General features: G+C 44.1%; 2 protein-coding genes and 2 long non-coding RNA genes across 4 annotated transcripts in view; 2 read left to right on the top strand and 2 right to left on the bottom strand.

Annotated features, from left to right (window-relative positions):
- The window catches only part of LOC129714485 (complement C3-like), a 73,166-nt gene extending 54,008 nt beyond the window's left edge, over window positions 1–19,158 (bottom strand). The window contains exons 1-11 of the mRNA XM_055664122.1: window positions 19,005–19,158; window positions 15,894–16,086; window positions 14,055–14,217; window positions 12,287–12,357; window positions 10,495–10,589; window positions 9,914–9,996; window positions 7,086–7,173; window positions 4,676–4,778; window positions 2,188–2,308; window positions 584–699; window positions 352–498 (exon numbers count right to left, since the gene is read on the bottom strand). Coding sequence (XP_055520097.1) covers window positions 352–498; window positions 584–699; window positions 2,188–2,308; window positions 4,676–4,778; window positions 7,086–7,173; window positions 9,914–9,996; window positions 10,495–10,589; window positions 12,287–12,357; window positions 14,055–14,217; window positions 15,894–16,086; window positions 19,005–19,072 — 1,248 coding nt within the window. The 5' untranslated portion in view covers window positions 19,073–19,158. The remainder of the gene's footprint in view (window positions 1–351; window positions 499–583; window positions 700–2,187; window positions 2,309–4,675; window positions 4,779–7,085; window positions 7,174–9,913; window positions 9,997–10,494; window positions 10,590–12,286; window positions 12,358–14,054; window positions 14,218–15,893; window positions 16,087–19,004) is intronic.
- A 15,423-nt stretch (window positions 19,159–34,581) lies between these two features.
- LOC129714476 (uncharacterized) lies at window positions 34,582–36,245 on the bottom strand. The gene is made up of 2 exons (XR_008726354.1): window positions 35,721–36,245; window positions 34,582–34,843 (listed from the first exon to the last, which is right to left on the bottom strand). It is a non-coding gene; the product is annotated as an uncharacterized LOC129714476 (long non-coding RNA).
- Window positions 36,246–40,592: 4,347 nt separating this feature from the next.
- On the top strand, window positions 40,593–42,582 carry LOC129714475 (uncharacterized). The gene is made up of 2 exons (XR_008726353.1): window positions 40,593–40,853; window positions 42,293–42,582. It is a non-coding gene; the product is annotated as an uncharacterized LOC129714475 (long non-coding RNA).
- Window positions 42,583–56,499: 13,917 nt separating this feature from the next.
- LOC129714484 (zona pellucida sperm-binding protein 3-like) lies at window positions 56,500–63,110 on the top strand. The gene is made up of 9 exons (XM_055664120.1): window positions 56,500–57,791; window positions 59,174–59,289; window positions 59,386–59,489; window positions 59,572–59,749; window positions 59,826–59,952; window positions 60,033–60,121; window positions 60,194–60,315; window positions 61,220–61,351; window positions 61,443–63,110. Exons 1-9 carry the CDS (start codon window positions 57,426–57,428, stop codon window positions 61,559–61,561), a joined length of 1,353 nt encoding a protein of 450 aa, XP_055520095.1. The 5' UTR covers window positions 56,500–57,425; the 3' UTR covers window positions 61,562–63,110.
- Window positions 63,111–71,886: the final 8,776 nt, after the last annotated feature.

The raw sequence follows: 71,886 nt of genomic DNA, 5'->3' as shown, positions 1-71,886 counted from the left end.
CACCCTACATCAGTCTGACGAAGGGTTTCGGCACAAAACGTTGCCTATTCCCTTCGCTCCATAGATGCTGCTGCACCCGCTGAGTTTCTCCAGCATTTTTGTCTACCTTCGATTTTCCAGCATCTGCAGTTCCTTCTTAAACAATCCCTCATAGATGTTATGACTTGGTATGTGCTACATGCAAGAGTGGTGGAAACAAATTCACCAGTAACTCCCTAACAAGAATTGGATAAATATTTGAAGAAAAATAATTTACAAGGCACAGTGACTAGGGAGTGGGACTAATTAGAATGGAGTCCTCTACTTTGTTATTTCATTCTATGAGTCTATATCAAATGGCTTATATCTTACTTTAACAGTAAATGACCCCGCGTTTCCAGGTGTATTCACTGTCAGTGAGGTCACTCCATCAGCATGAGTTTTAGACTTGACATTGGAACCATCGACCTTCACAGCAATTCGATTGGCAGGGGAACCGTCAGGATTTGCTACATAGACCTTGGGTGACAAAGACGAACAGAATGAATGTCTTCCTTCAGATTTAGCAAAGATGCACTGTGAAGGGGTAGAAAGGCAACTATACCATCATGTCAAAAGGCATCCCAGGCTTGTAATACTTGGAGGTTTTGGAGAACGAGATAGTATATGGGCTGCGAACTATTTTTATGTCCGTTTTTTCTGCTTCTACCATGTCACTGCCTGCAATGAATAAAAGAAAATTGCACAAATAAGTAATAATATATTAAACTACTCACATTATTGCAATTGTGAAATACATCTGCTCTGGGCTTGCTAAAATTGCAATATTGGCATTATTATTTGGCATTTGGGCAGCTTCCATAATCCGTCTGGCCTTCAGGTCTTCAGAGTGGCCACTCTGGGAACAGCTCGTCCACAGTAAACAAGCATTTACTTTAAACAAATGATGCAGGCACTTAATCTGAAACATTTACCATTCATCATGGCAGCTCAGTGGCCCAGTGGTAGAACTCACAGCACCAGAGACCCCCATTCAATCTTGACCATGGATGCTGCCTCTAAGTACTTTGCATGTTCTCCCTTTGATCTCTCTGTTTCCTCCTAGATCCTATAGACATCAGAAAATGTCTTAAATAAAGCATTTTTGTTAATTTAGTCAGTTGCTTGATAAATGTTTAATTCACGGCAACAAAGAGCAGAGAACCAACTTGGAAATTGCCTGTCAGACAAAAGTTCAAGAAAACTAGTAACATCTAACATTCATTATGTTTGATTCAACAAAATGATTGTGCTAAATAAACAAGCTACATATAAAGGGGAAACAGAACAAGCTTGATCATTTGGATGGTCCGTCTGGCAATAATGCTCACTGCTTACTTCAGCTTGTCAAAATATGTCCAGCTCCTCTTGATTTCCCGCATTCTTATGCCCCTGTCCCACTTAGGAAACCTGAACGGAAACCTCTGGAGACTTTGCGCCCCACCCAAGGTTTCCGTGCGCTTCCCGGAGGTTCCCGGAGGTTTTTGTCAGTCTCGCTACCTGCTTCCACTACCTGCAACCTCCGGCAACCACCTGCAACCTCCGGGAACCGCACGGAAACCTTGGGTGGGGCACAAAGTCTCCAGAGGTTTCCGTTCAGGTTTCCTAAGTGGGGGACAGGGGCATTACAGGGAACAGATTAACTAGGTTCAGACTTTTGTCCTTAACATCCATGGCAGGTGGGATGAACCACAAAAGGATGTTATGTACTACCCGCAATAGAAATATCCATAAGAAAATGGATTGGGGCATTTTGTCGCCAGAGGTTTCCGTTCAGGTTTCCTAAGTGGGACAGGGGCATTACAGGGAACAGATTAACTAGGTTCCAACTTATGTGAAATCCTGACTTGTGGATTTGTGTACACAGTTTCATGGGTCACCAGCCTTGCAATTTGAAACTTAAGCGAGTGCAAAGGTCCATAGGATGGACAAATGCAAGCAGCTGTGTGGGGAGCTCAGTCATTTAAATTGGACTTGTCTTTTGCTTTTGTTTCACTGATTGTGAACAGTTCTGTTGATAGCCTGAGACTCGACCACTTCACACAGTGCCAGAGATAGCAAATGCAGGAATACCCAGGCATAGATAGAAAATTAAAGACAAGGTCTTCACATTTGCTCTTATATGCATTCTTGGATAGTTCTTTAAACTACATTAAGACAAATACTCACCTGCATGAGTAATAACACTTGCACTAACATAAATGGAACTCCCAACCAGTTCGTCAATGTTTGCGAAGTTTTCAGTCAATTGTTCTCTTGTCAGGACGGCTTCTCCGCTGCCATCTATAACCTGCAAGTGCAGAGTTTAGTTAGTTCTCAATATTCTAGCTGATTTTCTGTGGCAATGCTTATGGTAATTTATTTTAAGTAAACATTCATGTCACCTCTGAATCTCTCTTACATCGACTAACTGTTACTCATCCTGTTCCCTTTCCAACACCATTACTTTTCACATTACTCATTGCAGTTATCCCCTATGCTGTGCTGATTACATCGTTCATTATATTACTGTGATATTATTTAAAAACATAGAAAATAGGTGCAGTAGTAGGCCATTCGGCCCTTCAATATGATCATGGCTTATCATCCAACTCAGTATCCTGTACCTGCCTTCTCTCCATACCGCCTGATCCCTTTAGCCACAAGGGCCACATCTAACTCCCTCTTAAATATAGCCAATGAACTGGCCTCAACTACCTGTGGCAGAGAATTCCACAGATTCACCACTCTCTGTGTAAAATATGATTTTCTCATCTCGGTCCTAAAAGACTTCCCCCTAATCCTTAAACTGTGACCCCTTGTCCTGGACTTCCCCAACATCGGGAACAATCTTCCTGCATCTAGCCTGTCCAACCCCATAAGAATTTTGTAAGTTTCTATAAGATCCCCCCTCAATCTTCTAAATTCTAGCGAGTACAAGCCGAGTCTATCCAGTCTTTCTTCATATGAAAGTCGTGCCATCCCAGGAATCAGTCTGGGGTTTAGTTTGTATAGAAAATCAGTAATAAGTAAAGAAGTCACATAAAAATGCTACTTTAAATAATTAGCTATTTATATTTTACACCAATAAAACAATGCTATTGATGCACTTTATAAAGGTGAGTCAACCATTTTGTTTTAAGAATATCACGTTTAATTTGCAGTTGTTGTGCATTGATCATTCATATTTGTTGGTGAATATAAGATAAAGATTTATCAGCAAAATTGCTGTGTATCTCAGTGATGTTAGGGTGGGTGGCAGGCAAGGGGCAGAACAATTATGGAAGGGGTTTAAAGAATATAGGTAACAAAAAATGGTTGAGAAGTGCATATATTATTTATCCCTGTTACAAATTCATATTATGGCTGTAATGTAATGTTGAGGCTCTATAAGGCGCTGGTAAGGCTGCTTTTGGAATATTGGGCACCATATCTGAGGAAGGACGTGTTGGCTCTGGAGAGGGTCCAGAGGAGGCTTAGAAGTATGATCTTAGGAAATGAGTAGGTTAGACTATGATGAGCGTTTGACAGGCACAGGGAGTCTCGCTGGAGTTTGGAAGAATGAGGGGGGGACCTCATTGAAATGTAGAGAATAGTGAAAGGCTTGGATAGAGTGGATGTGGAGAGGTTGTTTCCACTAGTGGGAGAGTCTCGGACAAGAGATCATTGCCTCAGAATTAAAGGACTAACTTTTAGGAAGGAGATGAGGAGATATTTATTTTGTCAGCGGGTGGTGAATCTGTGGAATTCTTTGCCACAGAAGGCTGTAGAGGCCAAGTTAGTGTATATTTTTAAGGCAGAGATAGATATATTTTCGATTAGTACGTGTCAAAGGTTATGGGTAGAATGGGGTTAGGAGGGAGAGATAGATCAGCCATGATTGAATGGCGGAGTAGACTTGATGGGCTGAATGGCCTAATCCTAATCTTACTCCTATCACTTATGCCCTTATGACATTAGATTAATTATAGTTACAAAAAGTTGATGAATCTTTCAAATAAAGGGCCATTAGCTATAGAAATGTTAGTTTGTTTTTTATTATTTATTTGTTAATTATAGGTGTTAAGTTGATTTTAGTGTTCAAAAAGTGTCTTCAACTGCTTAAATACAAAAGAATTAATATTTTAAACTTTTCAAACCTTATTTTATGTGGTCCATGTATTACTAAGTAGTTGTGAATATCAAAGGTAATGCAGGCAAAAGGGACTAGCATGGATAGACATCATGTCTGCGTTGACAACTTGAGAAGGACTATATCTGTGCTGTATAACTACTGTACATGACTCAATGACATTAACAGGCTCCTGTCTAATTCCTTAAAATTTGCAATGCCCCAATTTAGCAATTTAACTTGTGGGTGTGTCTAACTTGTGGGCGAATCCAATCTTTGTCAATGAACATTTTTCCATCAATACTTAAAATCTCTTAGAATTAAAGTCACTGACCCCAAAGGACTTCTCCACTGACACTGGAGTCACTTGCCCAGCCTCACTTCTCCTTAGGAGGTCAAGAGTTGCCCACTCTCTCTGCATATTATTTGAGACACATCCCTGTGCACTTTTAACAGATTCTGCCTGAGAGAAGTCCTTTCAACAAAAATAGTCCCAATCAATTTGAGAGGAATTGAAATCACTTACTATTCCCAAAGTTTAAGGAAAATCTACCTGCTTGTACTTACAGGCACTGATTGAAGTGATTTTGCAATGCTCAACTTTTCACCCTTTTTCATTACTCCAAACAGGATAAAAGCTCGTCCTTGGACAGGTTTCCCATATGTGAACCTATAAAACCAGAATAAGAATCTCTACCAAACCAATGCGAATGACCAATTCATGGAATGATGGCATCATTGCACTAACATGCCCATTCTGCCTCACAGTACAGAAATCTTTTCATTCCCATTTCCCCATTAGCCTACAAATTAGTATCTTAACAGGGTTTAAGAAGGAACTGCAGATGCTGGAGAATCGAAGGTACACAAAAAAGCTGGAGAAACTCAGCGGGTGCAGCAGCATCTATGGAGCGAAGGAAATAGGCAACGTTTCGGGCCGAAACCCTTCAGCCTGTCCAATGTTCTTTCAACAACACTGATTGCTGTAAGATTACCCTCTATATATCTCTTCTCAAATCCCCTTCATATCATTTACCCAAGGTGTTAAATCTGTCTACCAACCAGGAGGTGCAACTCCAGAGTCAATAAAATCATGGGAGACCCCTTCCACCCCTGCAACGGACTGTTCCAGCTGCTACGGTCAGGCAAACGCCTCCGTTGCCTTGCTGTGAGAACGGAGAGGTTGAGAAGGAGTTTCTTCACAGAGGCCATTCGGACTGTAAACTCCTATCTCACCAGGGATTAACTTTTACTGTGCCACTCTAATGCTTTTTTAAATTGCTGTTTTTTTTTCCTTTTTCCTTCCGCCCACACTATTTAATATGTAAAAGAATATGTGATTCTGTTCCATTCTGTTTGTAGTTTGTTTGTTTGTCTTTTTGCACAAAGTCCGCGAGCATTGCCACTTTTCATTTCACTGCACATCTCGTATGTGTATGTGACGAATAAACTTGACTTGAAACATCCACTGATTGAGCAGTTTGTCTCTGTCCATCTAATTCAAACTAGTTTGGTGATAACTGAATTTCATTCCTCTTTCCTTGAAGAGAATAAGTCCATCAAACCTTGCAGGTGCAATACTTCTCTAAACTCAGACCATTCCAGTAAATCATATCTGCACTTCCCTCTGTTTGTCATATATAATCTGCCCGAGGTGTGAGAACCTAAGTTGGACATGGCACTTCAGATGTGGATAAACAACTGGTTTATGCAGGTTGGAATTCACCATTTGCCAACATAAAATACATAGAAACATAGAAATTAGGTGCGGGAGTAGGCCATTCGGCCCTTCGAGCCTGCACCGCCATTCAATATGATCATGGCTGATCATCCAACTCAGTATCCCGTACCTGCCTTCTCTCCATACCCCCTGATCCCCTTAGCCACAAGGGCCACATCTAACTCCCTCTTAAATATAGCCAATGAACTGGCCTCAACTACCCTCTGTGGCAGAGAGTTCCAGAGATTCACCACTCTCTGCGTGAAAAAAGTTCTTCTCATCTCGGTTTTAAAGGATTTCCCCTTTATCCTTAAGCTGTGACCCCTTGTCCTGGACTTCCCCAACATCGGGAACAATCTTCCTGCATCTAGCCTGTCCAACCCCTTAAGAATTTTGTAAGTTTCTATATAAGATCCCCTCTCAATCTTCTAAATTCTAGAGAGTATAAACCAAGTCTATCCAGTCTTTCTTCATAAGACAGTCCTGACATCCCAGGAATCAGCCTGGTGAACCGTCTCTGCACTCCCTCTATGGCAATAATGTCCTTCCTCAGATTTGGAGACCAAAACTGTACGCAATACTCCAGGTGTGGTCTCACCAAGAGACCAAAGAAACAAAGAACTGCAAATGCTGGTTCATACCAAACATAGACAAAAAGTGGTGGACTCAGCAGGTCAGGCAGCATCTCTGAAGAAAAAGAATGGTTGACGTTCTGGGTTGGGCCCCCTTCATGAAGGGGCATTACAGACCGTTATTTTGAAGGTCTCTCCGTTGCCGGACCAGCAGGTTCAGGAACAGCTTCTTCCCTGCGGCTGTTACACTACTTAACTCTGAACCATGGTGATTGCCAGTCCCCCCGGACACTCCTTCCCCCAGAAGAATTACACTACTACTACTGTTTGTACATATATATATATATATATTATTGCTCATTATTCTATGTTCGCTCTTCTGGGTGAGATGCTAACTGCATTTTCTTGTCTCTGTACTGTACACTGCACAATGACAATAAAAATTGAATCCGAATCTGAATCTGAAGATGGGTCCTGGTCCGAAATGCAGCACAACCTTTTTCTGCAGAGATGCTCCCTGACCCACTGAGTTACTCCAATACTTCTGTCTACATTCAAAATGCATGGCAAGTGCCTGATACCAGTCATGCACTAATACTAGTTATGAATTAATATAATGCCATCAATCAAAGCCAAGAACTCCACCTTTTGTTACACCGTTTTTCTGTTTGAAGAGAATACCAACCTTGCAGTGATTGTGATATGCAATTCTCGGTCATCGACTTGGAAAAATGGGTGCACTGATCCCAAGGTAACTTCAAAGCTTGGCAACACTGGAAAAGATATATCAAGATAAATAACATTTACTCCCATAGATAAATCTAGGACATAGCCATATATTGCTTCATATCATAACATCCACTTGGCCCAAAACTCTTTACAACAAATGGGTTAATTACTTTTGAAGGGTGTAATTACAACACCAATCACCATTTAAATGCAGTCTTTAATCTAACCAAATTTCTCAATCTCAGTCACATTTATGTAATCAAATGCTGACTCACATCAGAAGTGATTGGAAATAAAGCAGAACATACTGGAGGTACTCAGTGGATTCAGTCTCCTTCTCATTTTGAGTTCTAGTGGAAGATCGTCAACTTGAAATATTGTTTATCTCTCCACAATTCCTGTCCGATCTGTTGCCTATGTCCAGAATTTGTGTCTTCTTTCAGGTATTTTGCTTCAGAGGATATTGGAATAGTTGACCAAAAGCTTGGTCAAAGAGGTGGATAGAGGGCATCACAAAGGACAATGTACGAAGGTTCAGAGAAGGAACTCCAGAGCTGTTGGGTCAACCAACCATGTTGCACAGTTGTGTTCAGGGGTAGGGCTATAGATATCTCAGAGGGGAATAGACCAGAATGTTATGGAACTAGGAGAGTTGAAGTTGGTAAAATATGGAAATAACAATGAAAATTTTATAATCTGGTGATTGCATGTCCAAGTGGCACAACAGATTAGGAAACAGAAGTGTGATGTGTGAATAGAAAGGTGCAGTGTAGGACATAGAGACACGAACAGCATAACCTAGCGAGCCCATTGTGCCATTAAATATGACCAGAAAGATTGTTTCTGGTCATCTTTCTGTCACAGGAATGACTCTGAAATTAAATTGTGACCAAGGCTCAAGAAAATATCACAGATCTGTGGGCAAGGGCAGGGATGGATTGGTGTAGGATGTGAATGCCCAGCGCTGAGTCCTTATCTGAAAAGGTGGTTTCTTGGAGACCCAGGCTTCGGGGTGAGCAAAGATTGAATTGGAAGATCAGGGCCTATGATGAGGTACAGTAACTGGGTGGTAGTGATGAGTGTATGGGTTCAGCACAAGCCATCCTTGAAGGATATCAGGTTGATGATACATAATTAAACATGTATTTCTTGCATTGAGATCACTGCATTGGTACAACAGAAGCCATCAAAGAGAAGCACAAGCATTGTGAAACAAATGTTGTTCCACTTGTAACTGATGATGGTTGCATTTTGGAACATGGCAAGTAAAGGGCCTGTCCCACGAGCATGCGACTCCATGCGGCAAGTGCGACTTAACGTGGTCGCTTGAGCCGTACGGCCTCGCGGGGCTGGTCCCACTTCGATCGCCGGAGCCGTATGGAGTTGTGCAGAGCTGGTCCCGACATCGCGCGGGGCTCCGAAAAACTGACCGTGTTCAAAAATTCTGCGCAGGCCCGCAGCCGCCTCGACGGGCATGCGCAGCGTCTCAACGCCTTACGCAGCGTCTCGACGCCGTACGTCACGCGCAAACTTCCCGCGGACTTCGCTCGAACTTCACGTCACTCACTCGACCTCCGTGCGGCTCCCGCTTCCGGTTTGGTCGCGCTTGCCGCATGCAGATCGCATGCTCATGGGACAGGTCTTTAAAGCTATCACTATGGTCTCATTAATGTGCTGCCGGTTCAAAACGAGTTGTGAGTACCATGAGGTGGCATAGAAACATAGAAACATAGAAATTAGGTGCAGGAGTAGGCCATTCGGCCCTTCGAGCCTGCACCGCCATTCAATATGATCATGGCTGATCATCCAACTCAGTATCCCGTACCTGCCTTCTCTCCATACCCCCTGATCCCCTTAGCCACAAGGGCCACATCTAGCTCCCTCTTAAATATAGCCGATGAACTGGCCTCAACTACCTTCTGTGGCAGAGAGTTCCAGAGATTCACCACTCTCTGTGTGAAAAAAGTTCTTCTCATCTCGGTTTTAAAGGATTTCCCCCTTATCCTTAAGCTGTGACCCCTTGTCCTGGACTTCCCTAACATCGGGAACAATCTTCCTGCATCTAGCCTGTCCGACCCCTTAAGAATTTTGTAAGTTTCTATAAGATCCCCTCTCAATCTCCTAAATTCTAGAGAGTATAAACCAAGTCTATCCAGTCTTTCTTCATAAGATAGTCCTGACATCCCAGGAATCAGTCTGGTGAACCGTCTCTGCACTCCCTCTATGGCATGTTTGATGGGATGTCGGAGGAAGGGAACTACTGGAACATTAAGAATATAATCAAAACCCTTCAATCAAAAGAGAGCCTAGAACCTGAGGGCACAGCCTCAGAATAAAAGGGCATACATTCACAATGTAGAAGAGGAGAAATCTCTTTAGCCAGATGGTGACAAATCTATGGAATTTATTATCACAGACAGTGAAGGAATCTGTCAGTGGGTATTTTTAAAGCAGGGATTATACGATTCTTGATTAACATAAAGGTGTCAAAGATTACAGGGAGAAGGCAGGAGACTGGGGTTAAGAGGGAATACCAGATCAGTCATGATTGAATGGTAGAGTCGACTCAATGGGCTGAATGGTCTAATTCTGCTCCTACGACATATACTCTAAAATACTGGCATGTCTTTTGTCAATTGGATGTCAAATCAAGGTGGAAGAATTATTATATCAAGGTACTCGGAAATGGGTTCTCACCTCATCATAGCTTTAAACCTTAACTTTTATACTGCATGAAATTACACCTTTGCTTTTAATTTCATTACACTGATTAATTTTTCTCACCATATTCTTTCACTTCAAATTGGGTCGTGAAATTTACGGAGGGGGCATGTTTGTAACTTGCAACAATGTTCCATATTCCAATACTGAAAAATAGATGTGAAAAGTTACTTTGCATTATTAAACCATTATATTATATCATATTTTTGACCTATTTGATATTAGTATGACAATTTTGTCCATAATTAGTTGATAAATCAACTTACAATTAAAATATTTTCTCCTGGCAGTGCAATGAAAATTAGAAACACTTAAGTCTGATTACATCCTCATTTAATATCAACGAGTCAAGTCCTAAATCAACAATGAAATATCCATGGGAAAAGAAATATAGAAAAATAGTAGATAATCCAGACTCTCTTCTCGCTACAAGGATTAGGCTGGGGTTTTTTCTCCAGACTCAGGGGTGACCTTATACAAGTATGCAAAATCACAAAAGGCATAGATAACTTGAATGTTCACAGTTTGAGGTTGATATCCCCTCAAAATGTTTCAATCAGATCCACCACCATTCTTTTTAACAATAAACCTAGGCCAGAACAGTACACCAATAATCTTTTGTTGTAGCAACAATTTGTACATACTTCACGACCTCTGGAATAGGAAAGGACCTTCCAACAATTCCTGAAGCATCTATCATACGAACTTCAGTCCGCTCAACAATAATACCTTGTGGATTCTGAAAGTAAAATTATTTGTGAAAAACAAATTGAGATTTTGATTATACAAATATCACATTGTACATTAAAGTAGTGATGCACAGAATGGCGAGGCTACCAAGCTCATTATTTTGCGAGGCCTTCTGTCAGCACAAATTTGTCCAAGGCTTCTATGTCGATGCAGGCCTTGCATGTACATACAGGCCTTGCATGCCAATACAATCCTTTTGTCTTCCACCTTTCTTCATCTCTGGCCTATGTCTGACCATCTGCCTATCAAAAACTTCCCTAGTCTGTGTTCACCTTTCACTTTGGGGCCCATATCTGAGGAGGGATGTGTTGGCTTGGAGGGATATGAAATGGTCCAAATGATCCCAGGAATGATTGGGTTAAGATATTTATGAGAGTTTTACAGCACTGGACTGTACTTGCTGGAGTGTAGAAGGATGAGGAGGATCTCATTGAAACATACCGAACCGTGAATGGCCTGGATAGAGTAAATGTGCAGAGAATGTTTCCACTAATGGGATAGTCTAGGGCAAGATGCCGCAGCCTCATAATAAAACAGGAGCACCTTTAGAAAGGAGATTAGGAGAAATGTCTTTAAGCTGTGGTGGATCTGTGGAATTCATTGCCACAGATGGCTGTGGAGGCCAAGTCAATGGATATATTTAAGGCAGATAGTGTCAGATTCTTGATTAGTAATGGTATCAGGGGTTATGGGGGAAAAGGCAGGAGAATGAGGTTGCGAAGAAAAGAATGATCAGTCATAAATTAATAGATGAGTAGACTCAATGGGCTGAATGCCCTAATTCTGCACCTAGAACATGAGTCTGTTGGAAGAACAAAGATGTCACTAATGTTAAGCAACTGCAAAGCAAGAATTTCATTGGGACACATAACAATAAACTCTCTTGAATCTTGAATCCTGTTTAGCAAAATAAAAGGGCCTGTCAAGTGTTCACTCATTCACCAACTGTGGTGAACTAAAATGGTAAATACCAATTTGTCAGGTTTTGTTTCATTATTAATTTGTTGCTGTCACCTAACAGTGTGGTCCTATTCCATCTGGTTCCTCTTCTTCAGCAAGAACAATTAATGTCTAATATTGCTCTTGCTCATAATCCACCATCGAATTAAACGTCAGTATCCCCTCCCTTATGCCCTTGTCCCACTTAGGAAACCTGAACGGAAACCTCTGGAGACTTTGCGCCCCACCCAAGGTTTCCGTGCGCTTCCCGGAGGTTTTTGTCAGTCTCCCTACCTGCTTCCACTACCTGCAACCTCCGGCAACCACCTGCAACCTCCGGGAACCAGACGGAAACCTTGGGTGGGGCGCAAAGTCTACAGAGGTTTCCGTTCAGGTTTCCTAAGTGGGACAGGGGCATAACAGTGCAACCCACCATGATTTTCGAATTAATCTAACTTTTGCCTTTTGCTCAAACCCTCTTTCAGCATGCAACATATTATCTTTCTATTTGTCCAAATATCTTAATGCAGATCAGGCTCAGAATTAATTTGATGTTGCTACTTTAAAGACTCCAATGTTGAGATCTTGCTTAAGATGAGCTGTTCAGGGACTGTAAATGCCATTTTTCAATGCTCATTTCTCACCCCCCAGTCTAGACAATACCTCGACAGTCAATGAAAAACTACAAATCTCTAAAATCTATTGCGGTGAAATTACTTTCTTCAAACATAGAACAATGCACCTTACCACAAGTTCAACCATTTTGGCTTTTTTGTTTGGCTTCATATCATTGTCCACTGCGAGCAAGCGATAAAGCACTACGAAAAAGTAGAATACAATGATTAACTTGAACTGCAGCTTCTCACATTCTGAACAACCACATTCAGGGTCATTAACATCACTGAGTACCTTCACATCTATATGATGGGGGGGACTCTAAAGGGTTTGTCCCATGAGCATGCGACTCCATGCGGCAAGCACGACCTAACCAGAAGCGGGGGGCCGCGCGGAGGTCGAGTGAGTGACATGAAGTGTGAGCGAAGTCCACGGGAAGTTTGCGCGTGTGATGTACGGGATTGAGGCGGCTGCGGGCCAGCAGGCCGTTGCTGCGCGGGATTTTCGAACACGGTCAGTTTTTCGGAGCCCCGCCCGCGCGATGTCGGGACCAGCTCCGCACATCTCCATACGGCTCCGGCGATCGAAGTGGGACCGGCCCCGCGAGGCCGTACGGCTCAAGTGACCACGTTAGGTAGCGCTTGCCGCATGGAGTCGCATGCTCATGGGACAGGCCCTTAATGATCAAAAACTCAACTAGACCACTGCACTTGGCTTTCTTACCAACCAATTGTTCAAGCGCTTTTGATTGCAACATGCGCCTTAATTTAGTTCAACAAAGAAACTGACAAGTTACTTAAGAACAGGTCAGAGACTGGGATTTCTGTGATCAACAATGCACCTTATATCATTAAGGCCGTCCACCATCTATAAAGCACGTCACAAATTTGATCTCTTACACAAATCTCCCCTTACCTGGATGATTACAGTTTAATAAATCACTTGGAAATATATTTTTTAATATCTGATTTAAATCAACATTTATACCACCAGAACAGATGATCTAGATGTTGTCACATTTTTGTGTGTGGACAGTTCTAACGAAATATTTGGCAACTGAGTTGGTTATAATGTTTACGGATTACTTTTCAAATCGATAATTCATTTGCTGTCGTAACATTGGAATGATGCGCTATGTAAATATTGGGATGTAATGTTAAAATTGTACAAGGCATTGGTGAGGCCAATTCTGGAGTATGGTGTACAATTTTGGTCGCCTAATTATAGGAAGGATGTCAACAAAATAGAGAGAGTACAGAGGAGATTTACTAGAATGTTGCCTGGGTTTCAGCAACTAAGTTACAGAGAAAGGTTGAACAAGTTAGGGCTTTATTCTTTGGAGCGCAGAAGGTTAAGGGGGACTTGATAGAGGTTTTTAAAATGATGAGAGGGATAGACAGAGTTGACGTGGAAAAGCTTTTCCCATTGAGAGTAGGGAAGATTCAAACAAGGGGACATGACTTGAGAATTAAGGGACTGAAGTTTAGGGGTAACATGAGGGGGAACTTCTTTACTCAGAGAGTGGTAGCTGTGTGGAATGAGCTTCCAGTGAAGGTGGTGGAGGCAGGTTCGTTTTTATCATTTAAAAATAAATTGGATAGTTATATGGATGGGAAGGGAATGGAGGGTTATGGTCTGAGTGCAGGTATATGGGACTAGGGGAGATTATGTGTTCGGCACGGACTAGAAGGGTCGAGATGGCCTGTTTCCGTGCTGTAATTGTTATATGGTTATATGGTAAAATAAAGTCTCTTTCTCTCTTTCTGCGATGGCCAAAACATAAACGCTCTATTAAAACATATTTCCTCCGTGATCTGCGTGGTCCACCCCCCCATCCATAATTAGTGGTGTGCCCATGTACAGTGAAGGTAGAATTTTAGGAACTTTGAGCCATCGTTACCAGTTTGAGTTGGCGTGTAGATTGGTTTGTCAGTCTGGATGAAGATGTGTCCTGATTGATGTGAAACAAGGATAACAGTCTGCAACGTAAAACTTGCTGATGTTGCTTCCAAGTATACATACTCGTTCCCTCTGGAACGCTTTGGCAATAAATCTGCAGGTATCTGGCAATAAAACAAAATTGATGTGGTTGCTTTTCAGTATTGTATTCACCCCACCCTACTCCACACAATACTTTTCACCACATAATTCAGGCTATGAAGAATTCACAATGTGTAGTAATATTAACCATGCAACACCAACCACATGTAGTGCTGCAGTTTTATTGTATTCATTGGCAATGGAAGTGATTTTCAGAAACTTGACCCGACCCAAAAGTCATTATTACAGTTCGCATTTAAAGCCACCAATATGAGAATTAAGATAGACACAAAAAGCTGGAGTAACTCAGACAGTATCTCTGGAAAAATCGGTGATGTTTTGGGTCAAAACCCTTCTTCCGACCCAAAACGTCACCTATTCCTTTTCTCCGACCATTCCTTTTCTCCGAACCAGGTCTCTGACCAGCTGGGATGTTACTCCAGCTTTTTGTGTCTTATCTTACGTTTAAACCAGCATCTGCAGTTTATCCCTACATAATTTGAGAATTCATATCCTCTCTTCGGTCACCAACATCAAATAGTTTGTTAATGTCCAGCGAGCCAATATTTGGCATTAATTAGCCCGATATCAGGATTCGCACTGGTCTAGAGACCACAGACAAGTTCAATGTTGATAAGTAAAAATCTTTCAGACTTGTAACACTAATGAAGATAACAGGTTCAGGCATGAATTGTGCTCAGCAGGTATTCCAAGCCTCTTTACATTATTTCGTGGCAATGAATTTTTCCCCAACGTCACTTTTTCTGCCTTTCTTACTGGTGAAATTTGTCAGGAAAGAGAGTTAAGAGTTTGCTGCAGTGTCCTCAGCAACCATTCATGCACAAAGCAGCCTGCTCTGATACAGATGAACAGCTTAATTTTCCTAGGTACACAAAAAGGCTGGAGAAACTCAGCGGGTGCAGCAGCATCTATGGAGCGAAGGAAATAGGCAACGTTTCGGGCCGAAACCCAGTTTCTCCAGCCTTTTTGTGTACCTTCGATTCTCCAGCATCTGCAGTTCCTTCTTAAACACAGCTTAATTTTCCTGCTGCACCCATTCTGCAGGCGAATCATAGGTACTAACATGAGCCTTGCAGACTGCACAAATCATTGTTTGGACTGTATCTGAGCCCCCAACTGCAGAGTACACAAGACACAGTCCTCACAAGTTTTAAATCATTTGTCCAGATAACATTTGAAATAATAGAGACCAAATTATGCTAATGCTACAAAATTTGCTGAAGGTCAAAACAATGAAGCTTCAGGAATATAGTTAGGTAGGAAAGAGCTGCAGATGCTGGTTTAAATCAAAGGTAGACACAAAATGCTGGAGTAACTCAGCGGGAGAGGCAGCATCTCTGGAGAGAAGGAATGGCTGACATTTCAGGTCGAGACCCTTCTTCAGACTGATGTCAGGGGAGTGGGCGGGACAGAGATAGAATGTAGTCGGAGACAGTAAGACTGGTAACATTTCTGCAATGTTTATCAGAAGGTTGTGTCCATAATGTCATTATAGTGAGGAGAACATTATTTAATTGTGAGTCACACCCTTGCCTCAAATTGATGAATAGCTTACATAGTGAAAACAGCAAACTGCAATAAATTTGGTGGCAAAATCACCCCACACTTTGCTTGTTGGAAAAACTATTGTGGAGAACCATTTAGTGACTGAGGCCATTTGATTTATCTGTCCAATTACCTTAACAGTGGCGTCAGCTATATATTTATTCGCTGATGTCAAAGAGATTTTGGTATCCCATAGGCTGCGCTCACGAGCAGGAAAATCCTGCAAAGTTATCGAAACATCGATATCAGAACCGAATTCACGGGCATCGAGAACCACAGTTTCTTCACTATCAATCCGCAAAACATTGGGTGCTGTTAGTATAAATCTGTAGGAATAAATTTAAAAAATGAATGTATCATCACAACCACAATAGGAATGAAGAAAACATTTGTATTCATCAACAGAAGATGAGCACCATTATCAAGACCAGCATTTTTAGATACCCTGAATTGCCCTTTGAATTTCGAGGTGAGCCATTTTACTAAATCGATGCTGTCCAGGTAATGGAAAGTAACACGAGGTGCGGGGCCCTTAAATACAAAGCAACGTAAACAGTCAACGCATCAAGAGTCAGGAGCATTGTCAGCAGCGGCCTCTGCAGCCCGTCTGCGTTTTTATTATTTTTTGTCTATGTTTTGATGTAGTTTTTGTTATGGAGCAATGAAGTTTTACTCTCCCTGCACGGCAGCTCAACGGTCGGGTTCCGTTGTAATGATCCACAGGAAGACCGGGGGCTCTGGTGCCGACTACTCACCTCTTGGGTATTTTCTGCTGCGGCCTGACCTCCGGAGATTCGGAGGGGCAACTGCGGGTCTGGCGGACAATGCTTGGAAGAGACGCTCAGGGCTCCTGACCGACTTCTCCCGCCTGACAAGAGCATCCTGGAGCGGGGCCTGACATCGCCGCGCGCGGCTAGGAATGGCCGCGGGACTCTGCGAGCGCACGCCGGGGGCTCTAACATCAAGAACCCGGTAAGGCGTTAATGCCGCGGGACACTTTAACTTTGACTACATCGGGGGGGGGGGGGGGAGAGAGTGGAGAGATAAGTTTTTTTGGCCTTCCATCACAGCGATGTGATGGATGTTTATGTAAATTATGTTGTGTCTTGGGTCTATTTGTTTGTAATGTATGGCTGCAGAAACGGCATTTCGTTTGGACCTCAAGGGGTCCAAATGACAAATAAATTGAATCTTGAATCTATTGTCTTTATTGTCATACATCTCGAAATGGAGCAAATGAAGTTCTTACTTCCAGCAGCTCAACGGATTTGTAATGATACACGTGTACTTCATCTTGGGTATTTATAAAGAACAGGGGTACAATGCTTAACGTCCTGACCCACAACATAACATGAACGGCTAGGACTTTATAGAGGCCAGATAAGGATTAGCCCCACTCTGATAATGGAGGAGACCTAGGACATTCTGTATAGGAATGGGAAGGAAAATTAAAGTGTCCAGCAACCAGGAGATCAGGTTGGTTCAGGCGGGCTGAGCGGAGGTTTTCAGTCGATCGCCCAATCTGCGTTTGGTCTCGCCGATGTTTAAGAGTCCACATCTTGAACAACGGATACAATAGATGAGGTTGGAGGAGATGCAAGTGAACTTTAGCCTAACCTAAAAGGATTGTCGGGGCCCCTGGACTGAGTCGAGGGAGGAGGCATGGCAACAGGTGGTGCATCTTCTGCGGTTGCAGGGGAAGGGGTGGTTTGGGTGGGAAGAGATGAGTTAACCAGGGAGTTGCAGACAGAACAGTTTCTTTTTTTTTTAATTTTATTTTTATTAGCAGTACAGTAAATCACATTAATACATCGCATATATCTTATTACATTATGTTGTACCACTTCATTTTTTGAGCTTTAAAAAAGATAGAAATAAAAGAAGTAAGAAAAGTAAGCAAGAATCGTGAAGGTGCAGGAAAGTGTTGGGAGAAAAGAACCCCTTAGGGAAGGAATTAGAGAAGGAAGCAAAGAAAAGAAATAAGACCCTAGAAAGAAAGGAAAAAAAAGAAGAAAGGAAAATCAATCGCTCTATTGTAACACAAAACTCCGCAAAAAAGGATATAGCAACCGTGTTTTTATTAAAAAATTATTTTATACCCCCCATTACCAGGTCATAGAAACATAGACATAGAAACATAGAAATTAGGTGCAGGAGTAGGCCATTCGGCCCTTCGAGCCTGCACCGCCATTCAATATGATCATGGCTGATCATCCAACTCAGTATCCCGTACCTGCCTTCTCTCCATACCCGCTGATCCCCTTAGCCACAAGGGCCACAAGGTCCTGGTAGCCTTTATGTTTTAACTTATTATTGCACCTTATGGACAGAACAGTTTCTACGGACTGGAGTATGGGGTGAATCTTTTCAACAAAGCAGTTTCTGTTTATGTTTGGTGGCATTAAGAAATGTACCACAAATTGATATGGTCCATCAAAACTGATGGCTTTCTGAAAGTATGCAACCAGCTTTTTATCAAAGTATCCCCTGAAGTATCCCCAAATCATTTCCCTTGAAGTATTTATCCAATTCTCCACAAATTATTACTCAATCTTTGTCCACCACTCTTTCAAGCAGCCAATTGTGGATCACAACTACTGAGCAAACCTCGTTACATCTTATGTTTAAGAAGGAACTGCAGAGGCTGGAAAAATCAAAGGTAGATAAAAATGCTGGTGAAACTCAGCAGGTGAGGCAGCATCTATGGAGCGAAGGAATAGGTGCGTTTAGGGTCGAGACTCTTATTCAGACCTATTGTCATATTTTTGGTTTATTTGTTCACTGCCTTCAGTCCAAAACAGATTACCAACCTCCTTCCAATGGGAATGCTTACTTTAAAAAAAAATAATGCACCTGAACAAAATGGTATTTAAAAAAAAATTGTTTGATGTAACACCTCCCACAAATAAAAAAAACATGAGAATTACCTTTATTCCTTTCTGCTTAAAGGAGAATGTCAGCTTCTCTGGTCTCTCCAAATAACCCTGGAGAATAATCCTTCACCCCTACAACCAACTCAAATAATTCTCCTCTGCAAAATCTATCCCTTTAACCAAAATACATCAACACATGGAAAGAAATGTCACTAAGACAAGTGAGATCCAAGAAGAAAATGATACCACATCAGATACAAAATATCCACCCAACTTACTGGGGCGGATCTCCTGAGGATGCTGAGTAAGGGGAAACATTCAAAGCACAATTAAACAATTTACATTAAACAAAACTATTCCCTGATACTTACAGAGGTCCACACAGGGAGAGTGCAGGAAGAGACAACAAGAGAACAAATAACAGTGAGGTCCTCCCCATATTGGAAGACTGCTTCTCCCGAGCAAATTATTCCAACTCATGTCACCAATTTATATACAAAATCACAACAGGATTATTAATGTTTAACAAATGAGATGTTCAGTATACTGATTACTCAAAACAAAGACAAATATTCACTGACGTGGTTGTTTAATCAAAAGTTAATTTAAATCCAGCTATTTGGAGCAAATCTGGGAAGAATTGTGGTTTCCCGTATTTAACGCAGATTTAGAACGTGACCTTGAATTACCCAGATAAGAAAAACAAACACCGCTTGCAAAATGTTATTTTCCAAGTTTCTAATTGGGCAATTTTAACCTTGTATTTTGGGTTAGTACAATAAAAAGTTAGCTATGCAGTGATTACGAAATTAACTGCAGTTAAAGCAGTTCAAATTCTCATTTTCTATCCCATAAAGCCACATTTTAAACATCTTACTGGAGCATTAACACACCCCCCCCCCCCCCCCCCCTCCCCCCCCCCCACCCCCCACACATACATCCACAACTTGGTCCCAAGCTTACACTACCACACCACCTACTCCACTCTCCCACTTCTCTGCTCTGGAAACAGTGACTTTAGATGCACTGAACTAATTCTCTAAGCCACCCTATCTTGTTTGCAAGCTATTACTATCCGAACTGTTGCATCACACATTGTTAAAGCTGCATTTCTGTAAGATATTCTATAAGATATTCTATCCAAAAATTTACAAAAATAGTTACTTGCGACGGCATTATTTCTTCCTCTTATCTGTGATTAGCTACCAGCCTGTTCTGAATCAGTGACCTAAATGGTTGAGGAGAACCTTGATAGTGTATAAAATGATGAGAGGTATAGATATGGTTGACAGTGAGAACCTTTTCCCAGGGTAGTTCCTTGTAACTACATTTCTTTGTCACTGTTTGACACAGGAATTTTTCCAGGTATGCAAAGCATGAATTCCGTATATACACATGTTCCTTCAAGTTACTATTAAGTCAGTAATAGTGAAGAGTCAATAATTAGGGTTATGTAGCAACTGTGAGCAGTGATGGAAATGGGTTTTAGGAACTAAGGGTACTTTAAGGTCTGTGAGGCTGAGGTTGGGAGGAAGGGGAGGGAGGGGGAATTTTTTATGTGCGGTCATACCCATGAAAGAGTACAAGAATGCATAACTTGTTTATTGTTTATTTATAATATTGTTTATTGTGTATTATGTGTCATATCTACTTTCTTGAATCTCTCTCTCTCGCTCTCACTGTGTTGGCTGCAGCCATCATCTGTTTCAGGAAGCAGGTCGGTGATTGATCAAAAGGCCCCTAGGAGACTGTGTCTGAATTGGATTGGATTGGATTGACCTTTTCAGTGCAACAAAATGGTTTAGCCTGCAGTCATAACATAGAATAAATAACAAACACTCAACACAGTTTAAAGTCCCCAAAGTCATTGTCTCTTCCCTCCTTGCTCTCCCTCTGCGATTATGTGATTGGACACAATGCCCTTGGAGTCAGCAGCTGATTGAAAGGGAGGAGACTGATTTGTTGATAGGATGGGAATTTTAAGGGAAGCTGGTCGGTGATTAGACGCAACCCACTTAGAGACAGCGGTTGATTGGCCGCCAAATAATCGGGCACAAAAAATTGAAAATAGGAAAACAATAAAATCAGAATTCCATTCCTGATCTGCAGCAAATATACTCATATCCGCTCTAGTATCTTTGATTTGCAGTTCCTTCCTATTGAAGAAAAACCCTGGCCCGAAACAACTCCCAATCCATTCCATCCACGGATGCCGCCTAGCCCGCTGAGTTCCTCCAGCACTGTGATTTTTATTTAACTCTTGAAATTGAAGTTAGACATAAAGTTGAAATAACTCAGTGGGACAGGCAGTGACTGTGAGAGAAGACCCTTCTTCAGGCTAAACTGAACTCTCGTTGGTGAGAGTACTTGTGATTGTCTGCAGAAGGGTCTCAACCCGAAACGCCGGTGGGGGGGGGGACGCCGGGGGGGGGGGGGGGGGGGGGGGGGGGGGGGGGGGGGGGGGGGGGGGGGGGGGGGGGGGGGGGGGGGGGGGGGGGGGGGGGGAAACTGCTTTTCCAAATCCCTACCTGGTCGGAGAGACGGATTTTCTCCGGGCAGCATCTTCGACCCGTCCTCGCGGCCTACCATCGGGTCTGGAGCGGCGTTTCCTGAGGGGACCGGCCAGAACCACGGCTTTGGCGGCGGCACAGCGCTGTCGCGGAGCGGGTGATGCCTTCCCAGGGTTGCTGCGCTGGAGCTCCAGTATGCTGTATCCGCCGATTGAACATGGCGGAGTGCGGGTGTGTGGAGCGGCTAGCCGCGGGCGGCAGTGCTGACTTTAACATCGGGAGCCTGGGATCTCTCGACGAGATCGGCAGTGGTGGAGCTCCGCCCAGCGCGGCCTGTTGGCTTCGGAAGCCGCGGTCTCCTGTAATGAAGCGGCCGTTCCAGGTATCCCAAGCCGCTGAGAGGGTTCTTCCGACGCCGGAGAAGGGCCTGAAACATCGGGCCGTCGTAGCGGCGACTTCAATAGGCCCGACTATGGGTGGACAAGGGGATGGGGACTGGACCTTGTGCCTTCCCTCACAGTCAGAACCGTTGTGGGAGGGGGGATGTTTTGGTGTTTATTTTTTAATTCCTTTATAATGTTATGTTGTATTCTTATATTAGTGTGCTGCAAAGCTAACTTGAATTTCACTACACCAATTGGTGTATGTGACAATAAATGAACATTTGAACCTTTAAAATGCATGTAGACAACCTCCACGTCCCATCCTCATCGATCATTTTGCAATTCCGTCCATTTCCACAGCAATTCCATCCTTTATCCCAGAAATTCCCAGTTTATCCTTGACCGCCAGGCAGCTTATGTAGGTATGTTACAATGCTTACCTTCAGCGGCGCTGCAATTCTGCCCCTGGCCGTGTGCGCGGTTTTGGCGCGTTTGAGGGGGGGGGAGGGGGTAAAACGTTTTTTTTCCGACCTGGTCCTGAATTATATTTTGTTCTGCCACCCTACTCCCACCTTTCTGCTCTGGAAACAGTGAAGTTCTATGCACTGAATTCATTTTCTAAACCACCCTCTCATGATTGCAAGCTATTAGTATCTGAATTACCAGGTGCAGGTGCAGCAGACAGTGAAGAAAGCGAATGGTATGTTAGCTTTCATAGCAAAAGGATTTGAGTATAGGAGCAGGGAGGTTCTACTGCAGTTGTACAGGGTCTTGGTGAGACCACACCTGGAGTATTGCGTACAGTTTTGGTCTCCAAATCTGAGGAAGGACATTATTGCCATTGAGGGAGTGCAGAGAAGGTTCACCAGACTGATTCCTGGGATGTCAGGACTGCCTTATGAAGAAAGACTGGATAGACTTGGTTTATACTCTCTAGAATTTAGGAGATTGAGAGGGGATCTTATAGAAACTTACAAAATTCTTAAGGGGTTGGATAGGCTAGATGCAGGAAGATTGCTCCCGATGTTGGGGAAGTCCAGGACAAGGGGTCACAGCTTAAGGATAAGGGGGAAATCCTTTAGGACCGAGATGAGAAGAACTTTTTTCACACAGAGAGTGGTGAATCTCTGGAACTCTCTGCCACAGAGGGTAGTCGAGGCCCAGTTCATTGGCTATATTTAAGAGGGAGTTAGATGTAGCCCTTGTGGCTAAGGGGATCAGAGGGTATGGAGAGAATGCAGGTACGGGATACTGAGTTGGATGATCAGCCATGATCATATTGAATGGCGGTGCAGGCTCGAAGGGCCGAATGGCCTACTCCTGCACCTAATTTCTATGTTTCTATGTTTCTATGAACTGTTGACTGCCATGTCAAACCAAATTACGGGGTATCAGTCACACAGTTGGTGCCTTTGGAAAATAGGAATTTTGGAACAGACAAGGTTTGGGTCATGGATTATGGTAAGGAAAAGGGTGCAAGGTCGAGAAATTAAAATCATTTACAACACGTGATCAGACGACATTGCGAGGTGGTCGAGGCTTGAATTGAAAAAAAGATGGTTTCAGTATGTGCAGTCATTCTAAATGATCTCTTTGTCTGGAAATGTGTCACAACCCAAAACATCACCTATTCATATACTCAATGGATGCCTCTGACCTGTCAAATTACTCCAGCACCATATGTTTCGCTCAAGTTTCCAGCATCTGTAGTTCCTTGTAACTCTATCTCTTTGTATTGTTTGACACAGAATGGTTCCAGGTTTTCCAGGCATTCATTCCCTATATATATACACACGTTCCTTCAAGTTCTTAACCTTGTAGTAGTCAAGAGTAAATAATTAGGGGTACAACTATGTACATTTTGGTGCATGGGCTGGAGTTAGGGTTGCCAACTGTCCTGTATTAGCCGGGACATCCCATATATGGGGCTAAATTGCTTTGTCCCATACGGGACCCCCCTTGTCCCATATTTGACTGCTACTACTCAGGTCAAGGGTACTATCAGGTCACAGCATTGCATCTGGCAAACAGAACAAACCTTCAAACTAACATTTACTTTCAAAATGTTAGTTTACCAAATGTCCTAATTCCCATAAATTGGCATTAGTTGTTACATCATATGCAAACACTGAATCAAACTGCACTTTACCCCATCTGTTAAAAAATGATTGCATCCAAAGTATCTAAGCACTGTATTTATCTAATTCTGAACTAGGTAACATGACCCTGCAATTCATGATCAGGGACATTCAACATTGAGCACTCCAGCAAACTATCCTAAAATATTAAGTGTTGACCTTGTCAAACATATTTATGAAGGTTTGTTGAATAAAAGCAAGGCTAACGAACACATTTCATTCATTCATTTCATAGCTTTGTCCTTCAGATAATATTGGGCTATGTATTTTGCTCATGAGAGGAATAGATCAGGTAGACACAGAGAGTCTCTTGCCTAGAGTAGGGGAAATCAAGATCCATAGAGAGGTTTTTTTTTTTGTTTTTTTTTAATATTTTATTTTATTAGAAGTAAGCACAGTCATATGGCACCAAAGTGCCTAATATATATTTTCATAATACATTTTATGTACAACTTCTTTTTTTTTGTTATATTGAAAAAAGATGAGCATAAGAAAAAGAAGTTAGATAGTAAAGGATAGAAAGATGTGAAATATATAGTGTGAAGAAAGAAAACGAGTAAATGAAGAAAGTTGAGAGAGAAAATAGTGAAAAAAAAGGAGATCATTATTTATAATCTTGACCAACCCTCGTCCAGTCCTGAAACAGTTATTTTTTACAATTGTGTTGCACCATATGATTCCAAAAAAACGACGAATGGAGACCAACTCGTTATGAATTGGTTTGGTTTATCCATTAGGAGGAATCGCATTTCCTCGAGATGAGCGGTGTCCAACATACTTGCAATCCACATTTTAAGCGTTGGTTTTGATGTACCCTTCCAAAATTTAAGTATTAATTTTTTTGCTATTATTAAACCATAGTTAAGGAATAAATTTTGAGATGTGTTCAATTTATACCCATCTTCCATTACACCAAATATAATCATTTCAGTATTAGGTTCCATTCTTGTCTTGAATAATTTTGTAAGTATTTCAAAAATATAATTCCAAAATCTATAAAGTTTTATGCAGGAAACTAAGGAGTGTGTTATAGTTGCCTTTTGGGCTAGACATTTATCACAAGTGGCGGATATATTTGGGTAAAATTTGTTCAATCTTGTTTTTGAATAATATAATCTATGTACAATTTTAAATTGTATTAGATTATGTCTTACATTAATTGAACATATGTGAATATATATCAGGTATTTTTCCCATTTAACCTTCGTAATTTTTATCATTAATTCCCGTTCCCACTCTTCTCTAAGTACCTCTGTCGATGGTAGGTCTATATTTAGAATACTATTATATAAATAGGATATTAATTTTTGTGAGTCGGCTTCAATATTCATTACTTCTTCCGATAAGTCAGGAGTTACTTTTTGATATCCTTGTATATATTTTTTCACAAAGTCGCAAATCTGAAGATATTTAAAATATTGGTTGTTTTTCAATTAAAATTTTAATTGTAGTTGTTGGAATGATAGTAGGTTTCCCATTTCGTACATATCCCTGATCCTTCTAATTCCGAGACTTTCCCATTGGTTATATGTCTTATCAATAAGAGATGGTTTAAATAAAGGGTTATTCGCTATTGGCATTAACAGTGATAGATTTCTTAATTTTAAAGATAATTTTATTTGTTTCCAAATTCTTATTGTACCATATATAATTGGGTTCTTCTTATATATTGTGTTATTCAGTTTTTTGGGGGAAAAGAGGATCGTTCCTATATTACAAGGATGACAATCCTCCTTCTCCATTTTTATCCATTCTGTCTGTTGTGTAGAACTATCCAACCAATAAATCATATTCTTAATATGCACTGCCCAGTAATAATACATAAAATTCGGAAGTGAAAGTCCCCCGACCTCTTTTGGTTTACATAAGTGTTTATTTGTGATTCTATGTGATTTATAGTCCCAAATATAATTTGTAATGTTAGAGTCTAATTTTTTTTTAAATATTTTGGTATATATACCGGTATAGACTGAAATAGGTATAGTAATTAAGGTAGGAAGATCATTTTTATTGCATTTATTCTACCTAATAATGATAAGGGAAGTGTTTTCCAAAATTTAATCCGTGTATTAAGTTTATTTAATAAAGGTATGAAATTAGCATTGAATAATGCTTTATATTTTCTAGTAATCTGAATACCCAAATATTTAAATTTTTCTGTTGCGATTTTAAAGGGGAACTTCAGTAAGTGTGTAGGTTCTTGAGGTTTTAATGTCATGATTTCGCTTTTGTTCCAGTTTATTCTATATCCAGAAAAAGACCCAAATTCCTCTATTAAGTTTAATAAATTTGGTATGCTCGTTTGTGACTTTGTAATATATAAGAGTATATCGTCTGCATATAATGAGATTTTATTCTTTGAGTCCCTGGTATTATAGCCCTGAATATTCGGATGAATTCTTATACTTTCAGCCAGGGGTTCTATCATAAGGGCAAATAGCAGGGGTGATAGTGCACATCCCTGCCTATTACCCCTTGATAGTTGACATTTTTGAGGTAACATATTATTAGTTAAAATTCTTGCCATCGGTTTATCATATAATAATTTTACCCATGCTATAAAATTCTCTCCCATATTAAATTTTTGTAGTTCTTTATATAAGTATTGCCACTCTACCTGATCAAATGCTTTCTCTGCATCCAAAGAAATAATTGATATATCTTCTTCCTCTACTTTATGCGAGTACATTATATTAAACAGGCGTCTCAGATTATTAAATGAGTATCTTTTAGGTATAAACCCCGTTTGATCAGGGTTTATCAGTTTACTAATATATTTGCTTAATCTACTTGCTAAAATCTTTGCTAAAATTTTCTGATCTGTATTTAAAAGTGATATAGCTCTGTACGAGCCCGGCTCTTCTAAATCTTTATCTTTTTTTGGAATAAGCGTAATAGTTGATTCTGTTAGTGTTTCAGGTAGTTTGTTTTCTTTAAAAGCATGGGAGTATAAATTAAATAAATAAGGGGCCGTTATCTCCTGAAATTTTTTATAAAATTCATTATTAAAACCATCTGGTCCCGGTGTCTTACCATTTTTCAACGATTTTATTGTTTCACCTATTTCTTTGATTGTAATTTGAGCTCCTAGTCCCTCTTGTTCCAAAGGGTCCAGTATTGGAAGATTACAGTTATCTAGAAATTTTTTTATTTTACTATCTTCTATTTTAATTTTAGATGTATATAAGTTTTGGTAAAATTGGGCAAATCTATTATTAATATCTTTAGGTAAACATAGAAACATAGAAACATAGAAAGTAGGTGCGAGAGCAGACCACCAGGTCCATCGAGCCCGCACCGCCATTCGCTCATGGCTGAACACTAAACAGACACACTTACCCACAAACAGTAGACACAAGACACAGAACACAAGACACTACCCTCCCCTTTATACCGCTATCACCCCTCTCCACCCCAAGAACCTCGTGATCTCCTGGGGGAGGCAAAAAACCGGATAAAAACCCAGGTCCAATTCGGGAAAAAAATCCGGGAAATTCCTCTCCGACCCCAATCTAGGCGATCGACACTTGTCCAGGAGATCACTCAGGTCTTACTATACTAACCATACCTAGGTCCATATCCCTGCCCTCTCCCCGTAGCCCCTTATCCCCTTGGCAGCTAAAAAACCATCTATTTTAGTCTTAAATATATTTAAAGTTTCTGCTTCCACTGCTCCCTGGGGCAGTGAATTCCATAAATTAACCACCCTCTGGGTGAAGAAGTTCTTCCTCATCTCAGTTTTAAAAGAGCCCCCCCTTATTCTGCAACTATGTCCCCTAGTTCTAGTTTCCCCGATCATTGGGAACATCCTCGGTGCATCCACCCGATCAAGGCCCCTCACGATCTTATATGTTTCAATGAGATCGCCTCTCATTCTTCTAAACTCCAAAGAGTAGAGTTCCAGCCTACTTAACCTTTCCTCATATGTCAATCCCCTCATTGCAGGAATTAATCTTGTAAACCTTCGCTGCACTGACTCCAGGGCTAGTACATCCTTTCTTAAGTATGGACCCCAGAACTGTACACAGTATTCCAAATGTGGTCTCACTAATACTGTGTACAGCTGCAGCAAGACCTCCGTGTTTTTATACTCAATCCCCCTAGCAATAAAGGCCAAAACTCCATTGGCCTTCCTGATTGCTTGCTGCACCTGCATACTAACTTTCAGTGATTCATGTACTAATACCCCTAGATCCCTTTGCGTTGCATTACAACGCAGCTCCTCCTCATTTAGAAAATAACTTGCCCTATCATTTTTTTTCCCAAAGTGAATGACTTCACATTTATTAGTATTAAATTTCATCTGCCAAGTTGTTGCCCACTCACCTAGCTTATCTATATCCTTTTGCAGACTCTTCCTATCCTCCTCATCCCCTACTTTTCCTCCCATTTTTGTATCGTCCGCTAATTTTGATATATTACACTTGGTTCCCTCCTCCAAATCATTTATATAAATTGTGAACAACTGGGGTCCCAGCACCGACCCTTGCGGAACCCCGCTAGTTACCGGTTGCCATCCCGAGTATGAACCATTTATCCCCACTCTCTGCTTCCTATTTGTTAGCCAATCCTCTACCCATGCTAATATATTACCCCCAATCCCATAATTTTTTATTTTTAGCAATAGTCTCTTATGTGGCACCTTGTCAAAAGCCTTTTGGAAGTCCAAGTATACCACATCCACCGGTTCCCCCTTATCCACTCGGGTTGTTACTTCCTCAAAGAATTCGAGCAGATTCGTTAAACAGGACTTCCCCTTCACAAAACCATGTTGGTTCTGTCCGATGAAGTCATGTTTATCCAAGTGCCCCGTTAGTGTTTCTTTAATAATTGTCTCTAACACTTTACCCACCACCGATGTTAGACTAACCGGTCTATAGTTACCCGCCTTCTGTTTACTTCCTTTTTTAAATATAGGTGTTACATTGGCCATTTTCCAATCCACTGGGACCGTTCCTGCCTCCAGGGAGTTTTGGAAAATTATCACCAATGCATCCACAATCCCCACCGCTATCTCCCTCAAGACCCTTGGATGTAATCCATCAGGCCCAGGGGATTTATCCTCCTTCAGTCTCATTAATTTCCCTAATACCACCTCCTTGGTGATCTTAATAGTATTAAGCTCCTCCATTCCTACCGCCCCCTGTTTATCCAGCGTTGGAATATTTTTTGTGTCTTCTATGGTGAAGACTGATACAAAATACTCTTTTAATGCCTTTGCCATTTCCATGTTCCCCACCAACAACTCTCCAGTCTCACCCTCCAATGGACCAACGTTCACCTTAGCCACCCTTTTTCTTTTTTATATACCTATAAAAACTCTTACTATTAGTTTTTATGTTGTTCGCTTAATTCCTTTCATAGTCTATTTTCCCCGTCTTAATTAATCTCTTAGTTATTTTTTTGCTGACCTTTAAATGCTTCCCAATCCTCTACCCTCCCACTATCTCTGGCTACCTTATATGCCCTTGCCTTCAGCCGAATACTATCCTTTATAGTTTTACTGAGCCATGGCTGACTGTTCTTACCCTTACCCCTTTTTTTCTTCATAGGAATAAATTTTTCTTGAAGGTTATACAGTATACCCTTAAACGTACACCACTGCTCATGTACCGTCTTATTCTTGAGTCTGCTATCCCAGTCAACTTTGATCAGCTCAGTCCTCATACCTTCATAATCCCCCTTATTTAGACTAAGCACCCTAGCCTGAGTTTCAACCTGCTCCCCCTTCTATTTGAATATGGAATTCGACCATATTGTGGTCACTTGTTCCCAACGAGTCCCTAACTATGACATTTTTAATTAATCCTGCTTCATTACACAGGACCAGATCCAAGATTGCCTCCCCCCTTGTCGGTTCTGTGACATACTGTTCTAGGAACCCGTCTCTGATACTTTCTATAAACTCTTCCTCTAGTCTACCCTGCCCAGTTTGGTTTGCCCAATTAATATGAAAATTGAAGTCCCCCATGATTACAGCAGTTCCCTTTTTACATGCGTCAACTATTTGCAGATTTATGTTCTGACTAACAGCGTCACAGCTATTTGGAGGTCTATAAATTACACCCACTAGTGTTTTTTTCCCCTTATTATTCTCTATCTGTACCCAAGCTGTTTCACTATCCTGATCCTTCAACGCCATATCCTTCCTCTCTATTGCCGTTATGCCCCTCCCTTATTAAAAGGGCCACCCCTCCTCCCTTTCTTTCCTGTCTATCTTTCCTAATTGTCGAGTACCCCTCTATATTTAACTCCCAGTCCTGATCCCCTTGCAGCCATGTCTCCGTAATGGCCACGATATCATAACTATATATACTTAATTGCACCGTTAATTCATTTATCTTATTACGAATACTCCGTGCATTTAGATAAAGCACTTTCAGATGATTTTTACTACCCTTCCTTTCCGTTTTTGCCCCTTTTACATCTAAAGCTTTATCTTCACACATTCTGTCTCCTGTCACATTTTGACTTTCCGCTACCCCACTGATACCCTGCTCTATTTCCTCTACCCCTGCCGTTATTACCCCCCTTGATACCTCCCCCCCGCTACTTAGTTTAAAGACCTCTCTACTGCCCTAGTTATATGATTTGCCAGGACCCCAGTCCCAGCACCGTTCAGGTGAAGTCCGTCCTTACAGAACAGATCCCCCCTGTCCCAGTACTGGTGCCAGTGGCCCAAGAAACCAAACCCATTATTCCCACACCAGTCTTTGAGCCACGCATTTAGCTTCTTAATTTTACGTATCCTCGCCGATTTGGCCCGTGGCTCAGGTAGCAATCCGGAGATCAGTACCCTCGAGGTTCTGCTTTTTAATTTATTCCCTAACTGCTCAAACTCCTTCAGCAGATCCTCCTTCCTCGTCCTTCCTATGTCATTGGTCCCCACATGGACCACGACCACTGGATCCTCCCCCTCCCACTGCAAATTTCTCTCCAGTATCGCAGAGATATCCTTAACCCTAGCACCGGGTAGGCAACACAGCCTTCGGGACATGTTCTGCTGGCTGCAGAGAACCCTATCTACCCCCCGAATAATACTATCCCCTATCACTACGGCATTTCTTCTAACTCCCCCCTCTTGAATGGCCTCCTGATCCACGGTGCTGCAGCCAGGTTGCTCATCCCTCCCACAGCCCCTGATCCCGTCCTTACATTGAGTAAGAGCCTCGGTCATGCTCGTCAGGGACAAGGGCTGTGGCTCCTGCCGCATCTCCTCCTGGTTCCCCCTACCTGCCTCGCTTATGGCCACACCTTCCTTTTCCTTGCTCACTGCCTACTGAATTAGTTAAACTGGTCGGTGTGACCATCCCCTGGCACAAAACATCCAGGTAATACTCCCCCTCCCTGATGTACCGCAGCGTATGAAGTTGGGTCTCCAGCTCATCAATGCGGAGCTGGAGTTCCTCTAGCCTCAAACACTTACTGCAGCTGTAGGGATCTTCTACATCAATGGTGTCGACAAATTCCCACATCTCGCAGTATTGGCACATCTCCTGACTGCCCATCTTATATAGGTAATTAACTGGTTCTATTTAAGAATCCCCTACTGTATTGATACACCCCTTATTTATATATTCCTACCTCCTCTAAAATGGGAAAGTACTCACCCCAGCCGTAAATTACCTACTGGGTTGGCTGTCTAGTGGTAATTCCGTCCGCTCTTCCTGTCTGGCCCACTGCTCCCTTGCAGTGCGTGGCAAAGCTCTTTGCCTCTCCCAGAATCCTTAGCCTCTCAAGCGTATTGCGTGGTCTCCTCTCCGAAGACTCTCGAGCCAAAGACTCACACTTTTCTCACAGGGCACTTCCCTCACTGCCGCTCGCAAAGAGCTGTCCTGCTTAAATTGACTGATAAATTGCCTATTTACCAATTTACACAGCCAATTCCTCAGTTTTCAACTGTTTTCACCCCTCTCCTCACACTTGGGCTAGAGCCAATCAGTGGTATCTCTAGCTAATCTGTTGCTGCTGTTGCTCCTCCCAAATCTACAGCAGTACAAATCTACAGGTAGTATTAGTAATTCGCCTTTCTCTGATTTAATTTTGGTTATAGTATTTTCCCTTTCGTGTTTTTTCAATTGGCGAGCTAAAAGTTTATGTGGCTTGTCACCAAACTCAAAATGTTCCTGTTTTGTAATTTGGAATAGTCTTATTACTCTTGCCGATAAAATTCGATTAAGTTTAAATTTCAGTAGTACTATCTTATTGTGTTTATCTGTCGTGGAATCTTTGGCATTATCCAACTCTAACTGTCTGATTTCTTGTTCTAACAACAATTGTTCTGTCTTATTCTTTTTATTTTGAAAACTTTGATATGAAATTATAATTCCTCTCATAAATGCCTTAAAAGTTTCCCATAATAAAGAAGGCGAAGTACCTGGTATATCATTTGTATCGAAAAAAAGTTTCATTTGTTGTTTTAAATATTGATAGCCTTGCACGTCATTTAAAAAATGTGTATTAAACCTCCAAAAAAATTTTTTACCCGGCATTCCCTCAAATTTTACTGAGAATGTCAACGGAGAGTGATCTGAGATACTACTAATGTGGTATGTTGGGTTGTTTGTATAAGGCATTAATTTCATGTCCACTAAAAAATAATCAATTCTTGAATATGTTTTATGCACCGGAGAGTAAAACGAGTATTCCCTTCCATAGAGAGGTTTAAAATGAAGGGGGAAAGGTTTTATAGAAGTCTGATGGGTAACTTTTTCACACAAAAGGTGATGGGTGTATGGAACGAGCTGCCGGAGGAGGTAGTTGAGCCAAGGAATATCGCAACATTTAAGAAACATTTAGGTAGGTCCATGGATAGGACAGGTTTAGTGGGATATGGGCCAAATGCAGGCAGGTGGGACAAATGTAAATGGACAGCAGGTCTCACCTAGGCGCCAGAGACCCAAACTCGATTGGTATAGAAACATAGAAACATACAAAATAGGTGCAGGAGTAGGCCATTCGGCCCTTCGAGCCTGCACCGCCATTCAATATGATCATGGCTGATCATCCAACTCAGTATCCTGTACCTGCCTTCTCTCCATACCCCCTGATCCCTTTAGCCACAAGGGCCACATCTAACTCCCCCTCAACTATAGAAAAATGAACTGTGGCCTCAACTACCTTCTGTGGCAGAGAATTCCACAGATTCACCACTCTCTTTGTGAAAAATGTTTTTCTCATCTCAGTCCTAAAAGATTTCCCCCTTATCCTTGAACTGTTAGTCTGTATGGAGTTTGTACATTCTCCCCTTGACCTAAGTGGGTTTCCCCTGGGAGCTCTGGTTTCCTCCCACACTTCCAACACTGTGTTAAAGAGGGAACTGCAGATGCTGGAGAATCGAAGGTTACACAGAAAAGCTGGAGAAACTCAGCGGGTGCAGCAGCATCTATGGAGCGAAGGAAATAGGCAACGTTTCGGGCCGAAACCCTTCTTCAGACTGATCAGGGGTGGGGGTGGGTGGGGACAAGAAAGGGAAAAGGAGGAGTAGCCGGAAGGCTGGAGGGTGGGAGGAGACAGCAGGGGAGCTGAGGAAGGGGAGGAGACAGCAAGGACTAACAGAATTGGGCGAAGTCGATGTTCATTCCCCCGGGGTGCAGACTCCCCAAACGGAATATGAGGTGCTGTTCCTCCAATTTCCGGTGCTGCTCGCTGTGGCCATGGAGGAGACCCAGGACAGAGAGGTCGGAGACGGAGTGGGAGGGGGAGTTGAAGTGCTGAGCCACCGGGAGGTCAGCTAGGTTATTGCGGACCGAGCGGAGGTGTTCGGCGAAACGATCGCCCAACCTCCGCTTGGTCTCACCGATATAAATCTGCTGACATCTAGAGCAGCGGACGCAATAGATGAGGTTGGAAGAGATGCAGGTAAACCTCTGTCGCACCTGGAACGATTGCTTGGGTCCCTGAAAGGAGTTGAGGGGGGAGGTAAAGGGACAAGTGTTGCATCTGCTGCGGCCGCAAGGGAAAGTGCCCGGGGAGGGGGTGGACCGAGAGGGAAGGGAAGAATTGACAAGGGAGTTATGGAGGGAGCGGTCTTTGCGGAAGGCAGATATGGGGGGAGATGGGAAGATGTGGCCAGTAGTGGGGTCACGTTGGAGGTGGCGAAACTGACGGAGGATTATTTTTTGTATGTGATGGCTGGTGGGGTGAAAGGTGAGGACTAGGGGGACTCGGCCCTTGTTGCGAGTGCGGGGATGGGGAGAGAGAGCAGTGTTGCGGGGTATGGAAGAGACCCTGGTGCGAGCCTCATTTATGGTGGAGGAGGGGAACCCCCGTTCCCTGAATAGTGAGGACATCACCTCCGCTCGGTCCGCAATAACCTAGCTGACCTCCCGGTGGCTCAGCACTTCAACTCCCCCTCCCACTCCGTCTCCGACCTCTCTGTCCTGGGTCTCCTCCATGGCCACAGCGAGCAGCACCGGAAATTGGAGGAACAGCACCTCATATTCCGTTTGGGGAGTCTGCACCCCGGGGGAATGAACATCGACTTCGCCCAATTCTGTTAGTCCTTGCTGTCTCCTCCCCTTCCTCAGCTCCCCTGCTGTCTCCTCCCACCCTCCAGCCTTCCGGCTACTCCTCCTTTTCCCTTTCTTGTCCCCACCCCCCCCCACCCCTGATCAGTCTGAAGAAGGGTTTCGGCCCGAAACGTTGCCTATTTCCTTCGCTCCATAGATGCTGCTGCACCCGCTGAGTTTCTCCAGCTTTTCTGTGTAACCAACACTGTGTTAATTGGCTTGGTAAAATTGTAAATTGTCCCTTGTGTGTATAGGATAGTGTTAGTGTGTGGGGAATCCCTGGTTGGCTCGGACTCAGTGAGCCAAAGGGCCTGTTTCTGTGGTGTATCTCTAAACTAAACTAAACTAATTTCATGAGTACCACATACCAGTAAAATGCAACGCAAAAACGAGAATGGAGAAATGGTCAGGCAATGGAGTTTTATTTTTTTTTTCGTTTTATCTATTGTCTCGTCGGTTGAGGAATACTGGAAGGCACACGGCGACTAGGATGAATCCTTTCCCCAGTTGGAACTTGGGGAATTCAGGCTGTTCGGCCATCGTGTACAATTACGGATAACAGCAGTCCGTCCCATCATCGCACAGTTTTTTCCCTTCATTATAGTCCGGTTCGCAAGGGAGATAACTGCAGGTTCCTTTTAGATATTTGCAGGTTATGGTGCTTGAATCTGAAATCCAAGATCAATCATGCAGTTAATTTGGGAGCCGTTCATTATCAGTGATGGAGAGACAGACAAATGTTTTTTATAACAAAAAACAAGAAAATGATGAGAACATCAGCATCAAAAGGACACAATGTGCTGGAGTAACTCAGCGGGTCATGCAGTGTCTCTGGAGAACATGGATAAAATGTCCAACTGCCCACCCTACCAATGTTTCTCATGATATTATAGACTTCTATCAGCTCTCCCCCCAATCTCTGACGTTCCGGAGGCAATTGGAGTCCCTGAAGCTGAATAACACAACTCTGGGTTAGAGATGCAGCACTCTAAGACTCCAGTGCCGCCTCTTGGTCTATTGTTTTTATCGTTGCCTGCTCCTGAACTCAATAACTAATCAAGTAATCAGAGAATATATAAACAGAGACACAATGAACTGCGAATGCTGGAATATTGAGCAAAACACAAAGTGCTCGAACAACTTAGCAGCTCAGACAGGCATATATAGACAGACAAGTTTCAAATTAAATCCTCAGCTTCTTTCAAACCAGTACATTCAGCAGAGAATTGCTTGATTCAAAGATACAGCATTTGCTGAGTTCACACTGATCATTTATTACCCATTCACACTTTACCATCCCCTCCCTACATACTAGGGGCAATTTACAGAGGCCAATGAACCTACAAACCTGCACATCATTGGGATGTGGGAGGAAACCGGAACACCCAGAGGAAATCCACATTTGTCACAGGGAGAACATGCAAACTCCACACAGGTAGCACCCGAGGTCAGGATCAAACCCAGGTCTCTGCCATTGCGTTGCTTTTGTTTTAAATTAAAACAGACTACATTAGTTGATAGAGAGACAGGAGGAGGAACACTCACCCACCAACTGCAAGTCTGGAGGCAGCAACAGGAGGCCAAGGACCAGGATCAATGCTTTCATCATGTTGGGAACAATGCTGAGCTGGAGATGTGTGGATTGTAGTGCAAGGGGCTTCTACCTTGCCCTGGGTGCAACTAAGTGATGTTGTTCTTGCTCTGATCTGTGAACTGTACGCTGTACATCATGCAAGTGCGACTGTTTTAGTCAACTCTTGACCCATTTAATGACTTCTCACTTTGCACCAGACTGCCAGTTCAGTTAAAAATTGTCCCAGGGCAGGAAACAGGTGCATCCTCAGGTGCAAAGATATCATGGAGCCAGGGGGGTTAATTCTGATGAGGATCCTCCCTGAAAGGGAGCCAGAGTGTTGATACTTCCTCTGAAGGCAGGCACACTTGCCAGACCTCACAGAAAATCAATGCAATTCCATTTGTAATCATTAACTGTTGTTCACATTGCCTTGAGACAAAGTGTACAGTCACCACGTCTTGGAACATTGCCTGCCCAGGAGCGGATAGTATGTTCTGTTTGAGTGTATGAGGAGTGGCAAGAGAACATGATAGAAAGACACACACAATTTGCATCCATTTCTGGATTAGGGTTGGGACAAATTGGTGGCACTGAGACTGCAGCACTACCAGCTGCACCTCTGTGCAGACCTGATAGTAATAACTAGATCAGTAGCTGGCAGAAGCAGGTGCAGCAGGCAGTGAAGAAAGCTAGCATTCATACCAAAAGGATTTGAGTATAGAGGCAGGGAGGTTCTACTGCAGTTGTACAGGGTCTTGGTGAGACCACACCTGGAGTATTGTGTACAGTTTTGGTCTCCTAATCTGAGGAAAGACATTATTGCCATCGAGGAAGTACAGAGAAGGTTCACCAGACTGATTCCTGGGATGGTAGGACTTTCATATGAAGAAAGACTGGATAGACTTGGTTTATACTCACTAAAATTTAGAAGATTGAGGGGGGATCTTATAGAAACTTACAAAATTCTTAAGGGGTTGGACAGGCTAGATGCAGGAAGATTGTTACCGATGCTGGGGAAGTCCAGCACAAGGGGTCACAGTTTAAGGATAAGGGAAAAGTCTTTTAGGACCGAAATGAGAAAAACATTTTTCACACAGAGAGTGGTGAACCTGTGGAATTCTCTGCCACAGAAGGTAGTTGAGGCCAGTTCACTGGCTATATTTAAGAGGGAGTTAGATGTGGCCCTTATGGCAAAAGGGATCAGGGGGTATGGAGAGAAGGCAGGTACAGGATACTGAGTTGGATGATCAGCCATGATCATATTGAATGGCAGTGCAGGCTCGAAGGGCTTAATGGCCTACTCCTGCACCTATTTTCTATGTGTTGATATAGATTTTACTCTTAAAGATACTCAGTGGTGGAGCAAAGCAAACTCGGCAGAGACACAGAATTGCTGACACTTCTTCAATCTGAAGGGTCTCAACCTGAAACATCACCCATTCCTTCTCTCCAGAGATTTTTTTCTGTCCTGCTCAGTTACTCCAGCATTTTGTGTCTATCTTACATATTATCATAACACACCACCCAAGCCTTGGAAAGGATCCCAGGAGTGAGTAGGTTAACATATGATAAGTGTTTGTCAGCACTGGGCCTGTACTCGCTGGAGTTTAGACAAATTAGGGGGAAACATACAGAGTAGTGAAAGGCTTGGATAGAGAGGAGAGGATGTTTCCACTAGTGGGAGAGTCTAGGACAAGAGGTCATAGCCTCAGAATTAAAAGAATGTTCTTTTAGGAAAGAGATGAGGGGAAATATCTTCAGTCAGAGGGTGGTGAATCTGTGGAATTCTTTGCCACAGAAGACTGTGGAGGCCATCAATGGATACAGTTTTACAATAACTAGCCACTTTACACAATGAAGGGAGATTTCTTTCCTAAAGGAATCAACTCTTTGGAATTCTCGAGCAGAAAATGTAGTCCCTGCATAATTTAAGGTGGAGTTTGACAAAGATTTAAACTGGAAGTTAACAGGTAGCATGTAGGAAGTTAGCGTTGAAGACAAGACTTGATCAGCCAGGAGTGTACTAGATGGTAGCCAGGTCAAGGGATGGCTTGACATCTTCAGTAGGTACACACAAATGCTGGAGAAACTCAGCCGGTGCAGCAGCATCTATGATGCTGCTGCACCTGCTGAGTTTCTCCAGCATTTGTGTGTACCTTCGATTTTCCAGCATCTTCAGTTCCTCCTTTGACACTTTCAGTCACGACAAAACATTGCGAGGTTCTTCAAGTTAGAATTGTTCAGCAGCACCGCCATGTGGCCACTATGGAATTGCAGGATCACCAGCAGCCGGAGAAACTGCATTTATAAGCAGCCGAGTTCAAAGATAAGTCTGGAGATCCTTGACAGAAATATTTAGGCTCTTTGGGGCAATATCATTACAATGGTCGTGTTTCCAGGTAAAGATGATCAAACAGAAATAGCAAGGTCAGTGTTTCACTTAATATTCAATAGTCCACCTCTCAATTTAATATTTTGTTTTAACCCTGTTTCACAATACTGCATTAACCTCTTAATTTAACCAACGTTAAGTTATAGTGGGTAGAAAAATCCAGTGATTAGGTGTCCTTTAACAAAAAACCTCAATCATGAATATACAAACAAACGAACGAACAGCCAGACAGCTAGCTAGATTGCTAGTTTCTCCAGCACTGTTGTCTACCTTCCATTTTCCAGCATCTGCAGTTCCTTCTTAAACAGCTAGGCTCAGTGGTTCCCAACGTGGGGCGTACGCCCCACAGGGGGGCAATTTGATTTTTAAGGGGGGCAATTGAGTGCGACTGAGGAGGTCTGGGTCCAAATTTTCGATTTTTATTTTTTTGGATTTTTAAACTACATATGTAGTTTATGTTTCAGATGTTATTTTGAGTAAATAATTTTTTGGGGGTAAAAAAGGTCTTTATTGTGTAGTTATTACAACCAAGGTATTGGTGTTTTAAGCTTCTTCAGCTGAAATGGAGTTCACTTTTTAAATGATAAGAATTATATATCAGCACATGGGGGGGGGGGGGGCATCAGGATTTTAGAGGTGATTAGGTGGGGCATGGCCAAAAAAAGGTTGGGAACCACTGAAGACGATGTATACACACGGAACTGCAGATGCCGGCTTAAAAAAACAAAGTGCTGGAGTATCACGGTAGGTCAGGCAGCATCTCTGCAGAACATGGACAGATGATGTTGCAGGTCGGGACCCTTCTTCAGACTGAATACGATGGGGTGGTAGGGAGGTCAAGTGAATACGCGGGCGGGGGGGTGGGGGGGGTGGATAAGGGGCAGAGGGTCGGACAGATATATTTTTTAATATATACAGATAGAACAGATGAGTATACACATAGATGCTGCTGCACCCGCTGAGTTTCTCCAGCTTTTTTGTGTACCTTAGAACAGATGAGTGGTGTGGCCTAACTAGTCCATGCCTTCCAAGAAGCCCCAGCTAAGCAGGTCTCATATGCTCGCACACGGCTTGCGTTCCCCGAAACCTTTTCTGTCCGTGTATCCGTCCAAGTATCTACTAAATGATGTTACAGTACCTCCTCTGGCATTTCATTGCATATATTCACCACCCTCTGAGTGAAAAAGCTTTCCCTTAGATTCCTATTGTATGTCCCCTCTCGCCTTAAACCCCCGAAGTTCTATGGTTCTTGATTTAAAAGAACTGTGCATTCAGCCTTTCTATTCCTCTCATCGTTTTATACACCACTAGAAGATAGCCCGTCCGCCCCTGCGCTCCATGGTGGAACAAAATTGGAGGCTGCCTATCCTCTCCTGTAGCACAAGCCCTCGAGTCCTGGCAAGGAGCTCGTGAATCTTCTCCGTTCTCTTACCAGTGATGGCACCCTTCCTTTGGCAGGGTGACCAAAGCTGAACACAATACTCCAAATGTGGCCTCATTACGATTAGTACAACTGTAACATAGCATCCCAACATCTGAAGAAGGGTTTCGACCCGAAACGCCGCCTATTCCTTCGCTCCATAGATGCTGCCTCACCCGCTGAGTTTCTCCAGCATTTTTGTCTACCGTCTGTATTCAATAACCTGAATGAGGAGCGTCAACATACCAACATTATTTTCTATCACAGAGCATGGAAACGTTGTCATTCAAGACGAGAGTCAAGTTTTGGGACCTTGATGCAGCCAGGTTTAAAAGCCCCAATGTAACCGTTGTATCCAAGGTTAGATAGATATTAATGGTTTCAATAAGCCCAAGTTCCTTTTGCAAATTAAGTATACTTTCAATATGAATATGTCAATGGTTCTGGAATGGTCCTGGGATGTCAGGACTTTCATATGAAGAAAGACTGGATAGACCTGGCTTGTACTCCCTAGAATTTAGAAGATTGAGAGGGGATCTTTTCGAAACTTACAAAATTCTTAAGGGGTTGGACAGGCTAGATGCAGGAAGATTATTCCCGATGTTGGGAAAGTCCTGAACAAGGGGTCACAGTTTAAGGATAAGGGGGAAATCTTTTAGGACCGAGATGAGAAAAACATTTTTCACACAGAGAGTGGTGAGTCTGTGGAATTCTCTGCCACAGAAGGTAGTTGAGGCCACAGTTCACTGGCTATATTTAAGAGGGAGTTAGATGTGGCCCTTGTGGCTAAATGGATCAGGGGGTATGGAGAGATGGCAGGTACAGGATACTGAGTTGGATGATCATATTGAATGGCGGTGCAGGCTCGAAGGGCCGAATGGCCTACTCCTGCACTTATTTCTATGTTTCTATGTTCTAACTAATGTAGAGTTAACTTTCCGAGCTGAAGAGATGACGCTCACCCATGCGAGTCGAGAACGAATCTTGCCAGTGAAACCGATTCCCATTTTTTTTTTTGCACCTGTTCCATATCAAAGTCAAATATTTAACAGACTGACAAATTGCCTCGGGGGGGAAGTGATTAACTCAGACAGGTGACCAAGTGCAGCTGAATCAAGGCATGTGATGCACAATACAACCCAAGCACCATCGACCAAAATACCCACAGCTGCCGACAGAAAGGGTCACAAAACCTCTGCTCCTAACTCCAAGGAACATTTCCTAACAGGATGAAAGCGCTTCACTTGATCCTCGGTCTCCTGCTGCTGTCGTGGGATATCCAGCCGGTAGGTAAGTCTCAGTTCTGTTGTGGAAATCGTTTTACTAGGAAGTGTCACAAGGAAACACAACACGGAGACAGTCCTTTCGGCCCACCCAGTCCGTGGTGACTGCCAAACAAACATTGACACTAACCCTAGCCCTGTAAGCATTTCACAGCATTTGGGTGCATGTCCCTATAAAAGACCAACAGCAAAACAGTACTAATGTAGACAAAAGTGCTGGAGTAACTCAGCGGGTGCAGCAGCATCTATGGAGCGAAGGAAATAGGCAACGTTTCTTCAGACTGATGTAGTCAGACTAATATCGTCTGTCTGAAGAAAGGGCCCTGTGGACAAATCGCCTACCCCCCACACCCCAGATCGCTGGGCTGGACTCAGTGGCTGGCTGAGTAATTCCAGCACTTCGCTTACTACGCGCAAGATTCCAGCATCTGCGGCTCATAGTATCTCCAATACCCGTATCAATCCATTTTATTCTCCTCGTATTCCAGTTAACACCTGTCATTCTACCGCGAAGGAAGTTAGTAGATATATTATTACATTCAGACAAAGGAGCGTATCTAGGGGGAATTTACAGACGCTAATTAGCCTACGTGGGAAGAAAGCGCAGAGCCCGATGCCGCCCAAACTATCGCGTTTAGTTTATTGTTGCGTGCTATCCAGTCAGCGGGAATATTGTACAGGGTTACAATCGAGCCGTCCACACTGTACATAATGGAATGACGTTTGGTGCAAGTTAACGTCCGGTGAAAGATTTTCCGCGTGTCTTCAATAGGGTTGGTCCGGACCGCTCTCTAGACGGTAATAGGATGGTTCAGTTGCCTGATAACAGCTGGAAAGAAACTATCCGTGAATGTGGAGATGTGTGTTTTCAAATATCTATATCTCTCGACTGATGGCAGAGGGGAGAAGAGGGAGGACCCTGTCCCTGTGTTGACATTCTCCACGATCTGTGTGTGTGTGTGTTAGTGCAACTACTGTGGCGGCACATCCTCACAAAGCTAGCGACTTGGGTGTGGAGTTTGCACGGTCTCCCCGTGACCGCGCGGTTGCCCTCCGGGTTCTCCGGCTTCCTCCCACGTCCCAAAGACGCGTGGTTCAGTAGGTTCTGTAAATTCCCCCCCTCGTGTGTTGGTAGTGGATGTGACAACCGAATAACATTGAACCAGTATGGACAGATGATCGAAGTCCGACGTCGACCAAATAACCTATGTATCTGCTGTATCACTAAACTAACATTTCTAGTTTGCACCACACCGGTATAACATGTTGACAGAAAGAAATATATTATTTTTGATGTTTTCGTTTTAATAGCCTTTCCGTGGGACCTTACAGGGAGTAAAAGGCAGTAATAGTCGCCGTGGAAGGTGTAATATAAATATGTCTGATCCACATGTTCGCTGCCGAACGGGCCCCGGAGTAATTGACTTATTTCATGTTGGCTTTCAGATTCGACCACTGTAACCTGCAAGTTCCTCAGCGGCTCCTGCACCGGCCTGCCTTGCAGCCTTGGCTACAATGAAGAGAAGAGGTTCTGCGACGACGGGTCCAATTGCTGTTATCCATAACTGCACCAGCCCTGGGGTGGAACAGCTTGACCCCTCCACCAGAGTATGTTGGCCAATGGTTCAGCCGCGAAGTACAGGCTGGGCTTTAAATGGGAACATCCCTCTCTAGAATCTGCTTCCAGGGTGTATAAATAGTTGGTTGAGCTTAAAAAATAAACAATGCATCGATAATTGCTTCAGACTCATTTTCTTCTGCTGAGCAATATGGTGTGTACCGTGTATAGAATGTGAGCGTAGATTCTATACACTGTTAGAACGAGTGGGTCATACGCACGGAAGAGTCAAAAGTCAGAAGTGTTTTATTGGCAAGTGTCGAGAGAGAGGGAGAGAGGGAGAGAGCGAGAGGGGAAGGGAGAGAGAGAGAAAGAGAGAGAGGGAGGGAGAGAGAGCGAGAGAGAGAGAGAGAGAGAGAGAAAGAGATAGAGATAGAGATAGAGATAGAGATAGAGATAGAGAGAGAGAGAGAGAGAGAGGGAAGGAGGGAGAGAGAGAGAGAGAGAGAGGAGAGAGAGAGCGAGAGAGAGAGAGGGAGAGAGAGAGAGAGGAGAGAGAGAGGAGAGAGGGAGAGAGGGAGAGGGGAGGAGAGAGAGAGAGAGAGAGAGAGAGAGAGAGAGAGAGAGGGAGGGGAGAGAGAGAGAGCGAGAGAGAGAGAGGAGAGAGAGACGGAGAAGGAGAGGGAGAGAGAGAGTGAGAGAGAGATAGAGAGGGAGACAGGGAGACGGAGAGACCCAACATACATACACAACGACAGGACAAGGTTACAGATGCGTTCGGTATTTGGTGTGTGATCCCAGCTACACACAGACGCGAAGCCACATTTATTTTTCTATCAACATGTATTTATTGACTGACAAAGAGCAGGTAAAGCGCAGAGTCCAAGTGAACACCCCCCAAAACCCATTACCCGATGCGAAATAGCTGTGAGGTGAAATGCCCCTGTCCCACTTAGGAAACCTGAACGGAAACCTCTGGAGACTTTGTGCCCCACCCAAGGTTTCCGTGCGGTTCCCAGAGGTTTTTGTCAGTCTCCCTACCTGCTTCCACTACCTGCAACCCCCGGCAACCACCTGCAACCTCCGGGAACCGCACGGAAACCTTGGGTGGGGCGCAAAGTCTCCAGGGGTTTCCGTTCAGGTTTCCTAAGTGGGACAGGGGGGGTCGGGGCGTTTTTTTAAAGGACGATCCTTTAGGAAGGAGATGAGGAGGAATTTATTTAGTCAGAGGGAGGTGGATCTGTGAGATGGTTTGCCACAGAAGGATTGGGGCGGCTAAGTGAATGGATATGTTTAAGGCAGAGATAGATTATTGTGTTTAAGAAGGAACTGCAGATGCTGGAAAATCGAAGGTGCACAAAAAAAGTTGGAGAAACTCAGCGGGTGCAGCTGTATCTATGGAGCGAAGGAAATAGGCAACGTTTCGGCCCGAAACGTTGCCTATTTCCTTCGCTCCATAGATGCTGCGGCACCCGCTGAGTTTCTCCAGCATTTTTGTGTACCATAGATAGATTCTTGATTGGTACGGGTGTCAGGGTTATGGGGAGAAGGCAGGAGAATGGGGTTAGGAGGGAGAGATAGATCAGCTATGATTGAATGGCGGAGTAGACTTGATGGGCTAATTCTGTTCCTATCACTTTTGTCCTTATGACCTTAAGAGTCTATGCATTTCCAATTCCAGCACCCCGACCTATAATGATGAGTATACATGTGATTGTTGAACCAGGAAGAATCAGTAAAGGAAGACGTGTGGCGAAAATGTACATGACCACTATACTGGCCCACATCCGCACTCGTCAATTGCAGCGATCCGTGTCGCAGCAATGGTATTGAAATCGAGTGGCGTTTCCCGTTTTATCAATGACATCGCACTCCAGCAGATGGGCGCAGTTTCGGACGTATCGATTTACTGCAAAAGGAGAAAGATATTGATAGTGAGGAGCAACAGAAGGGAGGCAGGGCCGGGTTGTGGAGTCTCAGAGGGGAGGGGGGGGGGGGGGGGGGGGGGGGGGGGGGGGGTAAGGGAACAGCAGAAACTTTGAACACACATTTTTGTTTTATTACACGCTGGAATTTGTTAGAAGTAACTGTAGAAAAACGGCAACAAAACAGAAATCCGTCTTCCCTGAAAACACAATCTATGGGATTGACGATACACACATATCCCCGGGGTCAGGTGGATGCATGATAGAATGTTGTGTGTGTGTGTGTGTGTATCTGTCTGTGTGTGTGTGTTTCTGTGTGTGTGTGTTTGTGTATGTGTGTGTGTGTGTGTTTCTGTGTGTGTGTGTGTGTGTGTGTGTGTGTGTGTGTGTGTGTGTGTGTGTGTTTCTGTGTGTGTGTGTGTTTCTGTGTGTGTGTGTGTGTGTGTGTGTGTTTCTTTCTGTGTGTGTGTGTGTGTGTGTGTTTCTCTGTGTGTTTCTCTGTGTGTTTCTGTGTGTGTCTGTGTGTGTGTGTGTGTGTGTGTGTGTGTGTGTTTCTGTGTGTGTGTGTGTGTGTGTGTGTGTGTGTGTTTCTGTGTGTGTGTGTTTCTGTGTGTGTGTGTGTGTGTGTGTGTGTGTGTGTAGACAAGGCACTTACAGGGCAGTCGTTCATAGTAGACGATGATGCATTGTGTGTGGTTGGAATCACAGGAGACCACGGAGTCGGTGCATTTCTTCCCTTTGCCAATACATTCACAATGGTTACACTCAAGGGCATGCGCTGCAAGGAAAAGCGAGCACTGGTTTAGACACGAATTGTGGCATTCAAATCCAAAAAGGGAACTACAAAAGTAATTGAACGGAACGAACTTGTCGGGTTAACGGCGGGAGAAAGTAGATCATTGTCACGAGCCCTTGGTTCAGCTCTAGGGATAGTAAACATAGAAACAGGTGCAGGGGTAGGCCATTCGGCCCTTCGAACCAGCACCGCCATTCAATATGATCATGGCTGATCATCCAACTCGGTATCCTGTACCTGCCTTCTCTCCATACCCCCTGATCCCGTTAGCCACAAGGGCCACATCTAACTCCCTCTTAAATATAGCCAGTGAACTGGCCTCAGCTACATTCTGTGGCAGAGAATTCCACAGATTCACCACTCTCTGTGTGAAAAACAAATTCTCATCTCGGTCCTAAAATATTTCCCTCTTATCTTTGAACTGTGACCCCTTGTTCTGGACTTCTCCAACATCGGGAACAATCTTCCTGCATCTAGCCTGTCCAACCCCTTAAGAATTTAATACGTTTCTATAAGATCCCCCCCTCAATCTTCTAAATTCTAGCGAGTACAAGCCAGTCTTTCTTCATATGAAAGTCCTGACATCCCAGGACCATCCCAGAACCATTGACATATTCATATTGAAAGTATAGTTAATTTGCAAAAGGAACTTGGGCTTATTCTAATATCTAGAGAGTAGTGAATCTCTGGAACTCTCTGCCACAGAGGGTAGTCGAGGCCAGTTCATTGGCTATATTTAAGAGGGAGTTAGATGTGGCCCTTGTGGCTAAGGGGATCAGAGGGTATGGAGAGAAGGCAGGTACAGGATACTGAGTTGGATGATCAGCCATGATCATATTGAATGGCGCTGTAGGTTCGAAGGGCCGAATGGCCTACTCCTGCACCTAATTTCTATGTTTCTATGTTTCTATCTATCTAACCTTGGATACAACGGTTACATTGGGGCTTTTAAACCTGGCTGCATCAAGGTCCCAAAACTTGACTCTCGTCTTGAATGACAACGTTTCCATGTTATGTGATAGAAAATAATGTTGGTATGTTGACGCTCCTCGTTCAGGTTATTGAATATAGACGGTAGACAAAAATGTTGGAGAAACTCAGCGGGTGAGGCAGCATCTATGGAGCGAAGGAATAGGCGGCGTTTCGGGTCGAAACTCTCAATCCTCTAGCGAGTACAAGCCGAGTATATTAAATCTTTCTTCATATGAAAGTCCTGACATCCCAGGAATCATTCTGGGTACTAGATGCTACGTGGATAAAAGCAAGTCAGGTAACATCTGTCTAAGAGAAAGACATGAACTAACATTCAAGGTAGTTGACAATGTACCAGAGCTGGCCAACTCTATCGCGAATTGGCTGTTATCAGAAGTTAGACACAAAGTGTTCGAGTAAAGGGCCTGTCCCACTTACGTGTCCTTGGCACGCAAATTACGCGACCTCAGCGGGTCAGGCGGATATATATGGAGAAAAAGGATGGTTGACGTTTCGGGTCAGGATCCTTCTTCAAGCCCCCTGTTTATTTGCTTCAATTTTTTTTCCCCAAAATGCTTAAGCCTAAAAGCTAAATTAATTATGAAATTACTTCCTCTTCGCGATTTAAATGAATTGGCTCGGATATTCTTGGAAAGGACTAAAATATATCGAGAGTTCCGCCCTCTTCTGTTCCCGATAGACACCGTGTCTTGTGTTACGGAGAAGTGAGAGACACAATGGATGAATCTCTGGAGAGACCATTATTTTTTCAAGCCAACACAATCTCACGTTTGTCTTCAAACAGCCTGGGGCATATGTTGTAATGATCAGTGTCACGGACGCCATTAGGTGGGGCACACAAAGCAAAGCCTAGATAGAGTGTGTTTACATGGTGACCTCGATTCGCTTTTTCAGCCTTAGTTTAAACTCTAATCGCACGCTGTATGCCCTCAAAAACTATTCTAAACTTATTTTTCTCGCTCGCTATTAAACTGCAGTGATCTCCCGATGCTTTGGGCTACATTCCATTATCCGTGGATAGTCTGCCACTCCCAATCCCCTTCCCCAACCCAGACAAGTACACACACACTTCCTTAACTCTCACATTTCACCATCTCTCATCCATTCCGTGTTTGGGATGCTCCCGTAAAATATTCATTTTCTATGCCACGGCACACTGATGTATCTGTGCTAAGATCTCTCTCTCTCTCTCTGTATCTGATAGTGTATATCTGATCCTTCCCTTCTGATCAATGAAGGCCCCTCAACCCCCTCTCTCTTGTACCAAGGGTCCCCGCTGTTCCCCGATGAATGTTCCTTTAGGACGGAGATGAGGAGGAATATCTTTCGTTAGAGCGTGGTGAATTTGTGGAATTCTTTGCCATAGACGGCTGTGGAGGCCAAGTCAATGGATAATGTTATGGCAGAGATAGATAGATTCTTGATTAGTACGGGTGTCAAGTGTTATGTGGAGATGGCAGGAGAATGGGATTTGGAGGGAGAGATAGATCAGTCATGATTGAATGGCGGAGCTGACTTGATGGGCCGAATGGCCTAACTCTGCTCCTATCACTTATGACCTTATGGCCTTGCCCCGATCTCCTTTCAACCCCCAGCTGAGGGAGGATAGCTCTCAAAACGCGGACGGCGTGGACACTCACCCCAAGAGGCAGCAGCAACGATGAACATGAGAATGTGTACAATGGCCATGACGTCCTTAGTGTGTGGTTAGCGGGGCACTGTACAGAGACCGCTAGAGAGTCAAGTATAGGTCCGATCGCACCAGCCTTGTCCGATCCTTTGTGTGAGAGTTTTTAGTTTAGTTTTGTCATTAAATCTGCGCTATCTGGGTCAGATGGTAATCCGTCAACAGCCCATCCCGCGAAATTTAATTCAGTGGCGTCTGATTTCCAAACCTTTTGTTCTTTTATTCTGCGAGCCGGGCTTTTATATTTTATCGCCTGCTTTTCTGTACATTTTCTGAGTGTGTCCCCTTAACTAACCAAGTCAAGTCAAGTTTATTGGTCACATACACATACGAGATGTGCAGTGAAATGAAAAGTGACAATGCTCGCGGACTTTGTGCAAAAAGACAAACAAACAAACAACAAACAGAATCACATAGTATTTTACATATTGTGAGCGGAAGGTAAAAGGGAAAATAACAGCAATTTAAAAAAAAAAAAAAGCATTAGAGTGGTACAGTAAAAGTTAGTCCCTGGTGAGATAGGAGTTTACAGCCCTAATCGCCTCTGGGAAGAAACTCCTTCTCAACCTCTCCGTTCTCACAGCATGGCAACGGAGGCGTTTGCCTGACCGTAGCAGTGTTTGCCTGACCGATCCTGATCCCGACTCAAAATAAAAATAAAACCAGTCAGCGAGCGTGTCACTGAACGCGGTAAGTAAAAGAAACAAGCATTTAAAGAGCATTTCTAAGGTCAGGAAACTAACCGAGCAATTCCAGAGGTCAGGCGCTGAACGAGTTAACGTTGGCACCGAATCTCGGAGGTGACAAAAACGTGTGCAGGAAGTAACTGCAAATGTTGGTTGACATCGAAGATAAACACGAAAAGTTGGAGAAACTCAGCGGGCCAGGCAGCATCCATGGAGAAGAGAGAATAGGTGATGTTTTGGATTGTGGCTTTACGTTTTTAAGAAGGAACTGTAGATGCTGGAAAATTGAAGGTAGACAAAAATGCTGGAGAAACTCAACGGGTGCAGCAGCATCTATGGAGCGAGGGAAATAGGCAACGTTTCGGGACGAAACGTTGCCTATTTCCCTCGCTCCATAGATGCTGCTGCACCCGCCGAGTTTCTCCAGCATTTTTGTCTAACTTGGAGCTTTACGTTTTGGGTCAGGACCCTTCTTCTGACTGGTCATGAGGAAGGAAAGGCAGGCTTCAGAAAGGCAAGAGAAAGAGTCCAAAACATCATACATCCATGTTATCCAGAGATGCTGCCTGATCCGCTGGCCCAACACAGCACTTGGCGTTTTAAAATCAAAATGCCTGTCAGGGTAACCTTTTGGTCATAGACACAAAATGCTGGAGTAACTCAGCGGGCCAGGCAGCATCTCTGGAGAGAAGGAATGGGTGGCGTTTCGGGTCGAGACCCTACTCAGGGGAGTGGGTGGGACAGAGATAGGATGTTGTCGGAGACGGTAAAACTGGTGGGAGAATTGGAAAGGGGGGGTGGATGGAGAGAGAGAGGGAAAGCAGGGGCTATTTGAAGTTAGAGAAGTCAATGTTTATACCGCTGGGGTGTAAGCTACCCAAGCGGAATATGAGGTGCTGTTCCTCCAATTTGCGCTGGGCCTCTTTTTCCCCCTTCTTCTGACTGGCTATGGGAAAGTCTGAAGAAGGGTCTCAACCCGAAATGTCACCCATTCTTTCGCTCTAGAGATGCCTCCTGTCCCGCTGAGTTCCTCCAGCATTGTGTGTGTAGGTGGTGGTTCGTGTCGAGAAAGGTGACAAAAACCTTGGCGTATTCAGAACATTTCTACTCAATTCTTTAGTGTCGGCTGCAGAGAAAATTTGTAGCTAAACCTTGGCTATTTCTGTAATGTGTCTTAGTATTATGCTGTCCCACTTAGGAAACCTGAACGGAAACCTCTGGAGACTTTGCGCCCCACCCAAGGTTTCCGTCCGGTTACCGGAGGTTGCCGGAGGTTGCAGGTAGTGGAAGCAGGTAGTGGAAGCAGGTAGGGAGACTGACAAAAACCTCCGGGAACCGCACGGAAACCTTGGGTGGGGCGCAAAGTCTCCAGAGGTTTCCGTTCCAGTCTCCTAAGTGGGACAGCCCCATAAAGGTGGGACAGGGGCATAACAAGCCAGATATCAACAGTCTGACTTCGTAGCTCTCGAGAACGGACCGAGGGCATTTTCTAAATATTTTCCTTCACACAGAAACCCTTTGAAGAGAGGACGATTTCTTCCCCTGAAGTATCTTCAAGCGACTGCCAGATATTCAGTCATTGTGCATCAATGCTTGCATTAATCTTATGTTGTCCAGCACCAGAACGAACATATTGCCCTTGACAAAGTTTGTGGAGATTCTAAGACATTATGTACGCGGGACCGTACGCGTTGTTTCAACTAAACGCGAACAAGAATCAATGATTAATGTTGGCAAAGCGTTTATTTTCAGGTGGGCTCCACCGATTTGTTTCGTGAAGTGTGCATTTGCCGTTTGGCTTGCAATCAGGAAGGATCCACTTTGTAATTGATCGGCTGGTTCCAGGAACTTCGGAACCTCTCTCTGCTCCCGTGTGAATGTTTAACCAGCGACTTCAGGGCCAAAAGACATTAACCAGGACAAAAAACACACGCGTGTCCATGTGTGACAAGCAGCCCATAGACCAAAGCCAAGAATAACTCAACCCACAGTCTCAACCAGAACTGGTCAGACATCTTCAGTTGTACAGACCACAGCCCAACCCAACAATTCTCCCCAACACAATGAAGGCTTTGATCCTGATTCTTGGCCTTCTATTACTTCCCCCAGACCTTCAGTTGGTGGGTGAGTATATCTCTGCTTCTCCCATCCCCATCCAAAATAAATGGGGGGTTTTAAAAAGAACCCCCGGTTTCTGTGTTTGCGCGAATGTATTAAATGCCCTGTCCCACTTAGGAAACCTGAACGGAAACCTCTGGAGACTTTGTGCCCCACCGTGCTGTTCCCGGAGGTTTTTGTCAGTCTCCCTACCTGCTTCCACTACCTGCAACCTCCGGGAACCACCTGCAACCTCCGGGAACTGCACAGAAACCTTGGGTGGGGCGCAAAGTCTCCAGAGGTTTACGCGAAGGGTTTCCTAAGTGGGACAGGGGCAAAAACTCGGGTCTTACGTTCGCCGAACCATGGGTGGTAGAGCTGCTGACTCGCAGCTCCAGCGACCCGGGTTCAACCCCCGGTGCTGCTTGTGTGGAGTTTCCCTTTTCACCGCGCGGGTTTGCTCTGGGTGCTCCGGTTATTTTCCTCACATCCCCAAAACCGTTCATTGGCCTCTGTTAATTTCACCTGGTGAAGAAGGAGTGGATGACCAAGTGGGAGAACATGGAACTAGTGTGAAAGGGTAGTCAATGGCCGGCGTGGACTCGGCGGGCCGAGTAGCCTTTTTCCATGCTACATCTATAAACTTAAAACAAAAACAAGCTCAACTGGGCATCCTGTAAGGAGTTGGAACTGATTGTTTTAGGCGATGATTCTCCCTCCCTCTCACTCCAAATCAGAACCCAGGCTGATGGGATAATCTGGACGTCTGCCTGTCTCTGTTGTATACTGGCTAGACCCAGTAATTTTGCTGGAACGGAGAACTAGTATAAATCCGGATCTTTCATATCAGAGAGAAACTCTCCTGATCCGATGCTTCTGAATCATGAGAGGGGCGTTCATTGATACAGAAGGGAAATGTTAGAAATACATTATCAGATACAGAGAGAGACGATATAGCTGCTACCACACAGCTCTTAAACCCCCTAAATCACCATAGACCCCCCGATGCTGTCTGTGTGGAGTTTCTACGCTCTCCGTGTGATCGCGTGGGGTTTCTCCCGCATCGTAAAGCGTCTTGGGCAAGTTAGAAGAAGGGTTTCGGCCCGAAACGTTGCCTATTTCCTTCGCTCCTTAGATGCTGCCGCACCCGCTGAGTTTCTCCAGCATTTTTGTGTACCCTGGGCAAGTTAAATGATCGCTGCTAGTTCTCCCTCTCGAGTGTGGCAATCCGGGGGCAGATGGTGAGAATGTGGAAGAATAAAAGTAATGCTTGATTATCGATCCAAACTGATTGGCTTCAACCGTGTCTCATTGGGTCTCACGGATCCAGATTCAGGGGGTCAAATGCATAACATTTTTTCAGTGCAGAATTGAGTGAGCGCTGCTATTTCTCAGCTCGGATGTTAATATTTTCCTATCCCAGCCTCGAGTAAACAACCCCACAACGATCTGTTGGAGGTAAAGTATCCCCCCTCCCCCCCCCCCCCCCCCCCCCCCCCCATCAATAATTATCTAACAAACACATTTAAAAATAATAATAAATGTCTATTATATAGTAGAAATCAGCAGTTCGATCTCGCTGAGTAAAACATGACTGGGCGGCACAGTAGCTGGTAGAGCTGCTGCCTCACATGCTCCAGCGACCCGGGTTCGATCCTGACCTCGGGTACTCCCTGTGTGAGCGTGTGGGTTTCCACCGGGTGCTCTGCTCTCATCCCACATCCCCAAAACTGTAGGTTAATTGGCTTCTGCAATGATGCCGCCGCTGATCTGTAAGGAGTGGACAAGAAAGCGAGTGGCATCGGTGTGGTGTGACGGTGGGCTTGGACTCGGTGGGTCGAAGTGCCCGTTTCCATGCTGTATCCCTCGCCAATACTGAACTACTTTCCGACTTCACTTGCTGTAATGTGCCGGGGTTGTCCTGGTCTTGTGAAATATGTGATGAAAATGCAATTGACATTAAGGGCGGCACCGTAGCGTAGCGGTAGTTACTGCACCAGAGACTCGGGTTCGATCCTGACTACTGGTGCTGTCTGTTCAATATCCCTCTTGAGGAACGTGTCTCTTCTCTTTACACTCATTACCAACATATCTCTGTCCAATGAATCTCGAATTTAGGATATCCTAGAACGAGAAACAGGCTTAATTTTTTTTTTGATTAGGGATACAGCATGAAAACAGGCCATTCGGCCCACTGAATCCACAACGACCATCGATCATCCATTCAAACTAGTTCTATATTATCAAACCTTCACTCCCTACACGCTGGGGGTAATTTACAGAAGCCAATTCACCCACAGCCCCGCATTTCCTTGGGATTTATGGGAATGTTGTGTGTATTTTCTCAGAGATAGAAACATAGAAATTAGGTGCAGGAGTAGGCCATTCGGGAATAATCTTCCTGTATCTAGCCTGTCCAACCCCTTAAGAATTTTGTAAGTTTTGGAAAATCTCCGGTTTCCTCCTACACTACAAAGCCGTATAGGTTTGTAGGTTAATAGGCTTGGTATAAGTGTAAAATTGCCCTCGTGTGTGTTGGGTCGTGTTAAGGGCCTGTCCCACATGGCGATTTTTTTCGGCGACTGTCGGCGACTGCCGACTGACATATCAGGTCAACAAAAAATTGCGGCGTGATGACGTATTGACGAGCCGTGTTGTTTCGTGACGCCGCTGGAATTTGAAATATTCAAAATCTTTTGGCGACCCTGATATAACGCCAGCAGTCGCCGAAAGAAATCGCCAAGTGGGACAGGCCCTCAAAGCTGCGGGGATCGCTGGTCGGTACGGACTCGGTGGGCTGTATCTCTATACTAAACTAAACTAGGACTATATTCATTTAAGAGGGAGTTAGATGTGGCCCTTGTGGCTAAGGGGATCAGGGGGTATGGAGAGAAGGCAGGTACGGGATACTGAGTTGGATGATCAGCCATGATCATATTGAATGGCGGTGCAGGCTCGAAGGGCCGAGTGGCCTACTCCTGCACCTAATTTCTATGTTTCTATGTTTCAGACTATATCAGTCTGAAGAAGGGTTTCGGCCCGATACGTGGCCTATTTCCTTCGCTCCATAGATGCTGCTGCACCCGCTGAGTTTCTCCAGCATTTTTGTGTACCTAAGACTATATTAAACATTGATTCATCTTGGTTTACAGATTCGAGCACCATAACCTGCAAATATCTCAAAGGATCCTGCAGTGTTCTCCCGTGTGAGCCGAACTATAACGAAGGAAAACGATTGTGCGACGATGGGACTGACTGCTGCTATCCGTGATGGCCCACATTGCCCGGTGTGGACGTCCAACTTGCATCACCCTAAGTTCACACTGGGAGAAAGGCTCAGCCTTCCAACACACCCTGAATTTGCATCTGATTAATAAAATTCTACCGACCTACAGCTGGTAGTGTCCTTTCTTTGTCTGCTTCATCGTGTGTGGCGATTGTAGCCTGGGAAGTGTAAAGTGTGAAAGGTGGGGATTGTGGTGAGATGGTGAATATCCGGTCTTTCCATCTCCAATGTTCACGATCACACTCCCTATCGTTAGTGAGCCTTGTCAAGTCAAGTTTATTTGTCACATACACATACGAGATGTGCAGTGAAATGAAAGTGGCAATGCTCGCGGAACAACAAAACAACCAAACAAATTATAAACACAATCATAACACACATATTATTGTACGTAATAAATAATAGAAGGAAAAACGTTCTGTACAGTTAGTCCCTGGTGAGAAAGGCGTTTACAGTCCGAATTGCCTCTGGGAAGAAACTCCTTCTCAGCCTCTCCGTTCTCACTGCATGGCAACGGAGGCGTTTGCCTGACCGCAGCGGCTGGAACAGTCTGTTGCAGGGGTGGAAGAGGTCTCTCATAATTTTGTTTGCTCTGGAGTTGCACCTCTTGTTGTATAGTTCCTGCAGGGGGGTGAGTGAAGTTCCCATAGTGCGTTCGGCCGAACGCACTACTCTCTGCAGAGCCTTCTTGTCCTTGGCAGAGCAATTGAACAGAACAATGTCTCTGTCTAACCAGCGGTAGACATAAAATGCTGGAGAAATTCAGCGGGACAGGCGGCATCTCTTGAGAGAAGGAATGGGTGACGTTTCAAGTCGAGACCCTTCTTCAGACTGATCTACTCTTCGACACATTTCCAATAAAAAAAAAACGCTCAGCTCACAACACGAGTAGCGCTGTAACAGGAGCTGTAAAAATAGGAGACATTTCTTCAGCATGCGGTGGAGTAAATGAATCGCAGCAACAACAAAAAAGACACTAGGTGCTGGAGTATCTCAGCGGGATGGACAACTCTCTGGAACATGGATTGGTGGCGTTCCGTGTTGAGACCCTTCACACATTTTGGGGGGTGGAGGGGGATTCGCATCAATTTCTCACCCCTCCCCTCACCCCCCCCCCCCCCCCCCCCCCATCTCCTTCGTCCAATACTTACTTCCGCTGACTCCATAATTTGCACCTAATTCTCATCTCACCATATGTGTCTTTGCCCCAGCCCCGCACGGCCCTATTTACCTTCTCCCCAAAATCCATAAATCTGACTGTCCTGGCAGACCCACTGTTTCTGCCTGTTCCTGTCCTACCAAACTTATTTCCACATACCTCGACTCCATCCTAACCTCCCCTGGTTAAATCCCTCCCTACCTAAGTTCAAGACTCCTCGCACGCTCTTCGTCTACTCCAGGACTTCTGTTTTCTAGGCCCCCATCCCCTCATCTTGACCATGGATGTCCAGTCACTCTACATCTCCATCCCCCACCAGGAGGGTCTCAAAGCCCTCCGTTTCTTCACCTTCGAATCCTCAAGGTGTGTCTTTGCATATCTCGCATTGGTCCAACCATCTGTCATGTCATAAGTGATAGGGGGAGAATTAGGCCATTCGGCCCATCAAGTCTTCTCCGCCATTCAATCATCTGTCTATGGATCCCCCTTCCATCCCTCACCTCTATCTACCCATCACTTGCCAAGCTTTGTCTCGCGCGTTCTTCGGTTCAAGTCCTCCCATCACCACAACGACCAGTCTAAAGAAATACCCCAAGCCGAAACGATGCAGTGTATTTCATGTTGAAGGAGGTGCAACCAGAAGGTTCACCAGACTGATTCCTGGGATGGCAGGACTTTCATATGAAGAAAGACTGGATAGACTCGGCTTGTACTCGCTAGAATTTAGAAGATTGAGGGGGGATCTTATAGAAACTTACAAAATTCTTAAGCGGTTGGACAGGCTAGATGCAGGGAGATTATTCCCGATGTTGGGGAAGTCCTGAACAAGGGGTCGCAGTTTAAGGATAAGATGGAAGTCTTTTAGGACCGAGATGAGAAAATCATTTTTTACACAGAGAGTGGTGAATCTGTGGAATTCTCTGCCACAGAAGGTGGTTGAGGCCAGTTCATTGGCTGGATTTAAGAGGGAGTTAGATTTGGCCCTTGTGGCTAAAGGGATCAGGGGGTATGGAGAGAAGGCAGGTACAGGATACTGAGTTGGATGATCAGCCATGATCATATTGAATGACGGTGCAGGCTCGAAGGGCCGAATGGCCTACTCCTGCACCTATTTTCTATGTTTCTATGCAACGTATAATAAGATAGAAATCAAGAGGGGCTGAATTGCAGAAGCTGTCTGAATGAGGTGTGTAGGTGTGTTAATCACAGCTGACCAGCTCCACAACGATGCTGTTGAATGAGAATATGGGAGAAAGGATCAGTGCTGGAACTCTGAGTGATGGGGTATATATTTGTGTCATGGAATCATTCAACTTCAAAACAGGCTATTCGGCCCATCGCAAGTCTGCCAACAATCAGTCACTCAAACACGGATCCAATCCTGTTCAGGAAAAACAAGCAAACTCTGTCCACTTCAACTTAGCAATAAAATCGAACTGCCATATTCTGGGTTTTTCTCTCTCCCTTCATTGCTAGCACACAGGGCCACCTCTATCTGGGGACGCGGGGAGAATGCCTGGAGTTTCAATTTACTATTGTACGGGAAGTGCCTAAGCAAGTTATTCTAAAGGCGATATTTTGCTGATGCGGATCTCTAGATTGGCCACAGTTGGGCGGTTAGTTTTCTGCTGGATATCTGTATTTCCATTAGTGGGAGCGTCTACTGCCAGAGGCCATAGCCTCATAACAAAAGGACGTGCCTTTAGAAGGGAGATGAGAAGGAATTCCTTTAGTCAGAGGGTGATGAATCTGTTGAATTCATTGCCACAGACAAGTCAATTGATATTTTCTTGAGGTGGAGCAGTTCTTGATTAGCACGGGTGTCAGGGGTTATGGGTTGTGTGGAGAAGGCAGGAGAATGGGGTTGAGAGGGAAGGATAGATCAGCCATGATTCAATGGCGGGGTAGTCTTGTTGGACCGAATGGCCTAATTTTGTTTCTACAACGTATGAACATGAAATTCCAGCATCCTACGGGAACCTACGCGGGCGGAGGGGGAACGTGCAAACTCCACAAGGACAGCACCAAAGTTCAGGGTCGAACATGGGTCTTTGGTGCTACTCTATCAGCTGTGCCGTCCATGCGTTATTAGGTAAATCCGTGTTATTGCTATAGATTAATTACCAATTAACATTTCCACGTGGGTCCTACAGATAGCCATCTTCATCTGCTGACGCGAGAAATTTAGTATCATTCCTACTGGCCCCAATTAAATGAGTCTCTCACAATAATTGCATCCGCTGTATGATTGGATGGAGAAACGTGGAAATCCGTGCTGTTCAATTGACTCAATTGGCATGTTATGGCCAGCTAGTTGACGGCCTTGTATTAAAAACTCGTGATTAGGAGACAGAAGGGCACGTTTGTGTTTTGCGTCAAGGTGGTCTTTGAGATGAAGGGTCTGAGTTTATTGCTGTTGGTGCTACTTGGGGTAGTTGGTGCTGCGGATGTGTGGCGTCAATTTGAAGGGCAGCCCTTTCCATGGAGGAAGGTGAAATCTACAGTTGGATCTGTTTTGGCATCGGCTGCGGTGTTGCAGGTGGCGTCTAGTGTGTCTCCTTTACGTACAGTTGTGGCGCAGTGTGGAGAGCGCAATCTGCTGGTCTTGGTGCGTATGGACTTGTTTGGAACAAAGCACCTGGTTAACGTTGCGGACCTAACACTGGGACCGGGAGGTTGCCGGCCAACAGACGACTCCCCTCAAAACCAGACCGCTTTGTTTAATTATGGACTACACGAGTGCGGGACTAAACTACAGGTAATACGGTTCTTTACACTGGTGGGGTGTTCATGTTTCTTTATACTATGTTAGTTTAGAGATACAACGCGGCCAACACAGAGTCCACGCCAATTGCGCTCGCCCCAGCCATTAACCCACACACACACTAGGGACAATTTTACCACTTACCCAAGCCAATTGACCCACAAACCTGAACGTTTTTGGAGTGTGGGCGGAACGCACGCGGTCAGGGGGGGGGGGGGCTTGGGAAACCTGAACGAAAACATCTGGAGCCTCTGGCGCCCCACCCAAGGTTTCCACGCGGTTCCCGGAGGTTTTTGTCAGTCTCCCTACCTGCTTCCACTACCTGCAACCTCCGGCAACCGCACGGAAACCTTGGGTGGGGCGCAAAGTCTCCAGAGGTTTCCGTTCGGGCTGTACCATCGTGCCGCCCATTAATGTTGAGGCACATGCCCGATTTTTCTGAGGTTATGTGCTGAATGGCTCGCGTGTATTCACTGGTCTCTGTATACGTTTTGTCCCTTAAGTCGTTCTTCCCTTTATGAAGTACTACCTTGCCAGTCGGAGTTTTAGTTTTTGGGTTTTGGAGATACATCGTTGAAACGGCCCTTCAGCCCACCCAGTCCACGACGACTACGATCCCTTCTATCCCCTCACGCGAAGCTCATTAATCTACAAACGTGCACGCCTTTGAAATGCGGGAGGAAAGTGGAGAAAACTCACATGGTCACGGGGTGAACGCGCAAACTCCTTTCAGACAGCACCACGGAACCCGGGCCTCTGGCGCTGTAAGGCGACACTTCGCCGCTACGCCACTGTGCCGCCCTTAACAAAACAAAAAACAAAAAAATCTTCGACAACCAGTCCAATAACAGAAATAAATGGCATTATCTCGTTAATTTGGTGGCGTGGTGAATAGCACCAAGGAAGCATGCTGGCGCTCGTTCACCCAACAGGTCAATGTGCGTGGATGTGATTATTTTAACCTAATATATTGGAAATACCAATCGCTGCTAAACTGCAGAAGAATCTCAATGTTCTTCTTCGCTCCAGGCGATTGGCTTTTTATCCCCTAAGCGACCTTCAAAATGGCAAAATGTATTCAATTTTCAGCCTGGATCAGTTCATTGACACCAGTTCGTGAGGAATAGCAGTAGAATTGGGCCATTCGGCCCATCAAGTCTTCTACGCCATTCAATCATGGCTGATCTATCTCTCCCTCCTAACCCCATTCTCCTGCCTTCCCCCCATAACCCCTGACACATGCATGTACTTGGTGGCAAGCATCCTCGTTAGCGTCCGTCAATTGTAATTTGAATAACTCGACCCCCATTAAGAAACAACGTTATAATTGAACGCTGAGTTTGATCTTCATTGGCACCTAACCTGGTCTCTTTCAGATGGTTGGAGATTTTCTCGTCTACGCCACCTACCTGAACTACACCCCGAAGTCTCATGGAGCAACCATTGTACGAACCAATGGAGCAGTTGTCCCCATTCAGTGCCATTATTTCAGGTAGTTAGTGCGTGCTCTTGTGTCCGTGTGTCCCTGAATGTGTGTGTGTGTGTGTGTGTGTGACAATGTTTCCGATGCCACCATCTCTCCTTGCAGGAAAGGTAACGTGAGCAGTGACCCCATCAAACCCACCTGGATCCCGTTCAGCTCCACCAAGTCTGCAGAGGGGCATCTGTCATTCTTCCTGCGTCTAATGAATGGTATGTGCTGAACGTCGGGGCTGATTCAAGAACGGGTTAGTGTTAAGGCATCGCCTCAAACCCATGTTGTCTTGTCCTGTAGATGACTGGCTAACAGAGCGCACCTCAGCCACCTACTACCTCGGTGAGCTCATCCACATCGAAGCTTCAGTTTCAATGACTAACCACATGCCCCTGAAGCTCTACATTGACCGCTGTGTGGCCACGTTGAGCCCGGACAAGGACTCCATCCCGAGTTACAACATCATAGACTACAATGGGTAAGGAGCCTATTGATTCTCCCAGCTATTCTAAGAATCTCAACCTGTTCACTATTTTACGCCATTCTTTGTCCAGTTGCCTCTTAGACAGCGCTGCCGACGATTCCTTTTCAACCTTCACCTTGCCAGGAGCTGAACGTGAGCCGGACAAGCTCAGGTTTGACCTGGATGCCTTCCGCTTCTTTGGCGATGACCGCTCCTTGGTAGGTGGAAGCCAACCCTTGCTCCACAGTTCTGCAAAATGGTCACTGGTGGATACTAACTCCTTCGATGTGTCCCTCAGATTTTCATCACTTGTCTGTTGAAAGTCACCACGGTGGAACGCAGCGATTCCCGGAGCAAAGCCTGCACTTTCCAGAAGATGCATTCCATGTAAGTTACCTCCCATCACGTTGCCTTCAGGTCTGATGTCTGGCCCCGGCTGACTTGCGATTTCCATTTTAGCTGGACCTCGCTGGAAGAATCTAGCGACGATGTCTGCGCCTGTTGTCAGAAGGGCAACTGTACCGTTGCAACGCAGGATCTGGTTGCTCCCAGATTACGGAGAGACGTTCAGGCGTTAAAGGGTAAGACATTGCTTGGAGGTTTAAACGGGGATGTATCCTTACACCTAACCAGAACGCTTTGATTATAGCAGAGTGGGAGAGCAAAATGGATAGGCCACGCGGAGTTGGTGCCCCAAGTAACGGGCGATTACACAATGCCCCTGTCCCACTTAGGAAACCTGAGCGGAAACCTCTGGAGACTTTGCGCCCCACCCAAGGTTTCCGGAGGCTGCAGGTGGTTGCCGGAGGTTGCAGGTAGTGGAAGCAGGTAGGGAGACTGACAAAAACCTCCGGGAACCGCATGGAAACCTTGGGTGGGGCACCAGAGGTTCCAGAGGTCTCCAGAGGATTTCGTTCAGGTTTCCTAAGTGGGACAGGGGCTTTTAGCAGTCTGAAGAAGGGTTTCGACCTGAAACGTTGCCTGTTTCCTTCGCTCCATAGATGCTGCCTCACCCGCTGAGTTTCTCCAGCATTTTTGTCTACGGGCGATATATTAAAATTGATGCGCGCCAGGAGACGAGCCAACGCTGATCTACACAGTTTGACTTTTGTGCTACTTGTATATTCGGGGTTGACTATTACACAACTTGAATAACTGGTAGAAATTTGTTTGGGTGAACAGCATAAAATGATGATCCTCTGAAGAACGGAACGTCACCTATTCCTTCTCTCCAGCGACGCTGCCTGCCCGGCTGAGTTACTCCAGCGTTTTAGCCATCCACAAGTCTAGCTGACAGTAGATCCATATTTTTGTTACAATGATGGGTGCACGCTATAATATAATGAAGGTCTTAAAACTTGGGTGTCACTGCTGCATTCCATGTCTTGCATTTATACTTTGTCTGGTTCCCAGTCTCCACACTCACAGCAGTCCCCATCCCTATTAACTAGTTATTTGCCTTTGCTTTTCTTCCCACTGAAACAGAGAATGATACTGGACTGATGTGGGAAGGTGTCGCTATGCTGGGACCGCTGGTCATTCTCGATACCCAAGTGTCCTCCATAACTCTCCCATTGAATGAGTTTGAGCAGCGTGGGCCGAAGACCTCTAGATTGGGTGAGTTGCAACTTTGCAACATCTAGCCCCCTCCCCAGGCCTCAACGCCCATCCATTCACTCGAGTTTTTTTTTTTGTCTTTCCATTGAAGGTGGATTACCTGAAACCATCCTCACTGTAACGCTATCTCTGACAGCTGTCCTTCTGGCCTCTGCTACTCTGACTGTCATGTTCCTGTACAGAAGAAGCAAGCAAACTCTGTTCAAATAGATTTCGATTATACAATAAAGTAAAATAACTGCATTCCTTGTATTTTGTTTCATTGGGAAGATCTTATTTTGGGGGTGATCCAACGGTGGAGACGTGGGTTCGATCCTGACCACGTGTGCTGTCTGTACGGGTTTTGTACCTTCTCCCCGTGACCTGCGTGGGTTTTCGAAGAAAACATCTTTGGTTTCCTCTCACAAATCGCACATGTTTGTAGGTTAATTGGTTTGGTATAAATGTGAAATTGTCCCTAGTGTGCAGAGGGCAATGTGCAGGGGTCAAGTCCAGTCAAGTTTGTTTGTCACATACACATACGAGATGTGCAGTGAAATGAAAGTGGCAATGCTCGCGGACTTTTGTGCAAAAGACAAACAACAAAACAACCAAACAAATTATAAACACAATCATAACACACATATTCTTTTACATAATAAATAATAGAAGGAAAAACGTTCTGTAGAGTTAGTCCCTGGTGAGAAAGGCGTTTACAGTCCGAATTGCCTCTGGGAAGAAACTCCTTCTCAACCTCTCCGTTCTCACTGCATGGCAACGGAGGCGTTTGCCTGACCGTTAGCGGCTGGAACCTATCGCTGGTAGGTGCGGGTTCAGTAAGCCGAAGGGCCTATTTCCACCTGTATCTCTAACCTAGACTATAGCAGTACACCTGTCCGGTCAGTTCCATCAGGTGTGCCAACTCCACTATAACGATAGAAACATGGTGTGGGGTGATTCTCGAGCATTAAAAGGCCTTTCTCTTTGGTAAAGTTGGAATTGCTGTGCGAGTCGCTTGTACATGTTTACCTGTTCTGTGCTGCAGAAAGTAAATGTGTAGGATCATTTGTAGGATGTACAAAGTTGAATAAATTTTGGAGTGATATATTTGATATATTTACAAAGATTTTCAAGTCAAGAATAGAACCCAAAACGGAATGGATTATATTTGGAATAATAGGAGAAGATACCAATTTAAATAAAGATCAAAATGTTTTTTTTAATTATGGGTTAATAATTAAATTAATACTTATATTTTGGAAAAATACAACCACACCAACTGTTAAAATGTGGATTAGGAATATGATGGACATAGCACGCCTTGAAGAAATGAGACTCCGACTAATAGATAAATATGACCAATTCTTAAGGAGTTGGTCTCCTTTCATCGACATTTTGGAATCATGTGATGCAGCGGTACCGTAAGGATTGCTGATTTCAGTTCATGACGCGGATAGATCTACATCTCCGAATACAGATTTGAAAAATTCTCTTTTAAGGGGCCTTCTCTTCTATTTCTACTTTCCACTTTCTCTCTTCCTTTTTTAATTTTTTGTATACACACTTCACGTTTTTCTACTCTCCACCATCTATTTTTCCACTTTTTCCCCTTTCTATTGTTTTCTTTTTCTTGTCCTGCTTACTTCCTTCTTATAACATAAAACTAGAGGTTGTACATAGAATGGATTACGGTATTACATAGTTGGCACCTAAAATTAGGTTCCACTGTACTGTTTTGTGCTGTATTAACTTCTAATAAAATAAACAAAAAAAAAAAAAAAAGAAAGTAAATGTGTCATTATTCTCTCTGGGATATATGACAATAAAACATCCTTGACAAGGTGTCGGTGCATACAGTTGAGAATTGGTTTGTTGGCACTTGTACTGAGATGGGGAAAGCTTTGTGTGCTATCCATTCATACTATACATGGGAGGTAGATAAAAATGCTGGAGAAACTCAGCGGGTGAGGCAGCATCTATGGAGTGAAGGAAATGGGCAATGATTCTGACCGAAACGTACTTCAGACATGTATACTCTTTCCATTAATTGGATGGCATGCAACAAAGGCTTTTTGCTGTACCTCCGTACAAGTGACAATAAACTGAACTGGACATCCATAAGTTATAGGAGGATAATTTGGCCCATCAAGTCCACTCTGCCATTCAATCATGGATAGTCTATCTTTTCCCCTTGAATCCCATTCTCCTGACCCCCACATAACCCTGACACCCTTTTTAATTAAGAATGTCGATCTCCATTGGGAAAATATTATTTGACCTCCACTGCCTTCTATGGTAATGAATTCTGCTGATGCATCACCCTCTGACTAAAAGAATTATTCATATCCTTTCTAAAGGTACATCCTTTTGTAGGGCCTCTAGTCCTAGCCTCTCCCACTCGTGGAAAGATCCACTCTATCTGCATGCACTTTTCACTATTTGGTAAGTTTCAAAAGATCCTTCTAAACTCCAGTAATACAGGTCCAATGCCATCAAACGTTCATCATATGTTGACCCAATCATTCTTGTAAACCTCCCCTGGGCCCTCTCTGACACCAGCTCATCCTTCCCCTGATATGGGGCACAAAACTGCTCATAATGCTCCAAATGTGGTCTGCCCAGTGCCTTAAAGCCTCAGCATTACCGCCCAGTTTTTTAATATTCTTGCCCTCGGGAAATAAATGCTGGTGTTGCATTTGCCTTTCTTACTACTGATATGACTTGCAAAGTAACTTTTCAGGAATCCTGCAACAAAACATCCAAGTCCCTTTGCATCTCCCATTTCTGATCCTTCTCCCCATTTAGAAAATAGTCAAATCAAGAGTGTTTTAATGTCATATATCCCAGATCGAACAATGGAATTCTTACATGTAGAAGCACCCCAGAATATGTAAAATAGAATGCTGTAAACAATATCATAAATGTGAAATTGTGTATATTCCCACCCGAGTTACTCCAGCATTTTGTGTCTATCTTCAGTGTAAACCAGCATCTGCAGTTCCTACCTAAACATTCTGTTTCTAATGGTTGAGTGAGAAAAGTTTTGACCAGAACTCTGACCGAACTTATTGTTCTTTGTCCTCCAATTTCGGAGGAACTGGAGTCCAATTGGATTTTCCAGGACAGAGTGCAACCCCAGCGATCCTTGCACATTAACACTATCCTACACACCAGGGACAATTTTACATGTATACCAAGCCAGTTAGCCTACAAACCTGTACTTCTATGGAGTGTGGAGGGAACTGAAGATCTCAGAAAACCCACGCAGGTCACAGGATAAATGTGCAAACTCCGTACAGACAGCACCCGTAGTCAGGATCGAACCCGGGTCCCTGGCACTGCAAGGCAGCAACTCTACCACTGTGCCGCCCTAAATTGCAGACTCCAATGTCCTCCCACCTCTCAAAGGTGGATGGTAAGGTCCATTGGACATTGTGCTTCGAGTGCAGGTGATTGCTAGAATTTAGGCGATGGGGGTGGATTTTCATGGGAGAAGGTTACAGAGAAAATTGGGGGGAGGGAGGTGGGAATGGGATTGTACCTTTGTGCTTTTGGCAATGTTGCAAATCTTCACCTTGCAAGTCTCAATCCCTGAGAGATTCGATCAGAATTCTCTGTGAAAGTAAATAGAATATTGAAGCTGAAATACAACAGGCTCCACTAGATGGTGCTATTGACCACTTGACCATTTGTATAAAATAATATTACTTGAAAATCAGTCACATAATTACTTTATGGTTTAACAACAAAAAAAGTTTGAGTATTGTTAAGTATTGAGTATTGATAAATACAGTAATTATGAAATCATTATAGATGAGAGGTAAATTTGTCAACCCTTTCTAAATTAATTCGAAGAGTAATTCTGTTTCTAATGAGTGATGGCGCCTGCAACTCTGGTTCAAGCCCGATGCTGTCTATGTGGAGTTTGCATCTGAAGATGGGTCTCTACCCGAAACATCACCCATTCCTTCTCTCCCGAGATGCTGCCTGTCCTGCTGAGTTACTCCAGCATTTTGTGTCTATCGTCAGTGTAAACCAGCATCTACAGTTCCTACCGACACGTTCTGTTTCTAATGGTTGAGTGAGAAAAATTTTGACCAGAACTCTGACGGAACTTATTGTTCTTTATCCTCCAATTTCGGAGGAACTGGAGTCCAATTGGATTTTCCAGGACAGACTGCAACCCCAGCAGTCACTTCTGAAGAAGTCAAGTCAAGTTTATTTGTCACATACACATACGAGATGTGCAGTGAAATGAAAGTGGCAATGCTCGCGGATTTTTGTGCAAAAGACAAACAACAAAACAACCAAACAAATTATAAACACAATCATAACACACATATTCTTTTACATAATAAATAATAGAAGGAAAAACGTTCTGTAGAGTTAGTCCCTGGTGAAGGGTTTCGGCCAGAAACGTTGCCTATTTCCTTCGCTCCACAGATGCTGCTGCACCCACTGAGTTTCTCCAGCATTTTTGTGTACCTCCCAGAACAGGAATCTTAGTTGGTAATTGTGACATCCAGTGTGTGTGTGTGTGTGTCCACTAGATGGAGATACAGGACCATGAGCTGCAATATTGATAATACCACAAGGTAGAGCTATTGACCACAATATTCCACACAGCAGGCAAGCAATACATTAGTAACAGTAACCCCGACATTTCCTCTCTCTATCCCTCCCCCCCCCACCCAAGTTACACCAGCTTCTCGTTATCACCTAACAAACAGCTAACATTGGCCTGTTTCCTTTATCATTGTTACTTTTTTTGCATATCTTTCGTTCATTGTTCTTTACCCCACTGCATCATCATCTGCATCTCTCGTTTCTCTTATCCCTATCCAGTCTGAAGAAGGGCCTCAACCCGAAACGCCACCCATTCCTTCTCTCCCGAGATGCTGTCTGTCCCGCTGAGTTACTCCAGCTTTTTGGGTCTGTCTTCGGTTTAGACCAGCATCTGCTGTTCCTTCCTACACATTAATAACAGTAATTACAGCTTACAATTATAGTATAGCTCAACCAAAGGCACAGAGCACAAACCATCATAGTTGCTGATGTAATGGTCAATGTTGTGCAGTGTCCAAGAACTTGATGAGTAGTTTAGTTTATTTTAGTTTAGAGATACACTGTGGAAACAGGCCCTTTGGCCCACCAAGTCAATGCTGACCCCAATCACCCATAAACTAGTTCTATCCTGGGCACCTTACAGAAGCCAATTAACCTGTATCTAAAACCCCAGAGGTTCCAAGGCCCTTAAGCAGGCCCTGGACCCCGGCCGCAAAGGTCTTTCCACTTCGTGCTTGTGATTTGTGCTGCGTGCACTTATTTCACATAAGAAATTTTATAATCCTGCCATGCCACCCCCTTTTTGAAAAGCTTCATATGGACCAGGTGTATAATATTTTTGACAGTCATAGGCCTTTCTTACATATACTGTCACAACACGCTAGTCTCTAAGCAACACCAGTTATTTTCCTTGCCCTCCATTTCAGAATAATAGTATTTTAAGCCGATAACTCGACACTAGCACTGGCAATAAATAAAAAGCGCGGCTTTCCGACCCTTATCTCATAGGCCACGCTTGGCTGCACATCGCCGTCAATTTGGTGGACTCTTCCATCTTCCTCATGTCGTGGGGGTGGGGGATTGGGAGGGGCGTCACAAGTGGAACAGCCTAGGGCCTCTCTTCATCTGGTTGTGGAGCAGCAAATCTGCCGCCGTGCCACCCCAATGGTTGCTAAGAAGACACTGTTCTTGAACCTTAGTTAAACCCAAGCTTTGATTTATGATTCGCATGCAAGGCTGCTCCTCAGACAGCGCAGCACCACCTTTGTATGGAACGCCCTGCCGTGCTGCAGGAACTTTCTGAGTACATAAAACTATAGACCATTGTGATTAACTGCCTGCAGCAGCAGAGGAAGATGAATAAAAATACACCTTGTACGACAGGTTTACAGCATGATAAAGCTGCTTAACTTAACAGCCTTAATGCTGTAGGTTCAGAGAAAATCTGCACTTAAAAGCACATTAAAAAAAACAAAAAAACCCTGCTTGTTATTTTCATTTTAAAAGGAAATGTAGATTTCAATTTTATTTCTGCTTGTTGTAATGTTAACCAAGACTTTTATTATGCGAGGTTTCTCACTACATTTGTAATACATTCCACACCATAGGTTCTGCTTTGCCAGGTAGCAGGAGACTGAGAGTGCAACTTATATAAGGCTTCAGTCAATAACAAATTATCTTTATGCAATCCACTTAGCAGAGTCAAAAGCCCCAAGATGCTTCATAGAAGTATATCAGACGCACATTTGACATTGAGTTACATAAGAGCTGTAAAAATGTCTGAGAAAGCTGGAGGCTGTTTGGCCTGTTGTTTCTGTGCAAGTCAAAAAGGAAAGTCTTGAAGAAGGGTCCTGACACTTTTCCTTTTCGCCACAGATGCTGTCTGGCCCGCTGAGTAACTCCAGCGTTTTGTGTCTATCTTCAGTTTAAAACGACATCTGCAGTTCCTTTCTGCACAGGAAAGTCCAACCCGGACTTCAGGTAGAAACAAGGAAATTCAAATACCAATTTACGCAAAAGGTACAAAATGCTGGAGTAACGCAGCGGGTCAGGCAGCGTCTCTGGAGATCATTGATGGGTGAAGTTTCGATTGGGACCACTCTTCAGTCTGAAGGGTCTCAACCCAAAACATCGCCTATCCATGTTCTCCAAAGATGCTAGTTTACACCGAAGATAGACACAAAATGTGGAGTAACTCAGCGGGCCAGGCAACATCTCTGGAGGAAAGGAATAGGTAATGTTTCATGTTGAGACCCTTCTGAGATTGTGACCAGGGTGGTCTGGGTCTCTGATGAGGCTGGCTGCCTTTTTGAGGCAGTGACTCCTGTAAATCCCTTTGACAGTGGGGAGATCAGTATCTGTGAAGCTATGAGATTTTTGAATTGGAATAGAGTTATATTGGCAAATGGGATTAGAAGCATAGAAACATAGAGAATAGGTGCAGTAATAAGCTATTCTGCCTTTTGAGCCAGCACCGCCATTCAATATGAGCATGGCTGATCATTCAAAATCTGTACCCCGTTCCAGCTTTTACCCCCATATCCATTCATTCCATTAGCCTAAGAGCTATATCTCTCTCTCTTGAAAACATCCACTACCTTCTGTGGCAGAGAATGCCACAGATTCACAACTCTCTGGGTGAAAATGTTTTTCCTCATCTCAGTCCTAAATGGCCGACCCCTTAGTCTTAAACTTTGGTTCTGGACTCCCCCAACATGGGGAACATTTTCCCTGCATCTAGCCTGTCCAATGCCTTATGAATTTTATATGTTTGCGTAGATGCAACACCTTGGTCAGCAAGGTGGGTCGAAGATGACTTCAGAATTAAGGGACAGAAGTTTAGGGGTAACATGAGGGGGAACTTCTTTACTCAGAGAGTGGTAGCGGTGTGGAATGAGCTTCCAGTGGAAGTGGTGGAGGCAGGTTCATTGTTATCATTTAAAAATAAATTGGATAGGCATATGGATGAGAAGGGAATGGAGGGTTATGGTATGAGTGCAGGCAGGTGGGACTAAGGGGAAAAAAATTTGTTCGGCACTGACTTGTAGGGCCGAGATGGCATGTTTCCGTGCTGTAATTGTTACATGGTTATATGTTATATGGTTAAGATCGTGTTTCCCTGCTTCTTCTTCTTGCGTATGACGTGCACAGCCTAAAGTTGTAGGACAACTTGTTCTATTTGATTGGGTTGATTGCATTCGTTGAAACAGGGCGGACCATGTGAAGGTTGCAATCTCCTACACCCTCCCCTGCTCTTTGACTCTATGACTCTATTTTCTGGAGAGTCCCGTGACAATTCAGAAATCGCATTTCCACTCAGTCCAAATACGCATTCGTGTTCTGAACCAAAGTGCACATACCACGGAATCACATTTCACGCCCAATGTTTTAATTTGAATCATCTGAAGTTGTGATTCCACACCCCCTCCATAAAAGAAGCTGAATCCTGCATCTCACTATCTACTGTACTATGCTTTGGAAATCCGTCCAGCCATGGGGATGACAAGAGAAACATTTGCTTCTGGTGGAAACACACAAGGAAACGAGCCAACCACTGTGCATTTGCAGCAGTAGAGTTGCTGTCTTACAGCGCCAGAGAACCGGGTTTGATCCTGTACGGAGTTTGTACGTTCTCCCCGTGACCTGCGTGGGTTTTCTCCGGGTGCTCCGGTTTCCTCCCACATTCCAAAGACGTACAGGGTTGCAGGTTAATTGGCTTTGGTAAAAATTGTAAATCGTCCCTAGTGTGTGTTGGATAGTGTTAAGTCCCTGTCCCACATTCCCGAGTTACTCACAAATTCTCCCGTGTTTTCCTCTTGATTCAAACTCGGAGAATGCCCGTAGGGAGGCCGTGGATATTTCGAAGTGCAAACGCTGTAAGACAGCAATTCTACCTCTGCGCCACCATGCCACATGGCTCGACGGGCCGAATGGCCTACCCCTGCACCTATTGTCTATTGCCTTTCTAAAGGCAGTCGTTTAATTCTGAAGATATGGCCTCTGGTCCACTTGTATATGAACTTCTTGCTGTTCAACCAACAGTTGGCAATTGATTGAGTTGCCATATCCCAGGAACTCATCTTGACTGCATCTTTAGGTAACTTTGCCAGTTTCAAAAGCCACAAAAAGATAGTGGAAGGACAGTGGATAATCTTGAGGTTATGGGTTGAAGGGTTCAATGAGGTTTGGAGGGTGGCCACATACAATGGTCCTGTACCAACACCACATTCACGCTATTTAACGTTAGACTTTAGAGATACAATGGGGAAACAGGCCCTTCTGCCGACTGAGTCCACACCAACCAGCGATCACCCCTTACATTAACACTACCTTACACACTAGGGACCTTCTTACAATTTGTACTGAAGCCAATTAATCTACAAACCTGAGAAGGGTCTCGACCCAAAACGTCGCCCTATCCTTCTGTCCAGAGATGATGCCTGTCCCGCTGAGTTACTCCGGTGCTTCGCAACTGTCACGCTAGGGGATTCTATTGCATTCCTGTGGGTAGACTCTCTCTGCTGTGTTGCCATGGAGTGAAGGGAAAAAACTGCTGAGTGGTTTCAACCAACTCGATGTCTTTGACCTTGATGTTAAAACCACTTCAAAGATGGAGTTTGTGTCGAACAGTTAAGGACAAGGCACGATTTTGAAGAATAACAAGGCACCTTGGTTTTGATAGTGGCTGTGAGGGTTTCTGTAACAAAGAAATAGTGAGAATATGTTCCGATGTAGGAATATGTGAACAGCCGTGCCAACTGTCAATAGAGTACTAGGCTGTTATTTTGCAAACTGTGGGTTTATTGAGTTTCATCTCTAACGTATGACTGAAAGAACCAACTGTGATAGAAAAGTCACAAATTGCATGCAACCAGAATCACAAATAACCTGTCTATAGTTTAAGGTAGATAAAAATGCTGGTGAAACTCAGCGGGTGAGGCAGCATCTATGGAGCGAAGGAATAGGTGACGTTTCGGGTGGGTGCCTGGATTGCACTGCCAAGTGTGGTGGTGGTGGTGGCAGATATGAATGAAGAGTGGCAATGGATATACAGGGAATGGAGGGATATGGATCATGGCTTATCTGGGCAGATGAGATTAGCTTAGCTCAGTATCATGTTCATCATAGACATTGTCAAGGGTCTGTTCTTGTGCTGTACTTTGCGATATTCTATATTCTTGGGTTTAAAGTGGTAAGGTTCCTGACTGCATTAAGTGCAGTCACATGGTCCTTATGTATCCTATTGTGTCTGGTCAGAGCAGATAAGTAAAGATCAGTCATTTTCCTGATGGTCATTACTAATGCCAATTCTAGATTTATTTAATTTCTTGCACTTAAGTTTTTCAACAGAGACACAAGAAACTGCAGATGCTCGAATCGTGAGCAAAACACAAAGTACTGGAGTAACTCAGCAGGTCAGACAGCACCTGCGGAGGGAATGGATAGGTGATATTTTGAGTTGGGATCCATCTTCAGTCTATTTCCTCCGCAGATGCTGCCTGACCCACTGAGTTACTCCAGCACTTTGTGTTAAACGCTTCACTAGATGTGGTAGGATGTGGACCCATATTTCTGATTCACTGCATCCTTTCATTCTTTGTCAGTCCAATAAACTCATGCAAGATATCTAGTCAAGGACTGACAAGGATTGGAGTATGGAAGCAACAGGTCTTTTTCCATTCAACCCTATTAAACCATTCAACCCCCCTAAATTAACTCACCCACTTCCATGGACTGTTACATCTGTAGATTGTATGTAGCATGTTAGTACCTGCTTTGGTTTTTAAATGTGCTATAGAAATTAAATTGACTTGACTTGACTTCAGTATGTCCAAGGAGTACATTCTTCTGTTGTATCATCTCTCCATTTACTTTGATTCCAAGCCAGTTCAGAGATATATCATGGAAACAGGCCCTTCAGCCCACAAAGTCCATGCTGACCATCGATCACCCGATCACATTAGTCCCATGTTACCCCCACTTTATCTCTT

Source organism: Leucoraja erinacea, chromosome 39, assembly GCF_028641065.1.
Source record: "Leucoraja erinacea ecotype New England chromosome 39, Leri_hhj_1, whole genome shotgun sequence".
NCBI lineage: Eukaryota > Metazoa > Chordata > Chondrichthyes > Rajiformes > Rajidae > Leucoraja > Leucoraja erinaceus.
The sequence above is the reverse complement of the archived record's forward strand: the minus strand, read 5'-3'. Positions and strand labels throughout refer to the sequence as shown.

Bases quoted from the DNA above. Each gene is read 5' to 3' on its own strand.
- LOC129714484 (XM_055664120.1), top strand. From the start codon at position 57,426: ATGAAGGGTCTGAGTTTATTGCTGTTGGTGCTACTTGGGGTAGTTGGT. The intron at 57,792-59,173 runs GTAATACGGTTC...GGTCTCTTTCAG, and splicing joins AGTGCGGGACTAAACTACAG to ATGGTTGGAGATTTTCTCGT. The intron at 61,352-61,442 runs GTGAGTTGCAAC...TTTCCATTGAAG, and splicing joins GCCGAAGACCTCTAGATTGG to GTGGATTACCTGAAACCATC.